The 64236-nt window shown below is 33.2% G+C and overlaps 2 protein-coding genes across 5 annotated transcripts; both read left to right on the forward strand.

Annotated features, from left to right (window-relative positions):
* Positions 1-1635: 1635 nt before the first annotated feature.
* Isha (Insulator su(Hw) mRNA adaptor) lies at positions 1636-32563 on the forward strand. 2 transcript variants are annotated; one of them, XM_075313476.1, is made up of 10 exons: positions 1636-1983; positions 2841-3428; positions 3599-3880; positions 10330-10482; positions 15661-15732; positions 17567-17855; positions 24915-25580; positions 29568-30134; positions 30198-30431; positions 30494-32563. In XM_075313476.1, exons 1-10 carry the CDS (start codon positions 1954-1956, stop codon positions 31639-31641), a joined length of 4029 nt encoding a protein of 1342 aa, XP_075169591.1. In that variant the 5' UTR covers positions 1636-1953; the 3' UTR covers positions 31642-32563. The 2 variants fall into 2 exon arrangements, with proteins under 2 accessions (XP_075169591.1, XP_075169592.1); XM_075313477.1 differs by lacking the exon at positions 3599-3880 and having other exon boundaries at positions 1638-1983.
* Positions 32564-35641: 3078 nt separating this feature from the next.
* LOC142238338 (uncharacterized) lies at positions 35642-42400 on the forward strand. Of its 3 annotated transcripts, none has more exons than XM_075309949.1 (4): positions 35642-35968; positions 36032-36177; positions 39518-40152; positions 40761-40959. In XM_075309949.1, the coding sequence occupies exons 1-4, from the start codon at positions 35828-35830 to the stop codon at positions 40934-40936; spliced, it is 1098 nt and encodes a 365-aa protein (XP_075166064.1). In that variant the 5' UTR covers positions 35642-35827; the 3' UTR covers positions 40937-40959. The 3 variants fall into 3 exon arrangements, with proteins under 3 accessions (XP_075166064.1, XP_075166065.1, XP_075166063.1); XM_075309950.1 differs by lacking the exon at positions 40761-40959 and adding an exon at positions 40213-40751 and having other exon boundaries at positions 35649-35968; XM_075309948.1 differs by lacking the exon at positions 40761-40959 and adding an exon at positions 41231-42400 and having other exon boundaries at positions 35650-35968.
* Positions 42401-64236: the final 21836 nt, after the last annotated feature.

The raw sequence follows: 64236 nt of genomic DNA on the forward strand, positions 1-64236 counted from the left end.
ATAAAACAGTTCAATATGAAGCAGATAAATTAATTCAATTGATGCGCAGTTTCTTGTTCCCCTAGATTTCGGCAAGACTTTACAGGAATATTTTGGTTTTAATTTATAATTTTGATTATTTCAGGAAAAGTAATCGCGAAAATAAAGTGATTTTCAACTCGAAAACCGAACATAGTACCCACCTTTAGCCGCTAAAATCGTAATTTTTTCACTAAAGGCCGGTACTATGTTCATTCTTGAGAAAAATTTTTATAGAAACCATTATTTCGCACATAGAAAGCGGTGTTTATTTAGGTAACTAGGAGCGCTATTTTACAGGGAGCGATATTGAATTAAGTTGGTGGTTGCTGTTTGTTATTACAAAATTAACATTTTATTTTCATTGGGCGATTGATCTGCTGCTCCTATGATCCTTTGCATAGTTTCGGAACAAAAATATAATCCGTGTTTGTGTTATAAACCCACAAAAATAGTTTTACTAAATAAATTATTTCTTAATTCACATTGCAAATGGCGCCATGCTATAAACGTCAGTTTTTCAACTCGAAAAAAACAAAGTACCACAAATGGAAAAATTTCGCTAGTTTTTCGCATTTTTTAATTTTGTATGGAGTTTCAACGCGAAAACCGAACAGAGTACCGGCCTTAAAGTGAAAACTAAATCAGTAAAAAAAAAGGCCATAAAATTATACATATTTGTTGCAGATTTCATTATAACTTGATGGGGAATATCCCAAAGCAAATTTTCACAAAGATTGGATTCCTTAAAATGAATTATTAAAGAAAAGTAATCGTGAAAAAATGACGATTTTAGCGGCTTAACTCGACCTTAATACCCCCCTTTAAGGTGGGTATTAAGTTCGAGTTTAGCCGCTAAAAACGTCATTTTTTCACGATTACTTTTCTTTAATAATCCTTTTTAAGGAATACAAACTTTGTGAGCATTTGCTTTGGACTTTTCCCCATCAAGTTATAATAAAATTTGCAACAAATTTGTATAATTTCATGGATTTTTCTTACTGATTTAGTTGTCACTTTAGAGATTTTAGCGGCTAAACTTGAACTTAATACTCACCTTTAAGGTGGATTAATAAAGAAAAGTAATCGTGAAAAAATGTAGATTTCAGCGGCTAATGTTTAGTACTAAGTTCGTTTCTGCGAAAAACGAACGTTTTCATCTATCTCCGTATATAGGGTCTCAAACCCAGGGATGTTACCTTATTTATGCGAAGTAATATGCCCGACTATTTTTCGTACGAGAAATCCAGGGTTGAATAAATATGTGCTTTAAAATACTCAAAGCAAAGATTTCGCATTTATTCCGCACTAACGTTTTTTATATGGAGTATAACAGTTTTTCGTGCGAAAACGTGATATTTGTACTAGCTTAAACTCGAACTTAATACCCGCCTTTATCCAAAATTAGTGAACCAAATGATTTGTGAACAAATTCAATTTCAAATTGAAAGCAAGTTGAATTTAAAGATTTTCTAGTTTATACAGAGTTTGTTTATCTATACGCTTAATAACGTCCCACGCCAATCGGCGTGATTTAGTTACCTCCATACATTGTGCTGCCTCATACAACACTACAACACTGTATGTCGCCATTTTGCAACCCCGTTATCTGCTCTCTCACTTACTCTCCTTTTGCGTCAGATTAAGAAGAAAAATTTTACACGATTGAATCGTAAAAATTACAAATTTAAATCCCAAATGTGCTAGAAATAAGTTTTCACTAATTAATAACAGTTCTTCAATAAAACCTACATATTGTTAATTTAGAAATAGTTGGAAAAAACTACTATGAAACTCAAAAAATTAGTACCGTAGTTGGTGAACTGAAAACGAGTGAAGAAAAGTAGTGAAGCAAAAAAAATTCTGCTGCAACTTTTTTTTTTATTGGACACCGAACCAATTGTCGGCTAGGATAAGAGAAGACGACAGACAAAAATGGAAACCGTAGTAGCTTTTAATACAGAGGTAAGTAATGAAAACATCAAATTGAGACTTTAAGTGAGGTTTTGACTTGTTAATATGCCAGCCAATTACATAAATTCTGTTTTGATCCTCTGTTCCCGGGATCGAATAAGATGCAGGACAGCCACGTTTGTTGTGATTAGTAGTGTTCGCATTAGGGCTGTCATTCCGGATCGATTTTTATAAATCATGGGATTCGGGATTTCAATATATAGAATTCCGGATTTTCCGAAAATTTCGGGATAACAATCTACAGCGCTAAAAAATTGTTAATTGTTGTATATTAAACTAATTTAGTTTAATTCAATTTAACAAATCCCGAATCCCGGGATTTATCCCGAGTGACAGCCCTATTTCGCATAGAAAATTATGCTCAAATAAGGACCACCAAACCTTATAAAAGCACATCAAGGCACATATCTAACGTGTGCCGTGGGCCGAAATGTTCCCAGCTCCCAGATGACAACATTAGTGCCGACGCCGAAAATGTTGTCGATCCCAGATGTCTTCTAAGTTTGGAATCAAAAAATTTGAAGCATACTTTTAGGCGCGATATTATTATTATTATTATTATTATTATTATAGCAACACTTTCAGAGTTAAAGCATTTATATTTATTAAAACTACCAAAAATGATTTTGGCCTTGGTAGCATATGTTCTTACAAGTGACGTCTGCGCATATAGATTCGTAGTAGTTGACTCTCTATTCTCAGAAATCAACAAATATGTTGTCTGGAAACCTCTTTAATATATTCATTAGGGGGTTTCAAAAATAATGCAGCTGCTAGTTAAAATAATTAATGCGTTTATTATATTTCTTGATTAATGTTTGTTTTTTTTTTGTTTTTCTTTTTTTCAGCTTTCAGGCTTATATGAAGGCAAACCACCCATATCCAAAGCTAAAATGGCCGCCATTACTCGGTCGGCCATGAAAGCGATAAAATTTTACAAACATGTTGTTCAAAGTGTTGAAAAATTCATACTGAAATGCAAACCAGAGTACAAAGTACCTGGCCTCTATGTAATTGACTCGATTGTGCGTCAATCACGCCATCAATTTGGACCAGAAAAGGATGTATTCGCTCCACGTTTTGCCCGTAATATGAAGGAAACATTTGCGAATTTATTTCGTTGTGCTCCCGAAGACAAAAGTCGCATTATACGTGTGCTCAATTTATGGCAAAAAAATAATGTTTTTGCCCCCGAAGTTATACAGCCAATATTCGATTTGGCTGACCCAAATCATCCCATTTATTCCATGCCTCCTACCACTTCTGCTAGCTCCAGTGGTATGGGCAATTCTGCTCCAAATGATTCATCGCAAGCAAATGGTTTGAATACTTCTGGTGGCTCCATGGATGTCAGTATGAGTGCTGGAGCAGGAGGAAGTGGCCAAGCTGGTGATGACAAAATGGCTGGAAGTTCTAGTGGCTTAGCAGATTTGTCGGTAAGTTGTGTTTTCATTATATATCTCTAGCCAAATATTAAATGTGCAAAGTTACCGTTGTCCATAATCAAACGTATTTAATATAATAATATTATTTGTAACTTTCTATTAATGCTACCATGGATCATCTAAAAAAATATATTGTCATGGTATTCAATACTATAAACTAGTCTGTAAGTCCACAAAGAGCTGTGCGTAGTAGCAGTAATCGACAAATGGACCATAAACAACATAGCAAACGTTCAAATAATTCAGCCAATATGCCATCCACATCCACCTCGAAATCACGAGAGCATTCTAAATCAACATTGGAATCGATAAAGATACATCATCCGGAAACGTATAATAAATATCAGCGTAGTTCACACGATTATGATGAAAGTCATCACATGGATGATGATGCAAGTAGTGTGGAATGTGAAACTACAAAGAATTCCAACAATCTTTTAGATGTAAACAAATTTATTCAAAAAATATCTTTTTTAAGTTTAGTTTAGTTATACAAATATATATTTTTTTAATATTTCAAGAGATTAAACTGTGTGACATGAGGGACAAAGGTTTAGAAAAATTCTCTATTTTATCGATACAATTTTGCGACTCGTTTCCACTTTGTCCATATTGGAAATATTCGACTTTTTGCATTTATGATTATTGAAAAATCGACAAGATTCTGCTTAAATTCAACAATTTGTTGTGAGAGTTCACAATTCGGACATGACTGCTGATTTAGGAGTGAGAGGTAGTTGTCCACATATGATCGGTTTTTATACACAGTCTCTCCAGTTGTCTTTTATCACCCGTTTTATGACCCGTTTTAAAGCACAGAGATTTCTATTTTCAAAATACGTTCTTCTATTACAAAGAACAAGCTTAAAAATCCAACATGTTCACAAAAAGAAAATCGGTAGTCGTTGATGCAAATGTCTCTATCAATAGATAAGCTTTAAAATACTGATAAATATCACCAACTTTGCATTGGATGGGATAAACCACCGCCGTAAATCATTTTGGCGAGAAGTTAAGTATTATTCGTTCTGGGTTGGCATACAAACAGAGTAGTATATACCTGTTTGGCAAAAAGTCCTTACCGAATTATGTCCTGTATTTCCATGTTAATGAACAGTCTAGGTACAAGACTGTCAATTTCGTACTACAGTTGGTGAAACACTTTATTGTAAATAGGTTAAAAGTTATAAGTTAGTTGTGAAAGATCAACCCCATTGGTTGATGGTTAACTCTATATTTCGCTCAATGATAAAGGACTTACTTATAGCCCAAACCGAACCCGATATAAAGCTGGAATTTTTTGGTGTTCTGTCTAAACCGTTCGGGCGATAACACTTTGTACTTTGTTGTATTTTAGAAATTCGACTTTCCTGCTTTTTCGATAATTGGAAAAGTCGATTTTTCGACTTTGTGATGATCGAAAGGATAATTTTTTCAATTCAATTTCCATTTATTTCATCCAAAGCCAATAAGGCCAAATAACCGCAACATTCGATTTTTGGGTAAATTTTCAGCATTCCTATTCCAACTCAAAATCGAATTTCGAAATGACTATTAAACGTTTTATTTTATTTATTAATTCATATAGAAATAAAAGTTTGACAAAATTTTCTATAGAAATAAAATTTTGACAAAATTTTCTTTAGAAATAAATTTTTGACAAAATTTTCTATAGAAATAAAATTTTGACAAAATTTTCTATAGAAATAAAATTTTGACAAAATTTTCTATAGAAATAAAATTTTGACAAAATTTTCTATAGAACTAAAATTTTGACAAAATTTTCTATAGAAATAAAATGTTGACAAAATTTTCTATAGAAATAAAATTTTGACAAAATTTTCTATAGAAATAAAATTTTGACAAAATTTTCTACAGAAATAAAATGTTGACAAAATTTTCTACAGAAATAAAATTTTGACAACATTTTCTATAGAAATAAAATTTTGACAACATTTTCTATAGAAATAAAATTTTGACAAAAATTTCTATAGAAATAAAATTTTGACAAAATTTTCTATAGAAATAAAATTTTGACAAAATTTTCTTTAGAAATAAATTTTTGACAAAATTTTCTATAGAAATAAAATTTTGACAAAATTTTCTATAGAAATAAAATTTTGACAAAATTTTCTATAGAAATAAAATTTTGACAAAATTTTATATAGAAATAAAATTTTGACAAAATTTTATATAGAAATAAAATTTTGACAAAATTTTCTATAGAAATAAAATTTTGACAAAATTTTCTATAGAAATAAAATTTTGACAAAACTTTCTACAGAAATAAAATTTTGACAAAATTTTCTATAGAAATAAATTTTTGACAAAATTTTCTATAGAAATAAAATTTTGACAAAATTTTATATAGAAATAAAATTTTGACAAAATTTTATATAGAAATAAAATTTTGACAAAATTTTCTATAGAAATAAAATTTTGACAAAAATTTCTATAGAAATAAAATTTTGACAAAATTTTCTACAGAAATAAAATTTTGACAACATTTTCGATAGAAATAAAATTTTGACAACATTTTCTATAGAAATAAAATTTTGACAAAAATTTCTATAGAAATAAAATTTTGACAAAATTTTCTATAGAAATAAAATTTTGACAAAATTTTCTTTAGAAATAAATTTTTGACAAAATTTTCTATAGAAATAAAATTTTGACAAAATTTTCTATAGAAATAAAATTTTGACAAAATTTTCTAAAGAAATAAAATTTTGACAAAATTTTATATAGAAATAAAATTTTGACAAAATTTTATATAGAAATAAAATTTTGACAAAATTTTCTATAGAAATAAAATTTTGACAAAATTTTCTACAGAAATAAAATTTTGACAAAATTTTCTATAGAAATAAAATTTTGACAAAATTTTCTATAGAAATAAAATTTTGACAAAATTTTATATAGAAATAAAATTTTGACAAAATTTTATATAGAAATAAAATTTTGACAAAATTTTATATAGAAATAAAATTTTGACAAAATTTTCTATAGAAATAAAATTTTGACAAAATTTTCTATAGAAATAAAATTTTGACAAAATTTTCTACAGAAATAAAATTTTGACAAAATTTTCTACAGAAATAAAATTTTGACAACATTTTCTATAGAAATAAAATTTTGACAACATTTTCTATAGAAATAAAATTTTGACAAAAATTTCTATAGAAATAAAATTTTGACAAAATTTTCTATAGAAATAAAATTTTGACAAAATTTTCTTTAGAAATAAATTTTTGACAAAATTTTCTATAGAAATAAAATTTTGACAAAATTTTCTATAGAAATAAAATTTTGACAAAATTTTCTATAGAAATAAAATTTTGACAAAATTTTATATAGAAATAAAATTTTGACAAAATTTTATATAGAAATAAAATTTTGACAAAATTTTCTATAGAAATAAAATTTTGACAAAATTTTCTATAGAAATAAAATGTTGACAAAATTTTCTACAGAAATAAAATTTTGACAAAATTTTCTACAGAAATAAAATTTTGACAACATTTTCTATAGAAATAAAATTTTGACAAAATTTTCTATAGAAATAAAATTTTGACAAAATTTTCTACAGAAATAAAATTTTGACAACATTTTCTATAGAAATAAAATTTGGCAAAAATTTCTATAGAAATAAAATTTTGACAAAATTTTCTATAGAAATAAAATTTTGACAAAATTTTCTATAGAAATAAAATTTTGACAAAATTTTCTATAGAAATAAAATTTTGACAAAAATTTCTATAGAAATAAAATTTTGACAAAATTTTCTACAGAAATAAAATTTTGACAAAATTTTCTACAGAAATAAAATTGACATAATTTTCTGTAGAAATAAAATTTTTGACAAAATGTTCTATAGAAATAAAATTTTGACAAAAGTTTCTGTAGAAATAAAATTTTGTCAAAATTTTCTATAGAAATAAAATTTTGACAAAATTTTCTATAGAAATAAAATTTTTGACAAAATGTTCTATAGAAATAAAATTTTGACAAAATTTTCTATAGAAATAAAATTTTGACAAAATTTTCTGTAGAAATAAAATTTTGACAAAATTTTCTATAGAAATAAAATTTTGACAAAATTTTCTATAGAAATAAAATTTTCTATAGAAATAAAATTTTGAAAAAATTTTCTATACAAAATAAAATTTGACAAAATTTTCTATAGAACTAAAATTTTGACAAAATTTTCTATAGAAATAAAATGTTGACAAAATTTTCTATAGAAATAAAATTTTGACAAAATTTTATATAGAAATAAAATTTTGACAAAATTTTCTATAGAAATAAAATTTTGACAAAATTTTCTATAGAAATAAAATTTTGACAAAATTTTCTACAGAAATAAAATTTTGACAAAATTTTCTACAGAAATAAAATTTTGACAACATTTTCTATAGAAATAAAATTTGGCAAAAATTTCTATAGAAATAAAATTTTGACAAAATTTTCTATAGAAATAAAATTTTGACAAAATTTTCTATAGAAATAAAATTTTGACAAAATTTTCTATAGAAATAAAATTTTGACAAAAATTTCTATAGAAATAAAATTTTGACAAAATTTTCTACAGAAATAAAATTTTGACAAAATTTTCTACAGAAATAAAATTGACATAATTTTCTGTAGAAATAAATTTTTTGACAAAATGTTCTATAGAAATAAAATTTTGACAAAATTTTCTGTAGAAATAAAATTTTGTCAAAATTTTCTATAGAAATAAAATTTTGACAAAATTTTCTATAGAAATAAAATTTTTGACAAAATGTTCTATAGAAATAAAATTTTGACAAAATTTTCTATAGAAATAAAATTTTGACAAAATTTTCTGTAGAAATAAAATTTTGACAAAATTTTCTATAGAAATAAAATTTTGACAAAATTTTCTATAGAAATAAAAATTTCTATAGAAATAAAATTTTGAAAAAATTTTCTATACAAAATAAAATTTGACAAAATTTTCTATAGAACTAAAATTTTGACAAAATTTTCTATAGAAATAAAATGTTGACAAAATTTTCTATAGAAATAAAATTTTGACAAAATTTTCTATAGAAATAAAATTTTGACAAAAATTTCTATAGAAATAAAATTTTGACAAAATTATTTATAGAAATAAAATTTTGAAAAAATTATTTATAGAAATAAAATTTTGACAAAATTTTTTATAGAAATAAAATTTTGACAAAATTTTCTATAGAAATAAAATTTTGAAAAAATTTTCTATAGAAATAAAATTTTGACAAAATTTTCTATAGAAATAAAATTTTGATAAAAATGTCTATAGAAATAAAATTTAAACAAAATTTTCTATAGAAATAAAATTTTGGCAAATTCTTCTATAGAAATAAAATGTTGACAAAATTTTCTATAGAAATAAAATTTTGACAAAATTTTGTATAGAAATAAAATGTTGACAAAATTTTCTATAGAAATACAATTTTGACAAAATTTTCTATAGAAATAAAATTTTGACAAAATTTTCTATAGGAATAAAATTTTGACAAAACTTCCTATAGAAATAAAATTTTGACAAAATTTTCTATAGAAATAAAATTTTGACAAAATGTTCTATAGAAATAAAATTTATACAAAATTTCCTGTAGAAATAAAATTTTTACAAATTTTTCTATAGAAATAAAATTTTGACAAAATTTTCTATAGAAATAAAATTTTGACAAAATTTTCTATAGGAATAAAATTTTGACAAAATGTTCTATAGAAATAAAATGTTGACAAAATTTTCTTTAGAAATAAAATTTTGACAAAATTTTCTATAGTAATAAAATTTTGACAAAATTTTGCATAGAAATAAAATTTTGACAAAATTTTCTATAGAAATAAAATTTTGACAAAATTTTCTATAGAAATAAAATTTTGACAAAATTTTCTATAGAGATAACATTTTCAGGAAATTTTCTAATATAATATAATAAATTTTTCTCCAATTTTTGGTTGATTATTTTTATCAATCGTGGTGATGAGGCCGGAACCGAAGCAATTTTTAATTTTTTAATAGCTTAAAGTTGATTTCAAGAGACTTTCAGCTAGTTTTATTCCCATCCGTCGAGCGCTAATGTATAGCCTGATTTTCACCAAAAAATTGAGATTAGAATTAGATTTGGCACCAGGTAATAATGAATTATTCATATACAGTGAAACCTCTTGGACGTTCTGAAAGCCGGACACCTCCCCAAAGTGTTGGGTGAGGGCGTTTGTTATATAAGTTTTAATGAAATAACCTTAATTTTAATATCATATAAGGAGACAAATTTTAGGTGACCGTGGGTATCCATTTTTCAAAGGATTTTGTGTAAATGCAATATAGTCCATATTTAGAACATTTAATATGTTAAACTAACATGATTCCGAACGTCGTGTCACACAGCTTTAGCCACCGTTCAGTTTTTCTCCAAATTGAGATAAATTTGTATGCTAATGCCCTGTTCTTGTATATCGAACGAAACTCCATTCGAAGGAAAGGCAGTCACTCGAATTCGAATGAACTTGGGTTTTTATATTTTTGAAAGTCGTTTCGTTTGTATGAGAATACATTGATTATCAAAAATGAGTATTTTCAAATTTTTGGCCTGAGAATTCATTCAAATGTTAACAATATTTTACTTATTGTATATGTTCGTTTATTGCTCGACAACAAAATATGAAGTGACTTGCCTTTCGATATAAGAGAACAAAACTCAATTTTCTTTCGTTTGGAATACGAAAGAAAGCTTTCGTTCGATATACAGGAACAGGATATAAAGCTTGTATTCTTATAGAGTGTTGCTAAGTTTTTGTTTGCATGTTATTTTATTTCCTTTTTACAATTTTTTATATATTTTTAAACTAATTGCATTTTTTAATTTATTTTCAGAATAATAACCTCAAGCAATTGCTTAATGATCCCAATGTATTGCGACAATTACAAACTTTACAAAATATCACAAAATTCAAACAAGAGGACAAACAACACAATCTCCGTATGCAAGAGGAAGCATTCGAGAAGCATTTACAAAATGTTTTAAAGGTAAATGAAAAAAAAATCCATAATAGTATAAACTAATTTTATTATGCTTAATATTAACACTGTTTGTGCATAAAAAACACGAAGGTTTCAAAAAACGTAAAATTTTTCTCTGAATACTTAAAATAAAATTTTTCAAGATATTAACCCCCAACTTCTTTGGGAGCCACTGTGGTGCAATGGTTAGCATGCCCGCCTTGCATACACAAGGTCGTGGGTTCGATTCCTGCTTCGACCGAACACCAACAAGTTTTTCAGCGGTGGATTATCCCACCTCAGTAATGCTGGTGACATTTCTGAGGGTTTCAAAGCTTCTCTAAGTGGTTTCACTGCAATGTGGAACGCCGTTCGGACTCGGCTATAAAAAGGAGGTCCCTTGTCATTGAGCTTAACATGGAATCGGGTAGCACTCAGTGATAAGATAGAAGTTCACCATACCACAATGGACTGAATAGTCTAAGTGAGCCTGATACATCGGGCTGCCACCTAACCTAACCTAACCCCCAACTTCAATAACGTATATTTTTAATCCATTTCAATACAGAGAAATCACGATGATATACGTTATTCCACTTGAATATACATTGTAATTTTCGCAATATTTAGCAATTATCTTCCAATATCTTAGGATCCTTGAAAAGTTCTTTAACTTTGGAATATCGCCTTTAGTAATGCTGGTGACTTTTCTAATTTTTTTTTTTTAAATCTTCAAAAATAAAACGGAAATAAAGGACTGCAACTGTACTAAACTAATTAACTATATTAGTCGGTTAAAGGGATTGTTTTACAAAAACCGAACCTGGATGTTCCAAAAAGGGCATTTACTGTTAATAACCTGGGTTCGGTTAACAGGTTTTCTGTATTTCCATTTATTTATTTATTTATTCATTTATTTAATCAACCAACGCCCTATAGGACAACATGTTGATAGAATTTAGTACAATTCAGGAAAAATTGACTTAAAACTAACTATTAAACCTATACTAGCACACAATCTTTTAATAAAAATTAAGTATTATATACATGTCCATTGCACTGGTGACTGACATCCACCATCTGGAAACGAGTATATGTAGAATTTCATATAAATATAAAGGGTGATTCTTTTGAGGTTAGGATTTTCATGCATTAGTATTTGACAGATCACGTGGGATTTCAGACATGGTATCAAAGAGAAAGATGCTCAGTATGCTTTGACATTTCATCATGAATAGACTTACTAACGAGCCACAACGTCGAATTTTCAGTGAATGGGCCCTAGAAAAGTTGGCAGAAAATCCGCTTTTTTATCGACAAATTTTGTTCAGCGATGAGGCTCATTTCTGGTTGAATGGCTACGTAAATAAGCAAAATTGCCGCATTTGGAGTGAAGAGCAACCAGAAGCCGTTCAAGAACTGCCCATGCATCCCGAAAAATGCACTGTTTGGTGTGGTTTGTACGCTGGTGGAATCATTGGACCGTATTTTTTCAAAGATGCTGTTGGACGCAACGTTACGGTGAATGGCGATCGCTATCGTTCGATGCTAACAAACTTTTTGTTGCCAAAAATGGAAGAACTGAACTTGGTTGACATGTGGTTTCAACAAGATGGCGCTACATGCCACACAGCTCGCGATTCTATGGCCATTTTGAGGGAAAACTTCGGAGAACAATTCATCTCAAGAAATGGACCGGTAAGTTGGCCACCAAGATCATGCGATTTGACGCCTTTAGACTATTTTTTGTGGGGCTACGTCAAGTCTAAAGTCTACAGAAATAAGCCAGCAACTATTCCAGCTTTGGAAGACAACATTTCCGAAGAAATTCGGGCTATTCCGGCCGAAATGCTCGAAAAAGTTGCCCAAAATTGGACTTTCCGAATGGACCACCTAAGACGCAGCCGCGGTCAACATTTAAATGAAATTATCTTCAAAAAGTAAATGTCATGGACCAATCTAACGTTTCAAATAAAGAACCGATGAGATTTTGCAAATTTTATGCGTTTTTTTTTAAAAAAAAGTTATCAAGCTCTTAACAAATCACCCTTTATATACAAAATCTCATTAGCACAGCACCACAAAACCAGATTAAAAATGCTATCACACTGAATATACAGCACAAATTACTCCCGAGTCCATTTTTAAATGTTCATGTTTTTTTGCAATGAATTATTAACTTTTTTTGTTTTTAACAATTTCGATTTTTTCGGATTAACCAATTTTCGGTTTTTATAACGGAGTCCCATTAGCTGGTGTAGGTTTTGGACATCCTAGACCTACACCAGCTAATGAGACTCCGTTATAAAAACCGAAAATTGGTTAATCCGAAACCCGGTTAATCTATAGATATTCTGTATTCTGAAAGTCGAAAAAATTTGGATATATTTTGTATCAGTGCACTAACTTTTAGGTCAATAAAATAAGTGTTTACAAATCACTAATTTTTAATTTTTTGGTTACTCTGTTTTTGGGCAAAACAAAAAAATTGATATTCGGTTTATCCGAGGGTGTTTTCAGTTTATCATATATAGGACCTATATATGAATCCATACACACAAAAATTTTTTTCTGATTCAATCACGAACACAAAAAAATTTCACGAAAATTTTTCCAATAAATGTCTCAATTGAGTTTTAAAAAATATTCAATTAAAAATTTAATTGATTCAACTAATTTCTTTAATGAAAAAAAAAAAAAAATCAATCACAAAAATTAATAGCATCAATTATTTTTGTGTAATTTGATCAATTAATTTTTTAATTGATACCATCATTTCTGTGATTGAAGACATTTCAATTAAAAAATTAATTGAATCGATTAATTTCATGATTGAATAAAAAAAACAATTTTTGAGTTTTAAAAAATATTCAATTAAAAATTGAATATCAATCATTTCTGTGATTGAAGACATTTCAATTAAAAAATTAATTTCATGATTGAATCAGAAAAAAAAACAATTTTGAGTTTTAAAAAATATTCAATTAAAAATTTAATTGATTCAACTAATTTTTTTAACGAAAAAAAAATTACTAGCATCAATTATTTTTATGTAATTTGGTCAACTTTTTTTTTAATTGATACCATCATTTCTGTGATTGAAGACATTTCAATTAAAAAATTAATTGAATCGATTAATTTCATGATTGAATCAGAAAAAAAACAATTTTTGAGTTTTAAAAAATATTCAATTAAAAATTTAATTGATTTAACTAATTAAAAAAAAAAAATAAATCATTCACAAAAATTAATAGCATCAATTATTTTTGTTTAATTTGATCAATTAATTTTTTTAATTGATACCATCATTTCTGTGATTGAAGACATTTCAATTAAAAAATTAATTGAATCGATTAATTTCATGATTGAATCAGAAAAAAAACAATTTTTGTGTGAAATTAATTGATCCATTTAATTTTTTAATTGAAATGTTTTCAATCAAGAAAATAATAGTATCAATCACAATTTTAATTGAACCTTAAAAAAAAAATACTTGATTAAAAAATTAATTGATTTCATTAGAAAATTTCAATTAAATTTTTGATTCAATTAAAAGTCAATTTGATGTTGATTGCAACATTTTCATTAAAAACGTAACTATTTTCAATTACTTACTTAACTGATTTTTTAGTTAAAAATTAAAAAAAATGTCTATCACTTTTTTAAGCGACTTACCCCCATTTTCAGGAAGCACTAACGGAGCTACGTTAGGTAACGAACTTTAAAACCATACTATGGACATGTCTGTCATCTTGTCTATATATTCCATATGCCAGTTAGGAATTCAACTGATAAAAATGTTTCAGTTAAAGTTAACCGGAGAGAAGATATTTCGATTTTACTTTCTGTTAACTGGGAGTTAAAGCCTAACGGAGATACATGAAAATGGCCGTTAGTCTACAAGTTAATTGCATCAATTAATTTTTTAACCCTGGAAAGTCATCCTTATTTTTTGTACACTCACGTCATCCTTCGTCAAAAATGTGAACCAAAATTGAGTTTATTTTCGTATTCAATGTGTTTTTAATTAGTATAAAACAAAATTTCATAAAATAGTTGAATTAGTATAGCTTAAAATTATTATTTTCCAATCGACTAAAATACTTTTTAGATCGAAAATTAAATTACGCGTCGTCATTTTGACGAAGGATGACTGTCCAGGGTTAAATAAAAGTTTTAAAATTTTAAATCATTGACTGAATTAATTTAATGTTTTTATCTTGATTAAAAAGTTAATTGCTTCAAGATGGCATAGCATAGCAAGATGGAAGGAGGCTAATATGGTTAAAGACAAAATCGGCTGGTTGGAAGTAATCGTGTGAATTAAGAAATAATTTCTTTATTAAAACTATTTGTGTGGGTTTATAACACAAACACGGATCCTATTTTTGTTCCGAAAATAGAGAAAGGATCATAGGAGTAGCAGATCAATTGCCCAAGGAAAAATAAAATGTTATTTTGTAATAGCAAGCAGCAACCACCAATTTAATTCAATATCGCTCCTTGTTAAATAGCGCTCTCTGCTACCTAAATAAACACCGCTTTCTATGTGCGAAATAGTGGTTTCTATATTTTTTTTTTCGCAAGAATGAACATAGTACCGGCCTTAAATCTGTACCTTTTTCCAAAGTTGGGTAAGATCGGTTTATAAATGGACCTGTATATAAATTTTTCCAAAATTCGTCCTACATGAAATATTAAATGTGTTGAAATACAAATTCTTTATGGCTGGTTGGGAGTCATCGTGGTGCAAAGGTTATCATACCCGCACAGAGTTATGGATTCAATCAATCTCAACTTCGACCAAACATCAAAAACTTTTTCAGCGGTGGATAATCCCCACTCAGTAGGGCTGGTGACATTCCTGAGTTTCCAAGCTTCTCCGCAATGTGGAACGCCGTTCGAACTCGGCTATAAAAAGGAGGTCCCTTGTCAATGAGCTAAAAATAGAATCAGGCAGCTCTCAGTGATAAGAGAGAAGTTCACCACTGTGGTATTACAATGGGTTGAATAGTCTAAGTTAGCCTAAAATATCGGGCTGTCGCTATCTATACCTAACCTATTATGGTTGGTGCGATGCAAAGTCGGCTCCCGTTGATTTTAGTTATTTCCTTCTAGTTTGAAAATTCATTATGCACGTTCAGTGTATTTGGAGACGCGTCTAATCTGATAACATATGCGATCTTTTTTATCATTTCATTTTAGAATTCATCTGCTGGACCCTCAAATCAAGAATCAAAGGAAGTGGAATTTGTATCTGAGGAAATTGGCATAGAGGTATGTACCAACGATTTTTTTACAATGTCTTTTAGTTTATTTTTCTAGATACATTCAAATGAACTTAAAAAAGTGCAATGGATAATGTGAGAAGATAAGAATGTCGAAATTAAAATAGTGTTCAGATCCAAGTGAGAAGATAAGAATTTCGAAATTAAAATTGCGTTCAGATCCAAGACAGATCCAAACATGAAGATGATAGAAGTGGCTAGAGCGACATTTCTTTATGGTAAATTCGCCTATCAGTCCTTGGATCCTTTATCTGCATTTAAAGTTGACAATACATTTATTATAGAACTCAGATATAGGTTAAATTAATGTGGCCAGCTTGATTTGAGAAAATTTTCTTATTTAAATTCATTGAATATGTTTTCCATATAAAAGAGCTTTTTATATGACATTCACATTACGCCTCCAAAACTAGATTTCATCTAACATTTTCTTATAAAAAGAGTTATACAATTTTGAAAAAATATATTTATTTTGGGTTTTGGCAAACTAGCTTACTAGTCCACTTTTTTAAGTTCAATTGATGTTTTGTTGTTTATATAACTTTTTTATATAAAGTCATTCATTATAAAACACAATAAATAGAAATTATTGTTCTTGAAATAGCGACTACTACAATACGATCAAGAGAAATTAGTAATTTGTGGTAGAAACCATTAATAACAATAATCTCTATTTATGCGTGCTGACGTGCAGTTGTAAATGTGATTTTTTTTTTATATATGGCAAACCAAAAAAAAAAAAAAAATACGAAAGAAATCAGCACTTATACCTAATGTTGTTATACATTGAAAACAAAAACGAATCACAACCAAAGCAAAAATAGCATCATCAATACTCCGAAAGCCATGAACAATTTCAATTTATATAGTAAATATAAAATCAAAACATATATGCTTGGAGTTTTGTGAAAAGGTTCATAATCTAAACGAGAGAACTGAGTTGTCTGCATACCGAACATCTTAAAGTAATGCATAATGGCATTTTGCATATGTTCCCAAAATTGATGATAAAACAAAATAGAAATGGATTTAAAAATTTCTATCACAGAAATTAATGTTAGATTGTTAGATTCAGTTTTTATTACTATTACAAAAAAAAAAAAAGAAAACTTATAAATTTTATGCAAACAAATTTTTTTTATAAATATGGCGTCGGAATTTCATTAAGAATCCCTAATAAGGTAAGGCCATTAAGAAATTCTGTGGGATCTATCTGAAGGTATAACAACGTTTGCGTAGACAGCAGCTGGTAAGTTATATAAATAATTCATAACACTTAACTTGATGACAAAAATCGAATCGAAAAACACAAAAAAAAATTGCTCAAAAATTCCAAGAAATACGAGACACAATCGCCACAAATGCCTTTAAATTCAGAACGAATAGAAAGTTGTTATATGAAGCCTCAAAAATGAGTCACAGAAAGAGAGAGAGAGAATGTCAATATAGAGGGTTTCCTTTTGTAACAGAAGCACACACGTCAACACCATCGTCTTTCAAGAGAGCATAAACCAACAAATCTAGGTCTTTAATTCTTCTATATAGAGGAAAGATATCATTGGGTGTCTTTATTTGCCTTCTTCACATTCTGTCCTCCTTTTTCGTATACCCCCCAAATCACCTATATCCCAGCCCTCTTCTTACTACATTGTCTACGTTTCCCATACCATATTTCTATCATATTCTACTCCCGCTCCTTTTCTTCCTCTCTCCGAATACTTTTTAATTTCGCAAAATATTGTTTTGTTTTTTTTTTTTTTACTTAATATTATATCGATTTTTCTTTTTGAAATCTCTTTTTTTAAAAATTTTCTTCAAAATAGGTTATCAATTTGGATGGTAATGATTCTCGTAGTCCTACACCTGATAGAGATCGTTACAAGAGACGTCGCAGCCGAAGTCGCAGTCGTTCTCGTTCGCGTGACCGAAGTGGAAGACGTGGAGGAGGCAGACGTAGCCGTTCCCGCTCTCGTAGTCGTTCACCTCGTTCTAATCGTCGCCGCACCTCAAGGGACCGGGATCGCAATAACCGAGATAAGGAGAAGGATCGTGAGCATGAACGTGAAAGACGCAAAAAGGGTCTCCCTGACATTAAAAAGGAACATTTGAGTGGTAATTTTAACATTCAAAAAATTTATGAATATTTTGTTTGTTTTTCTCTTCTCTTCTAGGTAAACAAAACAAGGATTCAAAATAATTTTGAATATTTTGGCTAATTAAAAATTTCGTTTTAAATTATGACGAAATTTCTTTTTTTTATCCCTAAGACGAGTTTGAAATTATTTTGAGACCATAAGGAGGCAAGATTTCTATGTTCAAGTTTTTGAAATACTTTATTTGGAGTATATATGGATTGGACTGATGGAATGCGAAGCAAATGGCAATTTTAAGAATAATATATTTTTCCTTAAAAAAATTTAAAGGAAAAATATATTATTTTTACGAAAAGATGTGAAAGCATTAATGCTGCTACAAAAATTACAGACTTTGCTCCAAATAATTTATTCATGAACTTGACATACCGGAGAAATTGTTGCAAAGTTGTCTAACAAAATGGACTGCTGATATCTTAAAGTTGGTGCTTTGGTTTGCGAAAATTCAAATTAAAAATTCCTGGTCAAACCCATTCGAAGATAAAGGGAAATGTTTCCAAAATTAAGAAATATTTCAATTTATGAAATTAATTATTTACAATAAAAAACTATCCCTGATTTTTGCTGTGCATATACGAACACAGTTGCCGACCTTTAAGGTATGGGCACTGTGTTCAAGCCAAAAATCATAGTTTTCCATATTTTTTTTTTTTTTTTTTGAATAACTAATTTTATGTATGAAATGTTCACTCAATCCGATGAATAATTCCCGTAAAATGTTTATGAAATCTGTAAAAAAAATTTCACTTAGTCTTCGACCAAAGTCTTTGGGCATTTATAATTTGAAATTTCGCCATGTAAACCAAAAATTGCATTGGGATTTTTTTTGCGATTTGATTTGTTCAAATGAAATGATAAAAACTGTTGATTCTACAAGAAATTTATTTTCTACAAAAATTACCGTAGAAAGAAAGAAGTAAGCATCTGTTTTTAACATTTCCCTAGAACGAAAAAGATCGTTTCAAATATCCGAACTCAGAATTCTTTCCCAGCTCTTTTTTTAATGAACATAAATTCATTGTTACAATCTTTGAATGAATTCTGGACCTAATTCTATTACATCCCTTTTACTCGAAAATATATGTAATGTTTATCTTTGTTTTTTTTGTTTTCTTATTTCAGAGGTATTTGGCTCTTGATATGACGTGTGTTGCTGTTAACAAATGTGTCGTCTGCTGGACAATTAGTGGTGCCTCGACAATATACCGAAAACATCACTTTTTGTTTTTGATGTTGTTTTCATTGGTTTTTGCGCAATGGCATTTGGTCTCGTTATCTCTTGAAAACTTTTGAGCAAATTTTAACATGTGTTTATGTGTGTTTGTGTGCGTGCGTGTTTTTTTGTGTCATCTGGAACGGTTTACTATAGAAAACAACGAATGTTACACGTCATTTACATTGATTGCCCTTTGGCTGTCTCTAAAACTAGAAATTACTCGTCGAGTCCAAATATTTCCATGATTTACGAACGAACGAATAAATAAGAATATCAATGGTTAGCAATCACATCCCAACAAAGAATCATAGTTGGTTGTAAATTGGAAGTCGCTATCATAAGAGAGAAGTTCTCCAAGTAGGATATTATAATGGAATATTTAGTCGTCACCATAACTAGTCTCAGTCAGGGCCCAAGCTTCGGCCCAACGCCAAAAAATTATTCGGTGGTGTTCTATGTGCTCTCGTAAATTTTGGTGCCATTTGGTGGATGTTTGAGAGCGTTCATGGTCGTTTCCTATCACCGTTTTCTAAATTTAAGGAAAACTGTCGTAATCCTAATCGAAAACATCGGGGAGCAATGCTTTAACACCAAATTTTTGTGGCACTTCTGAGTGTTTCCTTGGCCGTTTTCTATGACTGACTCCTATGCTAAATATGGAATCATACATATGTAGAGCGACTTCGTTTCTGTGGATATTGTGAGAGTTTCAAAAACTTTTACAAATTCTTTTATATTTTGTAACTAATTATGTTGCACTTATTATTAAAAACGAAATCACCATAAATGTGTCCGTAAAAATAGACAGCCACCATACCAAGCCAAACTTACGTCCCTCTATCAACCAAATTGGCATAGGTTATACTCCACCAAAATCTTCATTCAGTAATACTGAGTATTTCAAAGCCTCACGAAATAACTTTAAACAAATCGCGACAATTCCTTTCCATGTTATCATAATGCAGATTTGTTTATATTTTGCAATGAATTATATTGCACTTTTTATTAGAATCGAATAAGTGTGACATCCACCATACCAGGCCTAATTTAAGTCCGTCTAGCACACAAATGGTCATAGGTTCTATTCCAGTTTCGGCCAAAATCTTCTTTCAATGTTGATCCATCATATTTCTTGAGTATTTCAATGTTTCCCTGAATGGCTTTAAACAAACCGGGACAATTCGTTCTGATTCTGCTATATGAGAGTTCGAATGGGGTAACACCTATTGAGAAAAGAGAATTCTTTTCTTTTATGCCAACCTTCATTTTGTTCATATTTCGTTTCTGTTAGGTTCCCATTATATTTGGGAGATTTTAACCCTAGACAGTCATCATTCGTCAAAATGACGACACGAAATTTCATTTTCGATTTAAAATGCATTTTAGTCTATTGGGAAATGGTAAATTTAAGTTATACTAATTCGACCGTTTAATGAATTTTTGTTTTATACTAATTAAAATCAAATTGAATAAGAAAATAAATTCAAGTTTGGTTCACTTTTTCGCTCACGATGAAAATTATAGCGTCTTGAAATGAGCCGTAGTCAAAATGACGAAGGATGACTTTAATGTACAAAAAATAAGGATGACTGTCCAGGGTTAAAAATTCGTCTATTTTTTGCAAACAATTATGTTGTCTTACAATGGACATGTTAAAGCAATTCGTTTCTGTGATTATAGTGAGGGATCATAAATCCAAAAGCTTTTACAAATTCGCTTATATTTGGCAATCAATCATGTTGCACTATTTATTAGTCTTGGGCAAAACCGTTCACCGCAGTGATTCGGACTTGTCGTTCCTTTTTTAGAAATGAACTAGTTCCTTTAGATCGTTCCTTCGTTCCATCTCGTTCTAATCATTCGTACCGGTTCTAATATTTGCCATCACTGTCGTCTACTACCATCAGAGGAACTAGAGTCTTTATATTGTTCCTTCGTTTCATTTAGTTCCTCTGAATAAATTCAATCATTCAACTGTTGTCTCTCTTTCACATGCAAGTAGTGGAAGAAGAAGAAGAAGCACGTTGATGTGAAGAAATATAAAAGTTGTTATTAATATTCCGTATTCGATATATTTTTAAAAGGAAAAGGAACTACACAGAAAAAAATTTCACGAACAATTTTTTCAATTAAAATCTCAATTTCACGAACAATTTTTTCAATTAAAATCTCAATTGAGTTTTAAAAAATATTCTATTAAAAATTTAATTGAATCAAAAAATTTTTTAATTGAAATAAAAATCCAATCACACAAATTAATAGTATTAATTATTTTTTTAGATTGGATCAATTAATTTTTAATTGATACTATCATTTCTGTGATTGAAGACATTTCAATTAAAAAATTAAATGGATCAATTAATTTCGTAATTGAACCAGAACACAAATTTTATGTGTATGGAACTATAGGAACGAAAGTGGCAGAACTAGTACCGATCGTTCCATTTGGTGAACAGTTCATTGGAACTAGTTCCATTTGGAACGACACAAGACTACTATTTATTAGGAACCGAAGCTATAAGTGTGTCTGTAAAAATAGGCAGCCACTATACCAAGCCTTACGTCCGCCTAGAACGCCAAATTTCCCAAAATTTTCTTTGAGTAATTCTGAGCAAATTTATGAGTAATTCTAAACTTCCCCAAAAAGGCTTCATACATAGCGCAACAGTTCGTTCGGATTCAGCTATATGAGATTCCGAATCGGTGAGCACCGAGTTATACTACTTCCAATGGTATTATAATGTACAAATTACCTAGGTGATAGATTGTGTAGTTTGTTTTCCAATTCTTCAAAGAGAGTAGATATTTCGGCGTTTAAATCCCAGGAAATATATAAATATGAGATCCTGTAGTTGCCCTCATGAGAAGTTTCTTTATAGTTTGCAATTCCCAGGAAAATGTTAAGTGTATTTCAAAATAAAACTTAAACAAAGTCCATCATTACTATCGAGTGGATATTTTGGTTTTTCATCTTGTCCAATTTTGAGTGAAACTTTCGTAATCGTTTTGGAAATATTAGGGAGTAATACTTAAACCTCAAATTTTTATATACTTATCTCTTATGTCCGCTTTTATGGTTATTCTCAACAGTGCAAAACCACTTAGAGAAGATTTGAAACACTCAGATTTATTTTCTTGTTCAGCCGATATTGGGATAGAAATTTCATGCATCGAAGGTTAGGTTAGGTTAGATGGCAGCCCGATGTATCAGGCTCACTTAGACTATTGAGTCCATTGTGATACCACATTGGTGAACTTCTCTCTTATCACTGAGTGCTGCCCGATTCCATGTTAAGCTCAATGACAAGGGACCTCCTTTTTATAGCCGAGTCCGAACGGCGTTCCACATTGCTGTGAAACCACTTAGAGAAGCTTTGAAACCCTCAGAAATGTCACCAGCATTACTGAGATGGGATAATCCACCGCTGAAAAACTTTTTGCGTCGAAGACTTAATCAAAAAAAAAAAAAAATATGTCAGAAACATTTAACCATTGTACCAATTTTTTCAAGCTTTGGCATTTTAGTGCCACTAAGTGGCATTTTTGAAAAATCTTTCACCATATTTTTGTTATTTTGCCACTATTATTTTGTTACTGTGCCACTTTTGAATGAATTGATTTTTTAGTGCTTTAGTCTTCGCAAATTTTAATAGCCGGTTAAATTTTGTTTTTCGATGAAATGAGGATAATTTCAATGAAAAAATAGTGTGCCACTATTTATTGCAAATGACAATTTTTGTGCCACTTTTTGGAAATTCTCAGCGCTAATGCTTGCTTGTACTCTACCGCTCATTCTAAAAGTTTCACTTGCCTACTTGATGATTTTCTTTTTAATTTGGAAAAACATTTGGCTTCTTGGGAATAGGGATTTTAATGAGATTCAAACTGTGTGGACTAGTCAATTTTTCCAAACATTTTAAACATATTCTTAAAATTTGAAATATTCTATTTTCGACTTCCAAATTTTGAAAATGTCCTCTTTCGCTTTTTGTGATTATTGAAAATACTTCTTTTGACTTTTTGATGAGTTGTCAGTAGTAAATTGTTCCATTCAAATTCGACTTTTCGATGTTTTCATTAAAAGTCGATTAATCGATTTTGATCTCTATTATGGCCGACATGAAAATTCAATTATTCGATTTAACTCGTTGTGCAGATGGGAATTTGAAAAATACAAAAAGTTAACTTCTTCGACTTTTTTGACAAAATATCTTTTACACTAAATTTCGATTTAAGAGCATTGCATTCCTAACTCAATAACTTCAAATAGTTCTAACCTAGAAAATACTTAATAATAATAGGATAATTTCACGAAAATTGTTTCCAAATGTTTTGTTTGTAGGAATATTTTAAAGAAGAAGACTAGTTTTCGATTTATATTTGCTGCCATATGTCCATAAGTACCTTTAAAACTGAAATGTTTATTTTTCTCTTTCACAGAAAAATTTAAAAATTTAAATCAAACACACACACAAAAAATATTTTTTTTCTGATTCATTCACGAAATGAATTGGTCCAATTAATTTTTTAAATGTTTACAATCCCAGCAATGATAGTATCAATTAAAAAATTAATTGATACTATTAATTTTTGTTTCAATTAAAAAATTGTATTGTATTAATTAAATTTTCAATTGAACGTTTTTTTAAAACTCAATTAAAATTTTAATTGCAAAAATTTTCGTGAAGTTTTTTTTTTATGTGCACAAAAGTTAATAATATTTTTTAATTGGACCAATTAATTTTTTAATTGAACAATCATTTCTGATAGCCTAAGTTGCTAATGCTAGATAATTCTCTATTATTCTTATATTTATTATAAGTTTAATAAATACATAAATTATTTGGATAAATTAATTTCGTGATTGAATCAAAACAGATTTTTTTTTTCGTGTTGTTATCGAGATATTAAATTTAGATTTCTAAGGCAAATTCTGTAACTTTTCTTTGCCGAAAGACTTTTTTTGAATAGAAAGACAACACTGGGATTCAAAATATAAAAGTTTGTAATCATTTTAGCATTGCGTACTAGAACTAACTATGGCAATTGCCCCTAGAAAAATATCGTAACTGTAAAACAAAATCTATTAAATTTTTTTCTGGTCTCAGAGATTTGTGGAATTTCTACACTACTTCTTCGAACATGATTGATCGCTAAGAATATATGCTGTTCTAGGTTATCTGTAAATACACTTGTCTTCCGGTACGATTATACTTGGCAAAAATTTTACAAAATTGACATAAAAAAGCATGGGTCACACTACACAAATATTTTTTATTTATTCGGACCAAGTAATATTTGTCGAAAATGGGTGTTAAAATTTTTTTCCAGTGCCATTTTTGAAATATATGGATACCGTTTTTGCAAAATACTCCTTTCGTCATGTTTTAGAACCAATATAAGCTAGAAATATTTGTTGGTTTGAATGTGAAGATTTCTGTCAAATATTTGCCTAGTATGACCATACCCTAGCTCATATTAGATACAAAATATCACGATAGGAATATTTTCCAGGTATTTCGAAATGTTTGACAATCATTTGGCGTAGTTGTGGACACACCCTTAGCTTATGTATGTTGGTTAAACTCTGGTCTCGCGGTGTTTTTTTGGCGAACTTCTCTCCTATCAAAGAGGGCTACTTTATTATATGTTTATATCAATGGTAAGGTACATATTTGAGTTAGGGTTAGTTAAAGCAACTGTTAACAACTGCACGCGTCATATCATGAATTATTTTACCTTTTGCATATAACTCCATTTAAATATTTTAATTCCCCTTTCTATTTTTTTTGGCATTTATAGTTTGCAGTACAACCCTATGGGTTGGTCACCTTTCCAAACTTGTATATCAGGAAGAACTATCTGATACATTCGGTGAATATGGTGATATTGTAAGCATTGATCAAATTGTGCCACGTGGTTGTGCATTTATTGTTATGAATCGCCGGCAAGATGCTCACAAAGCGATGCAAGGCTTAAAAAATCATAAACTACAAGGACGAGCTATAACAATTTCATGGGCTGCTGGCAAAGGTGTCAAGAGTAAGGAATGGAAAGACTTTTGGGATTTGGAATTAGGTGTAACTTATATACCATGGAGTAAATTGGATGAATCTACCGATTTCGATGCTTTAGAGGAGGGTGGTATGTTCGATGAAGACACCATGCCATCTTGGATGAAAGAAAAGAAACAAGCACTAAAGAATTTACAAGAGAAATCAAAAGAGTCGGCAATTGCGGGTATTAATTTGCCACCGGGTGCTGCAAATATGCCACCAGGAAATCCTCCACTTTTGTTCAATATTGACACTACACAACCGCCACCAGGTCCCCCGCCTACAGGTGGACCACCGCCCTTAATGCCCATGGTTCATGGGCAATTTTCTATGGCACCACCAAGAATGATGGGAGCACCACATATGGGCATGCCTATATCTGGTTTACATATGCCGCCAAATATTCCCTTAAGTAAGTATAGTTTTGTTTTTATAATTTTCCGAAAATTCTTGAAGAATATTTTAAGGATAGGTAGGAAGACTTCTTTAGCAAAAGATTAGCACGAGTTAAGGTGAATTTTTGTTGAATGGTATCTATTTTGTTAAATCGTTCAAGAAATAATTAAAATGCTGGCTGGGAAATAGTCTCTCTTCCTTGCAACTACATGGAGGCATAAATATATAAATAGCGCTACTAGAATTTTTGAACAACTGTCTGATCGCTAGTTTTTAAACTATAGGATTTAAATGAGGCAAACCTGGAGGCCATACAAAAGCAATTGGAAAGCTAATTCATGAATTTTTCATCATGATGCGATTCGAATGCGCATACTTGTTCAAGACGCCCTGCATATGACCCCTGTCCTACTAAACTGTCTCAGGACGTGTCCTTTGGAATGAGCCAAATTCGAGTCCTGAACTATAAATTTCCCCCGTCGAATGACAAGCGACCTGTTCATTCCATGCGTTTTGACCAGAATTGGGACTGGTCCATACACACCAGCGATTAGTCATAGAATTGATCTATTTCCAGTAGGGCTTTCTTTTTTCTCAAATTCAATCGTTTTAAGCTGTTTTTTCTCATAAGTGGTCCACCTATGTAACAGTAGCTGTTGATGGTCCTTCCATTTTCAAAGTTGTCAATGAAAATTATGCCATAACGCACTCTAGAATACTCCACTCGTGTGACGGTCACAGGTTCCACTCGAGCCACAATTTAGAGAAAATTCTACCAAAAAATCACCAAACAAAAAATCTTCTGTAGTAAATTTTTGTCAAAATTTTATTTCTATAGTAAATTTTCATCAAAATGTTATTTCGAAATAAAATTTTCTATAGATCTATTGAAATTTTTGTTAAAATTTTATTTCTATAGAAAATTTTGTCAAAATTCTATTTCTATATAAAAATTTTGTCAAAATTTTATTTCTATAGAAAATTTTGTCAAAATTTTATTTCTATAGAAAATTTTGTCAAAATTTTATTTCTATAGAAAATTTTATCAAAATTTTATTTCTATAGAAAATTTTGTCAAAATTTTATTTCTATAGAAAATTTTGTCAAAATTTTATTTCTATGGAAAATTTTGTCAAAATTTTATTTCTAAAGAAAATTTTGTCAAAATTTTATTTCTATAGAAAATTTTGTCAAAATTTTATTTCTATAGAAAATTTTGTCAAAATTTTATTTCTATAGAAAATTTTGTCAAAATTTTATTTCTATAGAAAATTTTGTCAAAATTTTATTTCTATAGAAAATTTTGTCAAAATTTTATTTCTATAGAAAATTTTGTCAAAATTTTATTTCTATAGAGAATTTTGTCAAAATTTTGTTTCTATAGAGAATTTTGTCAAAATTTTATTTCTATAGAAAATTTTGTCAAAATTTTATTTCTATAGAGAATTTTGTCAAAATTTTATTTCTATAGAAAATTTTGTCAAAATTTTATTTCTATAGAAAATTTTGTCAAAATTTTATTTCTATAGAAAATTTTGTCAAAATTTTATTTCTATAGAAAATTTTGTCAAAATTTTATTTCTATAGAAAATTTTGTCAAAATTTTATTTCTATAGAAAATTTTGTCAAAATTTTATTTCTATAGAAAATTTTGTCAAAATTTTATATCTATAGAAAATTTTGTCAAAATTTTATTTCTATAGAAAATGTTGTCAAAATTTTATTTCTATAGAAAATTTTGTCAAAATTTTATTTCTATAGAAAATTTTGTCAAAATTTTATTTCGTTTTGTTATTGTTGGTTTTGTTCTTTAAGCATTGTTGTTGTTTTTTATTGCAGCTTAAAACCATACATTGACTAAACTACAAGTGTAGCTTAACCAACAGAGGATTTCTATAGAAAATTTTGTCAAAATTTTATTTCTATAGAAAATTTTGTCAAAATTTTATTTCTATAGAAAATTTTGTCAAAATTTTATTTCTATAGAAAATTTTGTCAAAATTTTATTTCTATAGAAAATTTTGTCAAATTTTTATTTCTATAGAAAATTTTGTCAAAATTTTATTTCTATAGAAAATTTTGTCAAAATTTTGTTTCTATAGAAAATTTTGTCAAAATTTTATTTCTATAGAAAATTTTGTCAAAATTTTATTTCTATAGAAAATTTTGTCAAAATTTTATTTCTATAGAAAATTTTGTCAAAATTTTATTTCTATAGAAAATTTTGTCAAAATTTTATTTCTATAGAAAATTTTGTCAAAATTTTATTTCTATAGAAAATTTTGTCAAAATTTTATTTCTATAGAAAATTTTGTCAAAATGTTTTTTTATATATAAAAATTTTGTAAAAATTTTATTTCTATAGAAAATTTTGTAAAAATTTTATTTCTATAGAAAATTTTGTCAAAATTTTATTTCTATAGAAAATTTTGTCAAAATTTTATTTCTATAGAAAATTTTGTCAAAATTTTATTTCTATAGAAAATTTTGTCAAAATTTTATTTCTATAGAAAATTTTGTCAAATTTTTATTTCTATAGAAAATTTTGTCAAAATTTTATTTCTATAGAAAATTTTGTCAAAATTTTGTTTCTATAGAAAATTTTGTCAAAATTTTATTTCTATAGAAAATTTTGTCAAAATTTTATTTCTATAGAAAATTTTGTCAAAATTTTATTTCTATAGAAAATTTTGTCAAAATTTTATTTCTATAGAAAATTTTGTCAAAATTTTATTTCTATAGAAAATTTTGTCAAAATGTTTTTTTATATATAAAAATTTTGTCAAAATTTTATTTCTATAGAAAATTTTCTAAAAATTTTATTTTTATAGAAAATTTTGTAAAAATTTTATTTCTATAGAAAATTTTGTCAAAATTTTATTTCTATAGAAAATTTTGTCAAAATTTTATTTCTATAGAAAATTTTGTCAAAATTTTATTTCTATAGAAAATTTTGTCAAAATTTTATTTCTATAGAAAATTTTGTCAAATTTTTATTTCTATAGAAAATTTTGTCAAAATTTTATTTCTATAGAAAATTTTGTCAAAATTTTGTTTCTATAGAAAATTTTGTCAAAATTTTATTTCTATAGAAAATTTTGTCAAAATTTTATTTCTATAGAAAATTTTGTCAAAATTTTATTTCTATAGAAAATTTTGTCAAAATTTTATTTCTATAGAAAATTTTGTCAAAATTTTATTTCTATAGAAAATTTTGTCAAAATTTTATTTCTATAGAAAATTTTGTCAAAATGTTTTTTTATATATATAAATTTTGTCAAAATTTTATTTCTATAGAAAATTTTCTAAAAATTTTATTTTTATAGAAAATTTTGTAAAAATTTTATTTCTATAGAAAATTTTGTAAAAATTTTATTTCTATAGAAAATTTTGTAAAAATTTTATTTCTATAGAAAATTTTGTCAAAATTTTATTTCTATAGAAATTTATTTTAAAATGTTATTTCTATAGAAAATTTTGTCAATATTTTATTTCTATAGAAAATTTTGTCAACATTTTATTTCTATAGAAAATTTTGTCAAAATTTTATTTCTATAGAAAATTTTGTCAACATTTTGTTTCGATAGAAAATTTTGTCAACATTTTATTTCTATAGAACATTTTGTCAAAATCTACCATTTTTGGTAGAATTTTACCAATTGTGGCAACCTGATGACGGTCGATCGGACATCACAGTCAGTTTTGGCAGTATTGACGATCTGCAGCAATTTGGAAATTCACCCCCACAATTCGGGTTTTTTTTTCGTGGATGATGACTATATTTTAGAGATGGAAATTTTAAGAATTTTTGATTTTTTTGTGGGAGATTTTACCAAGTTAGTTCGGTATAATATATAAGGTTAAGAATGTTTAGGCCGATATCCAATATAAATTGGAAGGAATAAAATAAAATTGTAAAGAAAAAAAGAACAGATTTTGTGTTCTGAAACACGAACTTAGTAAAGGAATATTTAGCTAAGTACGTTCTTTCCTTTTCTCTTAGATGCTGCAATGATGATGATGCCTGGTTTCGGAATGGCTGGCCAAGTTCCACCTGGTGGTGGACCACCTCCCATGGGTCCACCTCATATGCCGCCTATGGGGGCACCACACAGACATCCTCCCACACAGTTTCCACCTCCGATTGGTAATGCTCCACCTGCGACACAAATGTCAGCTAATGTTTCTAGTGACGATCAAATGGACATTGAAATGGACGAAGAGGATGCAGCAGCACAATCAGCGGAAACCGCGGCAGCACCCCCACCTAGCACCAATCCATTAAACTTCAATCAACCTCCACCATCATTCATTGGTGGAAACTCTAATACTCATGAAGATTCTGGAGCGGCTGGAAACTCTGGTATTGAGAATTTCGGCAGAGATCGTAATCGTGGTGGTGGTGGTAATGCTTCATCTGGTGGACCAACCTCACGTTGGGGTGGCCGTGGTGTTGGAAATGAGGATGGTAATGAAGGTGGTGGCAATGGTGGTAGGTGGCGTGAAAATGGTCCGCAACAGCATAACTTTGGAGAAGGGGGCGGACGTAATAGACAAGATTTTATGAATGGTAAGGTTTTGGGTAGAGCATTAAATAGTATAACGACACTAATATATATGGCTCTATTTACAGAATTTGATAATAGAGGACCTCGTGGTGGTCCAAATTATAATGGTGGTGGGGGAGGAGATTTTCATCCGAATATGCAAAATCGTTTCAATCAACCAACCAATTTAATGCAAATGCGTATTCCACCGCCGAATGCATTTAATCAGAGAGGTGGTCATGGTGGCCCCGGAGGACCACCTATGTTTATGCGTGGTCAAGGGGGTCCAGGCGGACCCGGTGGACGCCAACAAGGTCCAGGTTTGTAACAAAGCGTTTAGAATAGTCAACGTTAGTTCTAAATGCGAACATTTTTTTTGCAGGTTTCTTTAATAGAAACAATGCATTCGATAGAGGAGACATGGGTGGTTGCTTTGGAGGACGTGGTGGCCGTGGCGGTCGTGGTGGAGGGCGAGGAGGACGAGGTGGTGGAATGGGAGGAGGCAGAGACAGAGACGGTCCCATTTGGAGTGATGAGGAAGGTGACGACAATGTTTTCAAACGTCGTGGTGGAAATCGTTTTCGCGATCGAGACGATAATCATGACCGCCATGGTGGAATGCGTGGTGGGCGAGGTGGACGCGGTGGCCCAGGAGGTCCTGGCGGCAATAGAGATATGGAACGTGATAGAGGAGATCGCGATAACCGAAGTAAGAGTCGTGGTTTATCGCAAGAAAACAATCGCCGTACGTCACGTGACGAGAAGAAATCCAAACATCCCATTAGCGATACTGAAGAAGATTGGGACAAGGAGTTGGGCGAATACGATGGAAAGAATGATTCTAAGAAACCCGATTCCCGAAATAACGATAGAAACAATCGAAATAATGCATTTAAGGGTGGCGATAGAAATGATAGGAATAAAACATTCAAAGGAGAAGATAGACAAAATAAAAATAACGCCTTCAAAGATGACGATCGGAATGACCGTAAAAAACCAGAAACTCCTGTAAAGGTGCAATCGGACTCCAATAACAAGAAGAAAGATGTCGAGGAAGAAAATTGGGACAATGACGATGAAAAAGCTCGTCCGATAACGACGAAAAACGAGAAGACAGAAGAACAAAAAGAATCTACAAATTCTTCAGAGAAAAATGTAGCGAACGACAAGGAAAAACAGGATAAAAATGACAAAGATATTGCAGTTAGTGTCAGCGATAGAGTCCAAAGCACTGATGAAGCCAATGACAAAAAAAGCAACACTAGCGCACCGCAACCGGCTGCTCCTCCAGCTGTAGTATCACCGCCAACTCCAGCTGCCCCGCCAACACCAGCTGTACCAGCTACCCCGCAAACACCAGCAACACCAGCCGCACCTATTCAGCAAAACGCAGCTGCGCCTGCAATTGAAACACCTCCAGCAAAGATTGTCGAACCACAGCCTGAGCCAGCACCACCAACTCAGGCGAAGGAATCGACGACACCGGCTTCTGAACCCGCTTCAGAAGCAGCAGCACCCACAGCAACCTAATCATTATTGGAACAAACAAAATCATGCGAGATTTTAACTGTATATTAATTTTTATTGATGACCGCCAAACCTAAACGATCAATCAATCATATACTCGTCACGAGGAAGCAGTAAACATCAACTGCAACCGATTTCCCTTCTAAAATGACGAGAGATCCTCACACGCAACATACATTTATAATAAATACCCATAGAGTTTGATAGTTGTTCATTAGAAAAATGAATGAAATATGCATACAACAAAAACCAACATAGATTAACTTTTTTGCAAGTTTTTCATATGTTTTAGATTTAATTTATAATTTTCATTTTAGTCCCAATATGATAATATCATTATTTAAGTTTTTTTTTTATTGTTTGTATAAAAGAATCATAGCTTCGTGAAATAATGAACAAAATTCAAATTTTATCACCATAACTTAACAAAAAAAAAAAAAACAACAGAAAAAACGGAGTATCAGCTGTAACAAAATGGAATAGTTTTATTTTCGTAAGAAAAACCCAACATTACTCCAAAACGAATGATCAAATAAAATCCACCTTCGGCACGAGGAACAACATTTATCGTTGCAATTGTTCTACAAAAGAAAGAACAAAAAACAAAAATAATCACACACACATAAAGGGATTGTGGCTTATCATCGTATACATATAAATATATTTATTAATAGTGTACTGCTAATGTGCTCCTCCTTTGGATTGATTTAAGATATGTAGACCCCCTCCCCCTTCAAAAACACGAAAAAACAATTCCTTATTCAAATCTAACCTAACATTTATATTCAAAAATCATTTCTTTCATTTGGAAACAATTATAAGGAGAAGAAATGCTAGATTACAAATAAGAAATAATAAACATATTGAGAATTAGTTATTCACAATTAAAAATAAATATTAATAAAAAAAAAAACAGAATTTGGAATTATTCGTTTTATATGAGATTGACGTACATTGGGTTGATAATAGAAAACAAAATAGATTGAATTTAATATTTCTTAAACCATAAGGATAGGAAGAGAATATAATTCTTCATTTCGCTGAAATGAATTTCGTATTAGGTTAGGTTAAGGTTAAAGTGGCAGCCCGATTTAGTTTCAGACTCACTTAGACTATTTAGTCCATTATGACAGGTTAGGTTATGGAGGCTGACACGAATCCGAACTTGCGGGTTTGTGTCCACTTAGACCATAGTTGGTCCATTGCGATACCTCTAACTTCTTTCCATCTTCCTCCTCGTGTCCGTCTACTTCCGGCCGGGATGAGTCTATCGTATGATAATGTATCCTTTGGACGCGCCTAGTTCCTCCACCCCGAAGACTTGATGAAGACGAGGATATTCCTCATACTGCATACTCGCAAGTCGGTCATAGTCTGAAAGAAATAAGAGCCCAGTATCTTGTTTCTTCTGAAAGATAGTGCTGGACACTGGCACAGGAAGTGAAAAGAATTTTCCGTAGCATCGGGGTCCAGACACCACCTACAAATATCATCAATCGCTAGACCTATCCTTACCATGTGTTTTCCCAAGGTGTTGTGTCCCGTTACGATGCCTATCATAGACCTTACATCCTCTCTCTGCAATGACATCAAGACTTCAGAGTTCCTAATATTATTATGATACAACATTAACTAAACGTACCTATTGCATATGGGCACATCTAGTTTTAACCCCTGAACCTTCTCGATTATTTTCATTTGTTGGACCAGCCAGATTGTTCCAAAAACATTAGCAGACTGATTTTTCCCGGTCCGCCAGTAATCTAAACCTTTAAGCCCTTAAAATTCGCTTACGCCTTGCACAAAATGCAGGACACTCACACAAGAGGTGTTTAATTGATTCCTTTTCCTCCGCACTATGATAGCTCATAGTCATTGTACTTTTGCAAAATCGCCTCTAAAGGTGAGTATTAAGTTCGAGTTTAGCAGCTAATTTTCACTAAAGTGAAAACTAAATCAGTAAAAAAGTCATAAAATTATACATATTTGTTGCAAATTTTATTATAACTTGATGGGGAATATCCCAAAGCAAATTTTCACAAGGTTTGTATTCCTTAAAATGTACTAATAATGAAAAGTAATCGTGAAAAAATGACGATTTTAGCGGCTAAAGGTGAGTATTAAGTTCGAGTTTAGCCGCTAAAATCGCTAAAGTGAAAACTAAATAAGTAAGAAAAATGCATGAAATTATACATATTTGTTGCAAATTTTATTATAACTTGATGTGGAAAAGCCCAAAGCAAATTTTCACAAAGTTTGTATTCCTTAAAATGGATTATTAATGAAAAGTAATCGTGAAAAAATGACGTTTTTAGCGGCTAAACTCGAACTTAATACCCACCTTTAGCCGCTAAAAACGTTATTTTTTCATACATGTTTCAGTTCCATACATGTTTGTAATTTTTTATTTGTTTTTCGTTTTTATTTTTTAAATGAAAAACTTAATTTTCTTAATGAAACACTGTTAATGGCAATGGTATTAAACGGCAGTTCTACTCAAAATATTTGTATGGAAGGAGTAGAAATAGAAAAAGTAGAAGAAATCAAATATTTAGGAGTAATAATTGACAAACATCTTAAATTCGAAGCGCATTTTAACTATATTTGTAAAAAGATAGCCAAAAAGATTTCCTTTTTAAGAAGGATACGTAATCAAGTATCAACTATTTCTGCTATAAATATATATAATACCACAATTAAGCCACACTTTGAATATTGCTCAACGATATTGTTCATGGGAACATTACAATGGAAAGGAAGACTACAGAAGCTTCAAAACAAGGGAATGAGAACTATCCTCAAGTGTAACTTTTTAACACATATAAGCGACATGCTTGATGCACTGAAGTGGTTATCTGTGAATCAGAGAATTATGATGAACGCCTTGATATACATATTTAAAATAAAGAATGGATTGATGCCAAATTACATGCGTGAATATATAGTTTACGTAGCAGATGCCCAGCCCTATAACCTGAGAAATGCTATTGATTTTAGATTAGGATTTTCTTCAACAACTTTTGGTCAAAATTTACTGCTCTATAATGGCTTAAGAATGTATAATAATATGCCGGATGAAATAAAAATCGAAACAAATTTGTATAGGTTTAAGCAAAAAGTTATTACATACGTAAAACAAAAATTTTAATTAAATGAAATCCAATTCAAGTAGATATTTATACATATAATTGTACTTAAAAATAGCATAAATATTGCTAAATAAATGAATGGATGAAAAAAAAGAAATTTGAGGCAACAACAAAAAATTACATTTTCCCCTTTATGGAAATTTATTTCGTGTACTTAATTTCTTTTTATTTGCATTTTAATGCTATGTCAATACTTGTCGTATACGCGTTTGGTTCGAGTATGAAACTAACACGGTAAATGGTTTGATCTCCTCAGTAGCCAATTTCCTATCTTCCTAGAGTTTATTGTCTTTGTATCCGACCGTCTAAGGTCCGCTTTACAGTGTGTTGGATCGATACGACTTGTCAGCGATGACTAAATAATCGGTAAATGTGTTATCTATCCAATAAACATGCAGCAGTATCGATTATGCCTTCGGACTTAAATTATTAATTGTGCACAATATATGGGATATGTTCGACACGAGCACTGTCGTCCGGAATAGCTGATCAAAGACAATAAACTCTAGGAAGATAGGAAATTGGCTACTGAGGAGATCAAACCATTTACCGTGTTAGTTTCATACTCGAACCAAACGCGTATACGACAAGTATTGACATAGCATTAAAATGCAAATAAAAGGAAATTAAGTACACGAAATAAATTTCCATAAAGGGGAAAATGTAATTTTTTTGTTGTTGCCTCAAATTTAACAGTGTTTCATTAAGAAAATTAAGTTTTTCATTTAAAAAATAAAAACGAAAAACAAATAAAAAATTACAAACATGTATGGAACTAACATGGTAAATGCAACATTTGGTATGACGCAAGCCAATTTCCTATCTTCCTCAAGTTTACTGTCTTTGTAGCTGATAGTCTGTAAAGCGCATAACAAGATCACAAGCAATAAATAACAAAAAATCGATAAATTGTAAAACACACAAACGAGTACGATATCCACAATTTAATTTAATTTAGTACCATATGCACAATGCATTTTATCATCCCTATTAGAGTGGACATCAATTCATTAATTCTATAGTTGGACAGTGCAATAAATATGAGATATTATCGTGTGCGTCGGAATAGGCGTCTTTTAGAAGAACAAAAGAGAGAAAATTACAATATTATTAAAGGCAAAGCCATCACCGAAGATAAAATATTGGTATTCAACCTCTACGTATACCACATACCGAAAAGTGTGAGTCCCCTATTTAGGTCCAAACAACAAACATAGAACCTGATATTTTGTTCTTTATTTTAGATAACAAAAGAACAAATCTTAGATTACTTCAAGAAATATGGAGAAATAAAAAATGTGCGTTTGATTAAAGATCAAAAGCCCAAAAATGTTCAAAATACTTCCAGGATTGCTTTTGTGAACTTCTTAGAAGCGACTTCGGCAACCAAGTAAGTACCATTCAAATGCAATTTTTTTCGAGTCCAACATGTAGCTTTTGGTTAAACTTGGCATATCGATTTTGGTGGTGTTATTTCCGTTTGACCTCTAGGATTGCTTTTGTCAGCTTCATATTTACAGGAGACTGTGGCAGCAAAGCAAAGACAATAAACTTGAGGAAGATAGGAAATTGGCTTGCGTCATACCAAATGTTGCATTTACCAAAGACAGTAAACTTGAGGAAGATAGGAAATTGGCTTGCGTCATACCAAATGTTGCATTTACCATGTTAGTTCCATACATGTTTGTAATTTTTTATTTGTTTTTCGTTTTTATTTTTTAAATGAAAAACTTAATTTTCTTAATGAAACACTGTTAAATTTGAGGCAACAACAAAAAAATTACATTTTCCCCTTTATGGAAATTTATTTCGTGTACTTAATTTCCTTTTATTTGCATTTTAATGCTATGTCAATACTTGTCGTATACGCGTTTGGTTCGAGTATGAAACTAACACGGTAAATGGTTTGATCTCCTCAGTAGCCAATTTCCTATCTTCCTAGAGTTTATTGTCTTTGGCATTTACCAGATTAGTTTTATACATGTTTGTAATCTTTTAGTTGTTTTTATTTTTTAAATGATAATGTAATTTTCTTAATGCAACAATGTTAAATTTTAGGCAACAACAAAAAAAAAATACATTTTCCCCTTTATGGAAATTTATTTCGTGCTCTTAATTTCTTTTTATTTGCATTTTAATGCTATGTCAATACTTGTCGTATTCGCGTTTGGTTCGAGTATTAAACTAATGTGGTAAATGGTTTGATGTGCTCAGTAGCCAATCTCCCATCTTCCTCTTCTATAATCTTTGGGTAAAAGTCTACCAAAAATGGTAGATTTTTTTGATAAAATTTTCTATCGAAATAAAATTTTCTATACAAATAAAATTTTGACAAAATTTTCTATACAAATAAAATCTTGAAAAAATTGTCTATAGAAATAAAATTTTGACAAAATTTTCTATAGAAATAAAATTTTTACAACATTTTCTATAGAAATAAAATTTTGACCTTTTCTATTGAAATAAAATTTTGGCAACCTTTTCTATAGAAATAAAATTTTGACGAAATTTTTTATAGAAATAAAATTTTGACAAAATTTTCTGTAGAAATAAAATGTTGACAAAATTTTCTATAGAAATAAAATTTTGACAACATTTTCTATAGAAATAAAATTTTGACAAAATTTTCTATAGAAATAAAATTTTGACAAAATTTTCTATAGAAATAAAATGTTGACAACATTTTCTATGTTGACAATGTTGACAACATAATTTTTCTATAGAAATAAAATTCTGACAAAATTTTCTATAGAAATAACATTTTGACAAAATTTTCTATAGAAATAAAATTTTGACAACATTTTCTATAGAAATAAAATTTTGACATTTTCTATTGAAATAAAATTTTGGCAACCTTTTCTATAGAAATAAAATTTTGACGAAATTTTTTATAGAAATAAAATTTTGACAAAATTTTCTGTAGAAATAAAATGTTGACAAAATTTTCTATAGAAATAAAATTTGACAAAATTTTCTATAGAAATAAAATTTTGACAAAATTTTCTATAGAAATAAAATTTTGACAAAATTTTCTATAGAAATAAAATTTTGACAAAATTTTCTATAGAAATAAAATGTTGACAACATTTTCTATGTTGACAATGTTGACAACATAATTTTTCTATAGAAATAAAATTTTGACAACATTTTCTATAGAAATAAAATTTTGACATTTTCTATTGAAATAAAATTTTGGCAACCTTTTCTATAGAAATAAAATTTTGACGAAATTTTTTATAGAAATACAATTTTGACAAAATTTTCTATAGAAATAAAATTTTGACAAAATTTTCTATAGAAATAAAATGTTGACAAAATTTTCTATAGAAATAAAATTTTGACAAAATTTTCTATAGAAATAAAATTTTGACAAAATTTTCTATAGAAATAAAATTTTGACAAAATTTTCTATAGAAATAAAATGTTGACAACATTTTCTATGTTGACAATGTTGACAACATAATTTTTCTATAGAAATAAAATGTTAACAAAATTTTCTATAGAAATAAAATTTTGACAAAATTTTCTATAGAAATAAAATTTTGACAAAATTTTCTAAAGAAAAAAAATTTTGACAAAGTTTTCTATAGAAATAAAATTTTGACAAAATTTTCTATAGAAATAAAATTTTGACAAAATTTTCTATAGAAATAAAATTTTGACAAAATTTTCTATAGAAATAAAATTTTGACAAAATATAGAAGTGAAATTTTGACAAAATTTTCTATAGAAGTGAAACTTTGACAAAAATTTCTATAGAAATAAAATTTTGACAAAATTTTCTATAGAAGTAACATTTTAACAAAAAAAGAGGAAGCACGCTAAAAATACACCCAGCCAACTGCACTCAAATCGATGATTTGACGGTGACAACGGAAAAGAGATACGTTTGTACGAATTTATTTCGGCATAAGCCGAAATAAGGTTCAAGGTTCAAGTCTGGTTCATTGTTGGGTTTAATGAACTGCCTGAATTTAGTCTGATAATTTGTTGAGAGTTTTGCTGCAAGTAGAGGATGCTGATGAGGAATGTGGTAATTCCGAAACGTGCGTCCATCCAACCATCTTGCAGTCTATAGGGCTTTGCCCAAATAAATTTGACAAACATTATTTTCCTCTGTTGGTTAAGCTACACTTGTAGTTTAGTCAATGCATGGTTTTAAGCTGATTTCAAAAAAACAACGACAATGACTAAAGAACAAATCCAACAATAACAAAAAAAAAAAAAACGAATACAATTTTAACAAAATTTTCTATAGAAATAAAATTTTGTCAAAATTGTATTCGTTTTGTTTTTTGTTATTGTTGTTTGTTTTGTTCTATAGAAATAAAATTTTGACAAAATTTTCTGTAGAAAAATCTTTGAGGAGGCATTAAGTTAGATGGCAACCCAATGTATCAGGCTCACATAGACTATTCAGTCCATTGTGATACCAAATTGGTGAACTTGAGAGGCATTGGTTAAAAGCGCTAAGAATTTGCAAAAAGATGTCTCAATTGTTAAGAAATACCACATTTTAAGGAGGCTGTAGTAGCACTAAATAAATCTCTCATTCGGATAATTACCCAAAAGTTTGAAGATTTTCAGCGAGGCATTGATTGAAGTATTGTCAAAGTTAATCTTTAATTATTAATTTGCAAAAGCTTGCATTACTCAGACAATTAAATGAAACCAATTATATTTTTAATGTGATCAACTTTAATGGATCTTATTTTTCCTTTTATTCCCAGAGTTCTTGCAAATAAAAGCCACTTTATAAATGACAAACGAATTCAGGTTCGAGCTTGTGATAGTTGGCATCAACCTGGTGCCAAAGAAAATGCATATTGCTCAGCAACAACTACATCCACTGGCATAAATAATACCAATAATGCATCTTGCTTGCAAGAGGAAGCTTTAATATTAAAACTAAACGATGATTGTTTGGAAATGATAGTCAATTTTTTGCCCATTGTTGATCAAATCAATTTCGGTCAAACTTGTCGCTTTAATGGTGTTTTCATTATGCATTCGAAGACCAAATATAAAAAATTGAAACTACGTATTTTGGAAAAACTAACGCTATGGCAAACACGCCGATTTCTCCAAATGGCTGGGCCACAAATTCATATATTGGAGGACACTTATTGGGAACCTAATACTCGAGTTATTGAATCTTTGGGTTTATTCTGTAAAAATGTTGAGACCATTGATATATCTGATATAGAACTGAAACCAGCTTTGCTGCGAAAGTTATTGAAAAATATGAAGAATGTCAACAAGTTGATATTAAACAGGGCAGGCCTATCCGATTTATGCATACCAGTTTTCAAGAATTTACCAAAATTAAAGCATCTTTCATTAGATGATAATAGTAAACTAACAGGTAAGTCGTCGTTTTACCAAAATTATCTGACGAGAACCGTCAACATTTTTATTTATGTAGCTTAATGGACATCAACCGAATTCCAATAAAAAAAAATGATAAAAAATGATAAAAATGGCCCTAATGAGGATGTCTTCATTAGGGCCACCTAGTAAAATTTCTAGCTACACCAAAGACTCTCATATATATGTATGTATCGCCGGGTTTTCATACATTGATCATGGTATTCACCTTTATCAATCAAATCAATCTTGAGATTTAAATTCTTTGAATATTTGGAGTAGGTTGAATGTAAAAATTGGTATTTTGTTGAATAAAATTAAATTCTTCAGATTAATATACCAAATTGAGATACACATTAAGAAAAAAAAGGTCTCTTTAAGACGTCGTAGATTTAACTTTCGAAGTAGTTCAAAAATGCCACATCTTCGTCGACTGTTGCTTGCAATTTAAGAATAAATTTAACTACCGTAAAACCATAAAACAAATAAATTTCGTTAGCAGATCTTTGTTTGCCAGTTTCAATCTTGCTCGAAAATTTTGCCAATTTACTAGAAAATTTGGTACCATATATATCTAATACTTACTGCTATTTTTTTTTTTTTTAGTTTCATATCGTTTGTTATGGCTGGGGGTTCGGCTATTGTTGTTAATATTAGAATATATTATCTTTCCATTGTACATTAGTATTGTTAATATTAGAATAAGTTATCATTACATTGTATACTCGGGTTTAAGAAATCTTTGTAATATATTTAGGCTTTTGTATTACAAGTATAAATAAATGAAATTTGTAGTAATTATAAATCATTCGATTCATTAAAGCTATTAAATTAGAATTAATTAGCAGACAGTTTGATGGTTGACGAATGCACTTCCTTAACTCAAGAGAATTATATGTCGAAGTTCTTATAGTCCTTTTCTGAATCGATAAATTCATTTGCAAATAAGTTCTTAATTTATATAAATGAGATCGCTACATAGATTCTTTGGAAGCAATTTCTTATTTTATACCCTAGTAAGATGCTCACTACGATTTAACATTTCTTGCTTTGTTTTTTCTTTTTTCTTCACCCAGGAAAATACCTGAAACAATTTGTCACATTGGAATATCTTTCTTTCTCTAATTGCGAAAATGTATCACCATATTATTTTAAAACAATTTGTGAATGTCTCACCGAACTCCGCACTTTGAAAAGTAATGGTTGTGCTTTTATACCAGAACCGAACAGTAATGAACTTTTTAAGCACTTAAAAAATCTTGAAACTCTAAGCATAGATTATAACAACCACCGATGGGATTATATCGCTCAATTGCCAAAACTAAAACATCTTTTAGTGGATTCGTTTAAAGGCTCGAAACAAGCAATATTATTTGAAGAATGAAGACTCCAATGTATTAATAAATAATTATAAAAACCCACAAATTTCTGGATCCCGGGATTCGGTTTTAATCCCGTCCCGAAAATCCCGGGATTTATAACGAGTGACAGCCCTATTGGGAAGACAATCAATTCTACTGCTTGTTAATGTGATATGCGTCCTCCAGATTATAAGTTTTTCCGGACGGAATGTGTGTTTGTAAAGAATCGTAAAGTGTGTCTGCAAGGCATAATCGATACTGCTGCATGTTTATGGGATCGATAACACATTTTCCGATTCGAAAATTGTTCTCCAATATACCTTTCTTTAAATATTGTTACGAATTTGATAATTATAGATATAAGTTTATTTAAATTAGTTTCCGTTAATTTAACATTTAAAATTGTAACGATAAAATTTCGCTATCACTTGTTGGAATCATCTATTCATTTTCTAGTATTTTCCTGAATTTCTTTTATGTTCTTTTGTTTGCTTACCGAAATGTTAGTTCTTACTCTCTCATAGAATAACAACCCCTTTGCTTTGTTATTTTGCTTTCTCATTTCATCTCATTGTCTATTGTCATTGTTGTTGTAGTAATGCGAGCATATATCTATGTGAGTGTGTATGTGTTTGGCAGCCACCAGACGAATTACTTAATGGTCGTAGATCCTTCTAGCATTGTCTAAGAATGTTCTGGCGTTGCCAGAATATTGTAGTGCTACCAGAATGTTCTCGTATTGCCACACCGTCATATATAAAAGCGCTCGCATGCTGCTAACGAGTCAGTCTTAATTAAAGCGTCAAACGAATAACTTCAGTGTGAACGAATTGTAAAGTGTGAAGTCATAGTAAATAAATTGTAGATTGTCGTTATTTAAAAGAACTGTGTTTTAATTGTCGGGTAATTAAAAACGCCTAAATATAAAAACGTAACAATTGGTGTCAGAAGTGGGATAACGGAAAAAAAATCTACAATGAAGTTTAATGAGCTTCGTGTGGAAGACTTAAAAAAGGAATTGAGCAAACTGGAGCTGCCGACAACAGGCAATAAGGCCCAGCTTCAAAAGCGTCTACTGGAAGAGTTTGAACGGCGTAATATGGACATTGCGACGCATGAGTTTGATTATAAGGAAGACATTGATGAATCAATACTCGTCAATACAAGCAGTGTAGAAACTCCATCTGTGGCTTCGAGTGTTGTGGATTACACATCAATGCTCAATGTTTTGAGCAAAATGATGGAAGCAAATTCTAGAAAAATGGAAGAAAAATTCGACGAAAATTCTAGAAAAATGGAAGAAAATTCTAGATTGCAGAAAGAAAATGCCCTACAAATGGAAGCAAGTTCAAGAAAATTGGAAGAAAAATTCGATGAAAATTCTAGAATTCTCAATGAAAAACTACAACAAATTTCTGAAGGCATGGAAAAACGTGTGGACCATATAGAAAATCAAATTGTGGAATTGGATAAGAAAGTTCTTTCTGTGGATGAGAAAATTATGGTTCATGATGAGAAGTTTCTGCACATCGAGAAAAAAATGTCAGAGCTGGAAATTAAAGGTGGTCCAGTGCGCGTCATTGAGGGCTCAAAAATCAAAACTCCTGTTTTCGATGGCTCAACGTCATTTGATGTCTTCAAATTCCAATTCGAAATGGTTGCTTCTAGAAATTTGTGGAATGACGATGATAAAGCAATTGAACTTCTATTGGCATTAAAGGGCAATGCTGCTGATGTGATACAAAGCATTCCCGCTGCTTCTAGAAATAACTATAATGAAGTAATAGCGGCACTTCAACGCAAGTATGGTGGAGAGCACAAGCAAGACATCTTTAGAATGGAATTAAGAGGTAGAGTCCAGAAATCAAACGAGACTCTACAAGACTTTGCAACAGAAGTTGAGCGGTTGGTGCTACTGACATACCCAGGAGAGAGTCACCCACTTGTGGACCGCATCAAAATTGAGACCTTTGTGAATGGCATTCGAGACCCAGACATAAAATGTGCAACATATGCGTCACAAAAGGCTACATTCGCAGAAACAGTAACATTTGCACTTGCGCAAGAAACTGCGAGATTGCTGGCACGGCCTCAAATTCACAAAGTACGCAGAGTAGAGACCGAGTGTGAAGAATCGAAATCTATCATTGACTCGATGAAAGAGGCAATGAAGCAGGTAATGCAAGAATTGAAACAGGATGCAACTAAATCCCGAATCAAATGCTATAACTGTGATAAGACGGGACATCTAGCTCGAGAATGCAAAGCACGACGCAAACGGTCAAGATCCACATCACCATCTCCATTAAACAATAACCATAAGAAGGTGACCCCACAGTCAAGTGAGTCACCTTTAAACTAAATCGAGCTAGTTCAGCGGGGCAAGAGCTGGCTCCCACAGACGATGGCCCCACCATCTCCATAGCAATAGTTCAACAGAAAAATAACAATTTAATTATTGCGGGTGTTATTAATGGCGACAAGCGTACTTTGACGTTGGATACTGGTGCATCAAAGTCTATCATTAGATCTGATTTAGTAAAAGGAAAAGTTACACCACTGATTGGAGTCAAGCTACGCACGGCTACAGGGGAACCCGCAACCGTATATGGAAAGGTCGCCGTAAAATTAACTATTGCTAACAAATCCGTTACTTATGATTTCATTGTGGCCGATATAATAGACGAAGTTATAATTGGAGCGGATTTCATGATTGCTTTTGGTATCAATCTGGATATGAAGCGTCGTGTAATGACATGGTGCGATGCCGAAATAACGGTAAACGTGGGCTATAGTGAGAATACACCCGTCAGACGTTTGACAACGAGCCAGTCAGAGTCTATACCAGCGAATGCCGAAGCAATTATATGGGTTCCTATGAATGGAGATTGTGAAGTCGGCCAATTGTGGGTTGTTGAACCAGCAGAAAACAAAAGCAACAACATCTTGATAGCAAATGCCCTGGTAACAACGAACGAAGAGAGACTAATACCAGTTCGTGTCTTGAACTTGTCTGACAATCACGAGCAAATTGTAAAATTTTCTGACATTGGCAAATGTACACCAGCCGAGGCAATAGTCAATTTGGAAGGCAACTCATCAAAGACACATGGAGCAGTGAGAAAACATCTAGAAGCGTATGTCGAGGCTTGGACACGTCATCTATCGCCGTCAGAGAGAAATAAAGCCAAGCAATTGTTGTGGAAAAACGCCTGTGCTTTTGCTTCTGAAAAGGGAAATCAAGGAAGAACATCTGTAGTGAAACATGAAATTAAAACCGCAGAAGAAAAGCCCATAAAACAGGCACCACGAAGTGTTCCCCTGGCAAAAAGAGACGAAGTTCAAAAGCTCATAAAGGAAATGGCGGAGAGTGGAGTGATCGAGCCATCATCAAGTCCTTGGTGTTCCCCAGTTGTGCTGGTCAAAAAGAAAGATGGAAGTACCCGATTCTGCGTGGACTACAGAAAACTGAATGATGTCACCAAAAAGGACAGTTATCCGCTTCCACGCATTGATGACACGTTGGACACACTAGCCGGAACAACATGGTTTTCTACGCTTGATTTGCAGAGTGGATATTGGCAAGTAGAGATCGCCGAGAAAGACAAGGAAAAGACGGCTTTTGGCGTTAATGGCGGTCTCTGGGAATTCAATGTAATGCCGTTCGGGCTCTGCAACGCTCCGGCTACCTTCGAAAGATTGATGGAGCGGGTACTGAAGGGGTTGCACTGGAAGTCGTGCTTGATATACTTGGACGACATCATAGTGATGGGCAAAACATTTGACGAGCACCTTAAGAACTTGAAAGACGTTATCCAGCAATTGTCAGCCGCTGGTCTACGCCTTAACGCAAAGAAATGCTCCCTTTTCCAGCGGGAAGTTAAATACCTGGGTCATCATGTGACTGCAGAGGGCATATCCACCGATGAAGACAAAATCCAAGCTGTCAGAGATTGGCCACGACCCCGAAATCTCCACGAATTAAGAAGTTTCCTTGGGTTATGTACATATTACCGACGATTCGTCCCAAACTTCGCCAGCATCGCCGCTAGTCTCCATAAATTGACGCAAAAAGGTCAGAAGTTCCAGTGGAGCGACGAACAGGAGGATTCATTCCAACATTTAAAAGAACTTTTATGTTCAGCTCCTGTTCTAGCGTATCCTATTCCGGGCGAAAAATTTGTTTTGGATACAGATGCTAGCGCGCATGGTATTGGAGGTGTGCTATCCCAACAGATAGACGGCAAGGAGAAGGTCATCGGATATTTCAGCCGAACGTTGTCCAAGCCCGAAAAGAACTACTGTGTAACGCGACGAGAGCTGCTAGCCGTCATAGAGAGTGTAAAACATTATCATAAATATTTGTATGGACAACACTTCTTGCTCAGGACTGATCACTCAGCTCTACGATGGTTGCTCCAATTCAAGAATCCGGAAGCTCAACTGGCACGTTGGATCGAGAGGCTCCAAAGCTATGATTTCAGTATCGAGCATAGAAAAGGTGGAAAACACGGTAACGCTGACGCCTTGTCACGTCGACCTTGCAGTATAGAATGCAAGCACTGCTCGAAAGCTGAACACAAGGAGGAGATTGTTGATATTCGGCTGTTACACGTCGAATCTGGAGTGGACTGGCCAACAGAACAGCGTAAAGATCCCATTTTGATCAAAATTATTTCGGCAAAGGAAGAGAACAAGAAGCCCAGTAAGAAAGACATCGCAGCAGAAAGTCCACTTATGAAATCATACTGGGCTCAATGGGATAGTTTAGTTCTAGTCAATGGATCCCTGCAACGTAAATGGGAAAGCGAAGATGGCAAGAGCAGCCGAAATTTGATCATCGTTCCAGATTCCAAAATAAGAGATGTTTTGGCGGAGTTCCATAATGGTCCCAGTGGAGGTCATCTGGGAATAACCAAAACCGCCGAGAAAGTGAAGCAACGATTCTACTGGGTTGGATGCCAGAAATCAATTGCTGAATGGGTAGCCAATTGCGAGAAGTGCATGAAGGCGAAAGGTCCAACAAGGAAAAGTCGAGGTCCTATGCAAGAATATAGACCAGGAGCCCCGTTTGAAAGAATAGCAATGGACGTGGCAGGCCCTTTCCCAGTAAGTGATTCTGGAAACCGTTATGTCCTTGTGGTCATGGATTACTTCAGCAAATGGCCGGAGGTGTATGCAATTCCAAACCAAGAAGCAAAAACGATTGTGGATGTTGTCAACAAAAACTGGATATGTCGCTACGGTGTGCCGTCCGAGATTCACTCAGACCAGGGAAGAAATTTTGAATCGGCCATATTCAAAGAGATGTGTGAATCCCTTGGTATCAAGAAAACGAGGACTACACCATTACATCCACAATCCGATGGCATGGTAGAAAGGTTTAATCGCACTCTGGAGGAACATCTTCGAAAAGTAGTGGACAACGGCCAGAGGGACTGGGACGAGCATATACCAAAGTTTTTGCTGTCGTATAGATCTGCCATTCATGATTCCACCTCTCGAACACCGGCCAATGTTCTATTCGGAACTGAGTTGAAGTTGCCTGGTGATCTGATATTCGGTGCTAAACCTAATGAGCTCGCCATGGAAGAAAACAGAAACGACATCCCAAACACTTTCGGTGAAGTTCACGAATCAGTGCGCAACAAAATAAAAATGGTCAGCAACAGAATGAAGGCGAGATACGATCGTGCTGTAAATACTGAAGGCTTCCAAGAAGAAGAATTGGTTCTGCTATTTAACCCGCAACGAAAGAAAGGATTGTGTCCTAAACTGCAAACACAGTGGGAAGGCCCATACAAAGTCATCAAGAAGATCAATGATGTTGTATACCGGATTCAGAAGGACGACAGCCCTAGATCAAAGATGAAAGTTGTACATCTGGAACGATTGGCTCCTTACGGAACAGGTTCTGTGCCTGTTCGGGACGAACAGGCTTAAGCGGGAGGCAGTGTTACGAATTTGATAATTATAGATATAAGTTTATTTAAATTAGTTTCCGTTAATTTAAAATTTAAAATTGTAACGATAAAATTTCGCTATCACTTGTTGGAATCATCTATTCATTTTCTAGTATTTTCCTGAATTTCTTTTATGTTCTTTTGTTTGCTTACCGAAATGTTAGTTCTTACTCTCTCATAGAATAACAACCCCTTTGCTTTGTTATTTTGCTTTCTCATTTCATCTCATTGTCTATTGTCATTGTTGTTGTAGTAATGCGAGCATATATCTATGTGAGTGTGTATGTGTTTGGCAGCCACCAGACGAATTACTTAATGGTCGTAGATCCTTCTAGCATTGTCTAAGAATGTTCTGGCGTTGCCAGAATATTGTAGTGCTACCAGAATGTTCTCGTATTGCCACACCGTCATATATAAAAGCGCTCGCATGCTGCTAACGAGTCAGTCTTAATTAAAGCGTCAAACGAATAACTTCAGTGTGAACGAATTGTAAAGTGTGAAGTCATAGTAAATAAATTGTAGATTGTCGTTATTTAAAAGAACTGTGTTTTAATTGTCGGGTAATTAAAAACGCCTAAATATAAAAACGTAACAATATATTATAAATGTTTAACTGAGCGGGAATGTGCCACCAGGAATCCAACAAGAGTTGAGGGCAAAGATTGGGAGTCGGTATCGAAAGAGAAGCCGAAATGATGACCGCAATAGAAACGCAGCCAGTGTGAAAAACACTCAGCAAGACAAATATCGGTTTTTGTTCCCTGCAATGATGATCCAATAAAACGAAAGAAAAACACAAGTTGTTTTAGGATTTCGTTGAGGTGTAGGAATTTATTTCTTTCTTACGCCTTTCCAGTACAGGAGTTGCTTACAAAAGAGGCAGACTTCAAGTCATTTTAGCGGAAGTCATAATCACAAAAAAGTCTTTAAATTTCGACGAGATTGTAATAAATGTCAACCATAACAAAAACAAAAAAGTATCTGGGAATTCTCAATATAAAATCAGGATGAAAAGTTCATGGAAATAATAGGGAATTACATACAGATTGAGTTGAACATTCCGCCCGCTTGCAGTATATGAGCAATGAGGGCCTTGAATAATATAGTAATTATTACTACCATAATATTGAGTAGAGTAAGTGGTATATTATAACTATATTAGCGTTAAATTTCAAATTCAATGTATCTTATACCTTAATGGGCTATGTAATGAATGTATGGCAACAAAATAGTTTTTAAATATTCATGGTTCATTAATTGCAATTAATTTTAGTAAAAAGTTCGTATTTGAAAATAAGTTCAGATGTGAAGAAATTGATTTACATTTAACTTTGTTCCTATTGTGCTTGGAGTGGTCATTCGTGTCAGTATCAAGTAAAAGCAAATAATTCACGTAAATAATGTGCCGTATATAGTCCAGCCGTATATGGTATTCTGGGCCGAAGGTAACCCAGAGCGATTAAGTAGACCTTCGCTTATAACTCGTGAGTATAAGTCTATGCCTAAAATTATATCGATAGCCCCGCCCTGCCAGCATTTCAAAGTCCCATTTCATCCTCATCGCTACCACAAACTCGTAAATGTCACCACAACCATCGCGAACTGTGATGGGGGAAGCATATCAAAAAGTACAAAATGTACATGAAAGTATTTTGCCATCACTACTGTTAGAAGAGCCATTTTATTTTTTGTGAAACGCCAAGCGCAACCAGCTTGATTTAAAAAAAAAAAAACGAAAATAAAGTTCTGAAAACATAGATATTACGCTTAAAATTGTGAAATTTTCGACTTTCCAAATAGAATAAAGTGATCGTTTTTCAAATATTTTTCCAGGCACGCTGTCTCCATCGAAAATAAACAAACTGGCTGATAGACGCTGCAATATGTAACTTGCAAAAATTGCAAAAAATTATGTTAAATGTGATGAGATAAACCGAAAAATGTTATATTTATAAGAAATTATAAATGTTTAATCAAATCAATAAACATCTACACAATCGTGTTTTACTTGACCACAATGATTCTTCTGCAATTACCTTAAAATGCACTTTTTCTGATAGTTTGCAGGGGTTCCTATTGGCGCCCTTCGAAATTGATCTAAATAGGCACCTAATAATTGCACTCATTAGAAACTTTTTCGTAGTAACTTGGCGTGGTACAACTTCTCAATAGTGACGGCGCTTTTCCGACGAGTTTTTGATGTCGTATATGATTGTTTTCGACGTAGTGGGGATTCTCAGAAGCGCCCCCAAATTCAAAAAATGTTGGCAGGGCGGATTCGAAGAAACCAGGATCCGCAAGCACCATGTTATCAAAATGGGAGCATAAACTTTTGGGCAGAGATTTGACTGGTGTGTGTATCGAAATGCGATTGTTCACTCTCAGAGTAACTTCTAGCTTTACGTTTCGATTATGAACTGATGATATGGTTATTGGACATATGGTCTCATTTTGCAAGGTTAGTCGCAGTTGGCTCACTACTTTGGAGGAAATGGAGCTGTATCTTGATCCTGAATCCATTAGACAACGTGCTTTGTAAACCTCTGTGGCATTTTCAATTTCCACGACCACTGTAGGTAGTAGTGTGGTAATTATATTTCATGTTAGCCTGATACCGAAACAGGCAATTGACGTCCAAATGCATTATATCTAATTATACAATTATTTTTCGAGCTTTATGGACAGATGTAGATTAAGGAACATGGTTAATAGAGCCATTGAAAAGAAAACGCCAGATACAAATCTATACACGCCTGGACTGTACATGTTTCGGTTCGGGCGAATGAACCTTTTCACAGCCTTTTAGTATATATCTGGCTGGGAGAGATAACTCAATTTTGGGCCCTTTATGCTAACTCCTTATGGAGAAAACATTTGAGAAATTTCCTCTTACAAATTGAATCATCTTTTCTCCCACTGTACATCATCTTTTCATATAAAGGTGGGTACTATGTTCGGTTTTCGAGTTGAAAACCACATTATTTTCGCGATTACTTTTCCTTATATAATCAAAATTATAAATGAAAATAAGCATATTCCTGTAAAGTCTCGCCGAAATCTTTAGGAAAAAGAAACTGCGCGTCAAGTGAGTTAATTTTTCTGATTCATATTGAACTGTTTTAATAAAGTAACCGCGAAAATTTCAACGCGAAAACAGAACATAGTACCTACCTTAACTTACAAGTCCCTTAATCTTATTTTATTTCGTTTTGTTACATAGTAATGCAACAACACGAAATTTATTTTTTAGAAAGCTAATTTGTTAGAATTCACCTAAGTGGTGAACAGTCAATGCTTATTGTTTCTACAGTCAACTACAACATGTGACAACTTACAGAAACTGGTTTCCAGGATACAACAACAATTCTATCGCGTACATTAGTCGTGTTTTTCCCAGTTTTACGACGGGTTCATCGTTGCTTATTAAATTTCATGTTAGCCTGATACCGAAACAGGCAATTGACGTCTTTATATCTAATTATACAATTATTATTATCTTTATATGCATTATATCTAATTATACAATTATTTTTTGAGCTTTATGGACAGATGTAAATTAAGGAACATGGTTAATAGAGCCATTGAAAAAAAAAAGATTTGTATCTGCCCTGCCAACATTTTTTGAATTTGGGGGCGCTTCTGAGAATCCCCACTGCGTCGAAAACAGTCGTATATGATATCCAAAACTCCTCGGAAAAGCGCCGTCACTATTGAGAAGTTGTACCACGCCAAGTTACTACAAAAAAGTATCGCATGAGTGCAATTATTAGGTGCCCTTCTGGATATATTTAGAAGGACGCCAATAAGAGCGCCTTCAAACAATCAGAGAAAGTGCATTTTAAGATAGTTGTAAAAGAATCATTGTGGACAAGTAAAACGCGATTGTTTAGATGTTTAATTTTATTAAACATTTATAATTATTATATGAATGAATACTAATAAAAAAATTCATAAATATAACATTTATAGGACTATCACATCACATTTAACATATTTTTATGCATTAATAAAAGATTGATGTTGAGTTACATGTTATAGTGTCTATCAGCCAGTGCTTTTATTCCCAATGGAGGCAGCGTGCCTGGGAAAATATTTAAAAAACTATCACTTTATTCCATTTGGAAAGTCAAAAATTGTTCACCAATATACCTTTTACAATTTTAAGCGAAATAACTATGTTTTCAGCACTTCATTATCGTTTTTATTTAAATAAATTATAAGAAGCTAGTTATGCTTGGTGTGTGTTTCACAAAATATAAAATGGCTCTTGTAACAATAGTGATGGCAACATACTTTCATGCGAATAGTGATGGCAAAATACTATCACAGTGTGCGATTGTTGCAGTGTCACTTACGAGTCTGTGGTTGCGATGAGGATGAAATGGAACTTTGAAATGCTGGCAGGGTGGCGATATGGAAAAAAAGAAGGAATCAGTTGAAGCATTCCATCGAATGCCCAATGTTTTGGCTGTACTTCTATCATCAAACTCCAAAAAATCTTCACAAAGAAGATCGCTTGGGGGAAGATCGGAAATTATTTCTTTGGAGTTTGATGTCCACTTTCTCATGCTAAAGCCTGAGGATTTGAGAGTCTCCACCAATTGTGACCTGTCAGTAATCGCATCAGATATGGAATAAGCCTCAGACAAGGCATCGTCAACATACATATAATTCCTAAGTATTTTGGAAGCAAAGGGATGTGTGTCTTTTACTGTTGCATAATTGTGCGAATTGCCAAGAAAGGCGCACAATTTACCCCAAATGTAACGGTGGTCAACTCATAGTCCTGTATAGGTCCTGTATTCCTGACGAAAAAGCACTCGCTGATAAGACCTGTGATTGGGATTTACCAGGACTTGCCTATACATTTTCGTTATGTCATAAGTGAAAAACCTCCATTTCAATATCAGAACCACCAAATCCTGCTGTAGGACAGGACCCGTGTATAAAATACCGTTAAGGCTGCGGCCGTTCGAAGTAGGTGACGATGCATTAAAAACGACTCTTACTTTCGTAGTGGTACTATCAGGTTTTATTACTGCATGGTGAGGCAAGTAATAGGAAACCATATCATTTGGGGTAGGCGGGGAAACTTTGGACATGTGACCGAGTGATATGTACTCCTTAGTATTATCTTCTATATATTGTTACGAATTTTATAATTATAGATATAAGTTTATTTAAATTAGTTTCCGTTAATTTAAAATTTAAAATTGTAACGATAAAATTTCGCTATCACTTGTTGGAATCATCTATTCATTTTCTAGTATTTTCCTGAATTTCTTTTATGTTCTTTTGTTTGCTTACCGAAATGTTAGTTCTTACTCTCTCATAGAATAACAACCCCTTTGCTTTGTTATTTTGCTTTCTCATTTCATCTCATTGTCTATTGTCATTGTTGTTGTAGTAATGTGAGCATATATCTATGTGAGTGTGTATGTGTTTGGCAGCCACAAAGACGAATTACTTAATGGTCGTAGATCCTTCTAGCATTGCCTAAGAATGTTCTGGCGTTGCCAGAATATTGTAGTGCTACCAGAATGTTCTCGTATTGCCACACCGTCATATATAAAAGCGCTCGCATGCTGCTTGCGAGGCAGTCTTAATTAAAGCGTCAAACGAATAACTTCAGTGTGAACGAATTGTAAAGTGTGAAGTCATAGTAAATAAATTGTAGATTGTCGTTATTTAGAAGAACTGTGTTTTAATTGTCGGGTAATTAAAAACGCCTAAATATAAAAACGTAACAATTGGTGTCGGAAGTGAAATAACGAAAAAAAAAATCTACAATGAAGTTTAATGAGCTTCGTGTGGAAGACTTAAAAAAGGAATTGAGCAAACTGGAGCTGCCGACAACAGGCAATAAGGCCCAGCTTCAAAAGCGTCTACTGGAAGAGTTTGAACGGCGTAATATGGACATTGCGACGCATGAGTTTGATTATAAGGAGGACATTGACGAATCAATACTCGTCAATACCAGCAGTGTAGAAAATCCATCTGTGGCTTCAAGTGTTGTGGATTACACCTCAATGCTCAATGTTTTAAGCAAAATGATGGAAGAAAACTCTAGAAAAATCATGGATGAGAATTCTAGAAAAATGGAAGAAAATTCTAGAAAATTTCTGAAAGAAAATGCCCTACAAATGGAAGCAAATTCTAGAAAAATGGAAGAAAATTCTAGAAAATTGGAAGAAAAATTCGACGAAAATTCTAGAATGGTCAACGAAAAATTACAACAAATTTCTGAAGGCATGGAGAAACGTGTGGACCATATAGAAAATCAAATTGTGGAATTGGATAAGAAATTTGTGGTTCACGATGAAAAATTTCTACACCTTGAGAAAAAAATGTCAGAGCTGGAAATTAAAGGTGGTCCAGTGCGCGTCATCGAGGGCTCAAAAATCAAAACTCCTGTTTTCGATGGCTCAACGTCATTTGATGTCTTCAAATTCCAATTCGAAATGGTTGCTTGTAGAAATTTGTGGAATGACGATGATAAAGCAATTGAACTTCTATTGGCATTAAAGGGCAATGCTGCTGATGTGATACAAAGCATTCCCGCTGCTTCTAGAAATAACTATAATGAAGTAATAGCGGCACTTCAACGCAAGTATGGTGGAGAGCACAAGCAGGACATCTTCAGAATGGAATTGAGAGGAAGAATCCAGAAATCGAATGAAACCCTACAAGATTTCGCAACAGAAGTTGAGCGGCTAGTGCTTTTGACATACCCAGGTGAGAGTCATCCTCTTGTGGACCGCATCAAGATTGAAACCTTCGTCAATGGAATTCGAGACCCAGATATAAAATGTGCAACATATGCGTCACAAAAGGCTACATTCGCTGAAACAGTAACATTCGCACTTGCACAAGAGACTGCGAGATTGCTAGCGCGGCCTCAAATTCACAAGGTACGTAAAGTAGAGACAGAGTGTGATGAATCAAAGTCCGTTATTGAGTCGATAAAAGAGGCCATGAAGCAGGCAATGCAAGAAATGAAGCAAGAGGCAAATAAATCCCGGATCAAATGCTATAACTGTGATAAGCCGGGACATCTAGCTCGAGAATGCAAAGCACGACGCAAACGGTCAAGGTCCACATCACCATCTCCATTAAACAATAGCCATAAGAAGGTGACCCCACAGTCAAGTGAGTCACCTTTAAACTAAATCGAGCTAGTTCAGCGGGGCAAGAGCTGGCTCCCACAGACGATGGCCCCACCATCTCCATAGCAATAGTTCAACAGAAAAATAACAATTTAACTATTGCGGGTGTTATTAATGGCGACAAGCGTACTTTGACGTTGGATACTGGTGCATCAAAGTCTATCATTAGATCTGATTTAGTAAAAGGAAAAGTTACACCACTGATTGGAGTCAAGCTACGCACGGCTACAGGGGAACCCGCAACCGTATATGGAAAGGTCGCCGTAAAATTAACTATTGCTAACAAATCCGTTACTTATGATTTCATTGTGGCCGATATAGTAGACGAAGTTGGAGCGGATTTCATGATTGCTTTTGGCCTCAATCTGGATATGAAGCGTCGTGTAATGACATGGTGCGATGCCGAAATAACGGTAAACGTGGGATACGACGAGAATACACCTGTCAGACGTTTGACAACGAGCCAGTCAGAGTCTATACCACCGAATGCCGAAGCAATTATATGGGTTTCTATGTATGGAGATTGTGAAGTCGGCCAATTGTGGGTTGTTGAACCAGCAGAAAACAAAAGCAACAACATCTTGATAGCAAATGCCCTGGTAACAACGAACGAAGAGAGACTAATACCAGTTCGTGTCTTGAACTTGTCTGACAATCATGAGCAAATTGTAAAATTTTCTGACATTGGCAAATGTACACCAGCCGAGGCAATAGTCAATTTGGAAGGCAACTCATCAAAGACACATGGAGCAGTGAGAAAACATCTAGAAGGGTATTTCGAGGCTTGGACACGTCATCTATCGCCGTCAGAGAGAAATAAAGCCAAGCAATTGTTGTGGAAAAACGCCTCTGCTTTTGCTTCTGAAAAGGGAAATCAAGGAAGAACATCTGTAGTGAAACATGAAATTAAAACCGCAGAAGAAAGGCCCATAAAACAGGCACCACGAAGTGTTCCCCTGGCAAAAAGAGACGAAGTTCAAAAGCTCATAAAGGAAATGGCGGAGAGCGGAGTGATCGAGCCATCATCAAGTCCTTGGTGTTCCCCAGTTGTGCTGGTCAAAAAGAAAGATGGAAGTACCCGATTCTGCGTGGACTACAGAAAACTGAATGATGTCACCAAAAAGGACAGTTATCCGCTTCCACGCATTGATGACACGTTGGACACACTAGCCGGAACAACATGGTTTTCTACGCTTGATTTGCAGAGTGGATATTGGCAAGTAGAGATCGCCGAGAAAGACAAGGAAAAGACGGCTTTTGGCGTTAATGGCGGTCTCTGGCAATTCAATGTAATGCCGTTCGGGCTCTGCAACGCTCCGGCTACCTTCGAAAGATTGATGGAGCGGGTACTGAAGGGGTTGCACTGGAAGTCGTGCTTGATATACTTGGACGACATCATAGTGATGGGCAAAACATTTGACGAGCACCTTAAGAACTTGAAAGACGTTATCCAGCAATTGTCAGCCGCTGGTCTACGCCTTAACGCAAAGAAATGCTCCCTTTTCCAGCGGGAAGTTAAATACCTGGGCCATCATGTGACTGCAGAGGGCATATCCACCGATGAAGACAAAATCCAAGCTGTCAGAGATTGGCCACGACCCCGAAATCTCCACGAATTAAGAAGTTTCCTTGGGTTATGTACATATTACCGACGATTCGTCCCAAACTTCGCCAGCATCGCCGCTAGTCTCCATAAATTGACGCAAAAAGGTCAGAAGTTCCAGTGGAGCGACGAACAGGAGGATTCATTCCAACATTTAAAAGAACTTTTATGTTCAGCTCCTGTTCTGGCGTATCCTATTCCGGGCGAAGAATTTGTTTTGGATACAGATGCTAGCGCGCATGGTATTGGAGGTGTGCTATCCCAACAGATAGACGGCAAGGAGAAGGTCATCGGATATTTCAGCCGAACGTTGTCCAAGCCCGAAAAGAACTACTGTGTAACGCGACGAGAGCTGTTAGCCGTCATAGAGAGTGTAAAACATTATCATAAATATTTGTATGGACAACACTTCTTGCTCAGGACTGATCACTCAGCTCTACGATGGTTGCTCCAATTCAAGAATCCGGAAGCTCAACTGGCACGTTGGATCGAGAGGCTCCAAAGCTATGATTTCAGTGTCGAGCATAGAAAAGGTGGAAAACACGGTAACGCTGACGCTTTGTCACGTCGACCTTGCAGTATAGAATGCAAGCACTGCTCGAAGGCTGAACACAAGGAGGAGATTGTTGATATTCGGCTGTTACACGTCGAATCTGGAGTGGACTGGCCAACAGAACAGCGTAAAGATCCCATTTTGAACAAAATTATTTCGGCAAAGGAAGAGAACAAGAAGCCCAGTAAGAAAGACATCGCAGCCGAAAGTCCACTTATGAAATCATACTGGGCTCAATGGGATAGTTTAGTTCTAGTCAATGGATCCCTGCAACGTAAATGGGAAAGCGAAGATGGCAAGAGCAGCCGAAATTTGATCATCGTTCCAGATTCCAAAATAAGAGATGTTTTGGCGGAGTTCCATAATGGTTCCAGTGGAGGTCATCTGGGAATAACCAAAACCGCCGAGAAAGTGAAGCAACGATTCTACTGGGTTGGATGCCAGAAATCAATTGCTGAATGGGTAGCCAATTGCGAGAAGTGCATGAAGGCGAAAGGTCCAACAAGGAAAAGTCGAGGTCCTATGCAAGAATATAGACCAGGAACCCCGTTTGAAAGAATAGCAATGGACGTGGCAGGCCCTTTACCAGTAAGTGATTCTGGAAACCGTTATGTCCTTGTGGTCATGGATTACTTCAGCAAATGGCCGGAGGTGTATGCAATTCCAAACCAAGAAGCAAAAACGATTGTGGATGTTGTCAACAAGAACTGGATATGTCGCTACGGTGTGCCGTCCGAGATTCACTCAGACCAGGGAAGAAATTTTGAATCGGCCATATTCAAAGAGATGTGTGAATCCCTTGGTATCAAGAAAACGAGGACTACACCATTACATCCGCAATCCGATGGCATGGTAGAAAGGTTTAATCGCACTCTGGAGGAACATCTTCGAAAAGTAGTGGACAACGGCCAGAGGGACTGGGACGAGCATATACCAAAGTTTTTGCTGTCGTATAGATCTGCCATTCATGATTCCACCTCTCGAACACCTGCCAATGTTCTATTCGGAACTGAGTTGAAGTTGCCTGGTGATCTGATATTCGGTGCTAAACCTAATGAGCTCGCCATGGAAGAAAACAGAAACGACATCCCAAACACTTTCGGTGAAGTTCACGAATCAGTGCGCAACAAAATAAAAATGGTCAGTAACAGAATGAAGGCGAGATACGATCGTGCTGTAAATACTGAGGGCTTCCAAGAAGAAGAATTGGTTCTGCTATTTAACCCGCAACGAACGAAAGGATTGTGTCCTAAACTGCAAACACAGTGGGAAGGCCCATACAAGGTCATCAAGAAGATCAATGATGTTGTATACCGGATTCAGAAGGACGACAGCCCTAGATCAAAGATGAAAGTTGTACATCTGGAACGATTGGCTCCTTACGGAACAGGTTCTGTGCCTGTTCGGGACGAACAGGCTTAAGCGGGAGGCAGTGTTACGAATTTGATAATTATAGATATAAGTTTATTTAAATTAGTTTCCGTTAATTTAAAATTTAAAATTGTAACGATAAAATTTCGCTATCACTTGTTGGAATCATCTATTCATTTTCTAGTATTTTCCTGAATTTCTTTTATGTTCTTTTGTTTGCTTACCGAAATGTTAGTTCTTACTCTCTCATAGAATAACAACCCCTTTGCTTTGTTATTTTGCTTTCTCATTTCATCTCATTGTCTATTGTCATTGTTGTTGTAGTAATGTGAGCATATATCTATGTGAGTGTGTATGTGTTTGGCAGCCACAAAGACGAATTACTTAATGGTCGTAGATCCTTCTAGCATTGTCTAAGAATGTTCTGGCGTTGCCAGAATATTGTAGTGCTACCAGAATGTTCTCGTATTGCCACACCGTCATATATAAAAGCGCTCGCATGCTGCTTGCGAGGCAGTCTTAATTAAAGCGTCAAACGAATAACTTCAGTGTGAACGAATTGTAAAGTGTGAAGTCATAGTAAATAAATTGTAGATTGTCGTTATTTAGAAGAACTGTGTTTTAATTGTCGGGTAATTAAAAACGCCTAAATATAAAAACGTAACAATATATAAAATTCAATCTATGTTTATTTGTTTGTTTGTATGTTCCGAGTTGGCTCCGAAACGGCTGAACCGATTTACTTGAAACTTTCAGAGATCGTAGGGGGCGTTCATGTGGTGAAAATAGGGTACCTCATTTTTTGACACCTGTTCGCGGAGGGGGACCTCCCCTTCGTCGGACTTTTTGAAAATTGGACCAAAGTTGACAGATTTGCTTGAAATTTTCATTGAAGATTGGGGTTAGCATCTAGACAAAGATCCGCTACTTTTTATTTCGATATTTGGTGGCGGAGGGGGGCCTCCCCTTTGTTCGACTTTTTTTTTAAGTACTGTGAAAATACTAAAATTCTCTAAATTATCTGAGATTTACAGAGAACATGTGGCGAGGTTATGGAATTAATATGGGGTACCCGATGATTTCATATGGGGAGGGGGACCTCCCCCTTGCCCTACTTTTTGAAACTTGGAACAAAATTATGCGATATGCTTGAAATTTTCATTGAATGTTAGGGTTGGCATCTAGACAAAAATCCGCTACATTATTTTTCGATATTTGGTCGGGGAGGGGGATCACCCCTTTGCCCGAATTTTTTTGTTTGAAAGTACAAACAAAACTAAACTCCCCCGACTGAAATTTTACGGAAAAAATGGGTTATGAAATTTATATCAGGTTCTCGATTTTTTAATAAAAATAAAAGGGCATAGGGAGACATCCGCTTCTCTTAAGTACATACAGAGAAACAATTAAACTTTACCGAGTTACTTGACATTTACAGAGGACTGGGGAGAGGCTACGATGTTAATAGTTGATACCTGATTTTGTGATATTTGGACGGAAGAGAGACCGCCCTTTTAGGCTTATAATTTGCTTGACATTTTCTGGGACGTTTACAAAAGATACGCTACATCACTTTTCGATATTTAGTCGGGAAGGAGGTCCTCCTCTAAAACTGCAAAAAAAACAACAATTCTTAAGTTTTCTTGAAATTTACATAGGCAGTGGGGGAAGGTTATGAACGAAGAGGCAACCTTCCTTGCCCCACACTTGAAGGAAAGTTTCAACAATTTTAAGGGAAGGTTAGGGGTGCTATTCACTACGGTGTTTGTCGATATTGTATCGGGGAAAGTGACGTCCCTTTAAAACAATATAGCAAAATTTAAACATCGCCGATCTACTTGAAATTTACAGGGAACGTGGGAGGAGGTGATTAAATTTATACATGATTTTTAAATTAGTATATTGATTTTCGATATCTGGTTGGGAAGGGAAAAATTGGAATAAACTTTGTCGATTTACTTCGATAGAATTTATAGGGACCATTGAGTGTTGCGAAATTAATATAGGGTACGTGATAGTCCGATATCAGGTCGGAGTGGAGCGAAGGTGGGGGGAGGGTTCCCTTTTGTCCGTCTTTTTTTCTTAAATTGAATGTAGAGGGTTGTCCGTAAATGGGAACTCGGTACATAATTTTATGATTTTTGCACAGGCTTCTGCCAGACTTCTATTTAGTAAAGAACTTAAATTCACATGAAATTGGCAGCCAACGTAGAGGGTGCATCATTTTCCAACATTTTAGCAAATGTTAATGTGGTAAAATTTTTTAAAATTTTTGCTTTTTCCGATTTATTGGATGGGAAACAGTAATTCTTTGTATGTTGTTATAATATAGTGCTTAATTTTAAGATATGTTGAGGAGAAGGATACCTTTCCTTGACAAACCACATTTAAAATTCACAAGAAATATAGAAGAAGGTACACCCTCTCCCGCCGTATTTGTACCTATAAACGAAAAATCAAGTAATCCGATTTGTTTAAAAGAATTCAAATCTTTTCGAATTTGTTTTCAGCATCGAGAACCTGATATAAATTTCATAACCCATTTTTTCCGTAAAATTTCAGTCGGGGGAGTTTAGTTTTGTTTGTACTTTCAAACAAAAAAATTCGGGCAAAGGGGTGATCCCCCTCCCCGACCAAATATCGAAAAATAATGTAGCGGATTTTTGTCTAGATGCCAACCCTAACATTCAATGAAAATTTCAAGCATATCGCATAATTTTGTTCCAAGTTTCAAAAAGTAGGGCAAGGGGGAGGTCCCCCTCCCCATATGAAATCATCGGGTACCCCATATTAATTCCATAACCTCGCCACATGTTCTCTGTAAATCTCAGATAATTTAGAGAATTTTAGTATTTTCACAGTACTTAAAAAAAAAGTCGAACAAAGGGGAGGCCCCCCTCCGCCACCAAATATCGAAATAAAAAGTAGCGGATCTTTGTCTAGATGCTAACCCCAATCTTCAATGAAAATTTCAAGCAAATCTGTCAACTTTGGTCCAATTTTCAAAAAGTCCGACGAAGGGGAGGTCCCCCTCCGCGAACAGGTGTCAAAAATGAGGTACCCTATTTTCACCACATGAACGCCCCCTACGATCTCTGAAAGTTTCAAGTAAATCGGTTCAGCCGTTTCGGAGCCAACTCGGAACATACAAACAAACAAATAAACATAGATTGAATTTTATATATTGTTACGTTTTTATATTTAGGCGTTTTAATTACCCGACAATTAAAACACAGTTCTTCTAAATAACGACAATCTACAATTTATTTACTATGACTTCACACTTTACAATTCGTTCACACTGAAGTTATTCGTTTGACGCTTTAATTAAGACTGCCTCGCAAGCAGCATGCGAGCGCTTTTATATATGACGGTGTGGCAATACGAGAACATTCTGGTAGCACTACAATATTCTGGCAACGCCAGAACATTCTTAGACAATGCTAGAAGGATCTACGACCATTAAGTAATTCGTCTTTGTGGCTGCCAAACACATACACACTCACATAGATATATGCTCACATTACTACAACAACAATGACAATAGACAATGAGATGAAATGAGAAAGCAAAATAACAAAGCAAAGGGGTTGTTATTCTATGAGAGAGTAAGAACTAACATTTCGGTAAGCAAACAAAAGAACATAAAAGAAATTCAGGAAAATACTAGAAAATGAATAGATGATTCCAACAAGTGATAGCGAAATTTTATCGTTACAATTTTAAATTTTAAATTAACGGAAACTAATTTAAATAAACTTATATCTATAATTATCAAATTCGTAACACTGCCTCCCGCTTAAGCCTGTTCGTCCCGAACAGGCACAGAACCTGTTCCGTAAGGAGCCAATCGTTCCAGATGTACAACTTTCATCTTTGATCTAGGGCTGTCGTCCTTCTGAATCCGGTATACAACATCATTGATCTTCTTGATGACCTTGTATGGGCCTTCCCACTGTGTTTGCAGTTTAGGACACAATCCTTTCGTTCGTTGCGGGTTAAATAGCAGAACCAATTCTTCTTCTTGGAAGCCCTCAGTATTTACAGCACGATCGTATCTCGCCTTCATTCTGTTACTGACCATTTTTATTTTGTTGCGCACTGATTCGTGAACTTCACCGAAAGTGTTTGGGATGTCGTTTCTGTTTTCTTCCATGGCGAGCTCATTAGGTTTAGCACCGAATATCAGATCACCAGGCAACTTCAACTCAGTTCCGAATAGAACATTGGCAGGTGTTCGAGAGGTGGAATCATGAATGGCAGATCTATACGACAGCAAAAACTTTGGTATATGCTCGTCCCAGTCCCTCTGGCCGTTGTCCACTACTTTTCGAAGATGTTCCTCCAGAGTGCGATTAAACCTTTCTACCATGCCATCGGATTGCGGATGTAATGGTGTAGTCCTCGTTTTCTTGATACCAAGGGATTCACACATCTCTTTGAATATGGCCGATTCAAAATTTCTTCCCTGGTCTGAGTGAATCTCGGACGGCACACCGTAGCGACATATCCAGTTCTTGTTGACAACATCCACAATCGTTTTTGCTTCTTGGTTTGGAATTGCATACACCTCCGGCCATTTGCTGAAGTAATCCATGACCACAAGGACATAACGGTTTCCAGAATCACTTACTGGGAAAGGGCCTGCCACGTCCATTGCTATTCTTTCAAACGGGGCTCCTGGTCTATATTCTTGCATAGGACCTCGACTTTTCCTTGTTGGACCTTTCGCCTTCATGCACTTCTCGCAATTGGCTACCCATTCAGCAATTGATTTCTGGCATCCAACCCAGTAGAATCGTTGCTTCACTTTATCGGCGGTTTTGGTTATTCCCAGATGACCTCCACTGGGACCATTATGGAACTCCGCCAAAACGTCTCTTATTTTGGAATCTGGAACGATGATCAAATTTCGGCTGCTCTTGCCATCTTCGCTTTCCCATTTACGTTGCAGGGATCCATTGGCTAGAACTAAACTATCCCATTGAGCCCAGTATGATTTCATAAGTGGACTTTCGGCTGCGATGTCTTTCTTACTGGGCTTCTTATGCTCTTCCTTTGCCGAAATAATTTTGTTCAAAATGGGATCTTTACGCTGTTCTGTTGGCCAGTCCACTCCAGATTCGATGTGTAACAGCCGAATATCAACAATCTCCTCCTTATGTTCAGCCTTCGAGCAGTGCTTGCATTCTATACTGCAAGGTCGACGTGACAAAGCGTCAGCGTTACCGTGTTTTCCACCTTTTCTATGCTCGATACTAAAATCATAGCTCTGGAGCCTCTCGATCCAACGTGCCAGTTGAGCTTCCGCATTCTTGAATTGGAGCAACCATCGTAGAGCTGAGTGATCAGTCCTGAGCAAGAAGTGTTGTCCATACAAATATTTATGATAATGTTTTACACTCTCTATGACGGCTAACAGCTCTCGTCGCGTTACACAGTAGTTCTTTTCGGGCTTGGACAACGTTCGGCTGAAATATCCGATGACCTTCTCCTTGCCGTCTATCTGTTGGGATAGCACACCTCCAATACCATGCTCGCTAGCATCTGTATCCAAAACAAATTTTTCGCCCGGAATAGGATACGCTAGAACAGGAGCTGAACATAAAAGTTCTTTTAAGTGTTGGAATGAATCCTCCTGTTCGTCGCTCCACTGGAACTTCTGACCTTTTTGCGTCAATTTATGGAGACTAGCGGCGATGCTGGCGAAGTTTGGGACGAATCGTCGGTAATATGTACATAACCCAAGGAAACTTCTTAATTCGTGGAGATTTCGGGGTCGTGGCCAATCTCTGACAGCTTGGATTTTGTCTTCATCGGTGGATATGCCCTCTGCAGTCACATGATGGCCCAGGTATTTAACTTCCCGCTGGAAAAGGGAGCATTTCTTTGCGTTAAGGCGTAGACCAGCGGCTGACAATTGCTGGATAACGTCTTTCAAGTTCTTAAGGTGCTCGTCAAATGTTTTGCCCATCACTATGATGTCGTCCAAGTATATCAAGCACGACTTCCAGTGCAACCCCTTCAGTACCCGCTCCATCAATCTTTCGAAGGTAGCCGGAGCG

This window comes from Haematobia irritans, chromosome 5 (assembly GCF_050003625.1).
Source record: "Haematobia irritans isolate KBUSLIRL chromosome 5, ASM5000362v1, whole genome shotgun sequence".
In the NCBI taxonomy this organism is placed as follows: domain Eukaryota; kingdom Metazoa; phylum Arthropoda; class Insecta; order Diptera; family Muscidae; genus Haematobia; species Haematobia irritans.

Excerpts from the sequence above, each read along its gene's own strand:
- Isha (XM_075313476.1), top strand. The coding sequence starts at position 1,954 with ATGGAAACCGTAGTAGCTTTTAATACAGAG. Across the intron at positions 3,881-10,329 it reads ATTCCAACAATCTTTTAGAT|AATAATAACCTCAAGCAATT; the intron begins GTAAACAAATTT and ends ATTTATTTTCAG. Across the intron at positions 10,483-15,660 it reads ATTTACAAAATGTTTTAAAG|AATTCATCTGCTGGACCCTC; the intron begins GTAAATGAAAAA and ends ATTTCATTTTAG.
- LOC142238338 (XM_075309948.1), top strand. The coding sequence starts at position 35,828 with ATGAGATATTATCGTGTGCGTCGGAATAGGCGTCTTTTAGAAGAACAA. Across the intron at positions 35,969-36,031 it reads TATACCACATACCGAAAAGT|ATAACAAAAGAACAAATCTT; the intron begins GTGAGTCCCCTA and ends TCTTTATTTTAG. Across the intron at positions 36,178-39,517 it reads GAAGCGACTTCGGCAACCAA|AGTTCTTGCAAATAAAAGCC; the intron begins GTAAGTACCATT and ends TTTTATTCCCAG.